This window comes from Strongylocentrotus purpuratus, unplaced genomic scaffold (genome assembly GCF_000002235.5).
Source record: "Strongylocentrotus purpuratus isolate Spur 01 unplaced genomic scaffold, Spur_5.0 spur5_scaffold_19, whole genome shotgun sequence".
Lineage (NCBI taxonomy): Eukaryota > Metazoa > Echinodermata > Echinoidea > Camarodonta > Strongylocentrotidae > Strongylocentrotus > Strongylocentrotus purpuratus.
The window spans coordinates 32,639,750-32,711,838 of record NW_022145604.1 but is presented as its reverse complement, the minus strand read 5'-3'; the positions used below and the strand labels follow the sequence as shown (position 1 = coordinate 32,711,838).

At 35.9% G+C, this 72,089-nt stretch overlaps 1 protein-coding gene and 1 long non-coding RNA gene across 3 annotated transcripts; both read right to left on the bottom strand.

Annotated features, from left to right (window-relative positions):
- Positions 1–1,791: 1,791 nt before the first annotated feature.
- Positions 1,792–4,833, bottom strand: LOC115926237 (enkurin-like). Its single transcript, XM_030990931.1, has 3 exons — positions 4,589–4,833; positions 2,859–3,234; positions 1,792–2,188 (listed from the first exon to the last, which is right to left on the bottom strand). The coding sequence occupies exons 1-3, from the start codon at positions 4,666–4,668 to the stop codon at positions 1,868–1,870; spliced, it is 777 nt and encodes a 258-aa protein (XP_030846791.1). The 5' UTR covers positions 4,669–4,833; the 3' UTR covers positions 1,792–1,867.
- A 32,050-nt stretch (positions 4,834–36,883) lies between these two features.
- Positions 36,884–70,627, bottom strand: LOC105439586. 2 transcript variants are annotated; one of them, XR_004065030.1, is made up of 7 exons: positions 70,497–70,627; positions 70,003–70,079; positions 61,911–61,987; positions 54,179–54,255; positions 40,288–40,347; positions 39,595–39,827; positions 36,884–38,813 (listed from the first exon to the last, which is right to left on the bottom strand). It is a non-coding gene; the product is annotated as an uncharacterized LOC105439586 (long non-coding RNA). The 2 variants fall into 2 exon arrangements; XR_004065031.1 differs by lacking the exons at positions 61,911–61,987; positions 70,003–70,079; positions 70,497–70,627 and adding an exon at positions 54,668–54,798.
- Positions 70,628–72,089: the final 1,462 nt, after the last annotated feature.

Here is a 72,089-nt window from a genome sequence, read left to right as displayed (position 1 = left end):
AAGAGAGAGGGATAGTTGGGGGGGGGGGTGAGGGAGGTTGATGAGGAGACAGAAAGAGAGAGAGAGAGAGAGAGAGAGAGAGAGAGAGAGAGAGAGAGAGAGAGAGAGAGAGAACCAGCCAGAGAGTAGTCCAGATTCTGTCAGTTTGTATATATTTCTTTTCCTTCAGTCATCTAAGTATGTCTACAGAAAGCACAACCCCAACAAATGCGAGGGTGAGAATGAAAGGCAAGGTCTGTCTCTGGTTTAGTGTTGAGGATGTGTTATTTTCTCAGCTGATTGGTTGCAAAACACGGAAACGGTTCAGGCAATGGACTAGCCAGAGAGAAAGTTAATGTAAGAAAAACATGGTGAATGCAGTAACCGAGAGATCAAACAGATACGAATTTGGGGAGAAAGAGAGAGATAGGAAAGTTGATAAGATAAATGCCATAGAAGATTAGGAAGAGTATGAGATGGGGAGAACGCACAATATTAGAGATATCATGAGAGGGAAAGAGAAAGGAAGATACTCGGAAGCGAGAGGGAGGGTTCAAGCATTTTATTTTGTTTAAAGAGGGAAACAGAAGGGGAGGGGAAAATAGGTAATATCTTTCGCTTTATCTTCAGATCTAAGCTATTTACTTCACTCTTTCTTTGAAAAATTAAGTGTTCTTTTCTAGTTTCTTTTTTATTCTTATTTTCTTTCACTATTAAATATCTATCACCATAGTAATTTGAGCTCTCGATCTTAAAGCCCCTTCAAAGTGTTGTGAGCCCCAAATATTTTGCCATCAAATTTTTGGCGAATTTGGGGCTCCCAATACTTTTGAGTGGATTTGAATTTCTGTGAGTATCTCTTAGGCCACTCTATTATGATCTCTATAATGATTTCTCCATTCTTATCTTTCTCTTCTCTCATTGATTCTTTCTTTCTAAACTCCCATTCGCTCTCTTTTTCCCTTCTCTCTTTGAATATCTCTTATACATTCATCTGTCTCTTCTCTTCAACCGCTCCTGCTTCTATCTTATTTCAACACTACTTTTTGTTTTCATTCTTTCTTCCTCCCTTATCTGTTTCATGTTCCCCTCTTCTCAATTTATCCTTTGTCCATTTGTTCTCTTCCCCAACCCTTTTTCTTTTGGAAAAATCATTACAATTAGAAGTTCTTGACTAGGTTCTATTTAGATTCCTTTTTAGCTGAGGCTAATGGTAATCTCTGCATTAATTTACCGGTATATACCAACTGAAAAACCTAGCAACTTTAAAAGTGCCTACTTTAAAAAATATTAAATATACAATTTTAAAATTGCCAGTAACTTCACTTGGGCAGAGAAAACTAGAAGTAATATCATCATTTGAATTCCATAGATAAATTTATTGAATATTTACACATGGTATATACATTGCAAGACGATATCACTGTAATTTTATACATTTAAAAATTAGCGTACCGTTTGACATGGGTTACAATTTTTTCCAAATGAACACTTTACAATAGTGTACAAGTATAACTGACGGGGGGGGGGGGGGGGGGGGGGGGGGGGGGAGAATTACTAATAAAAAAATCCTTGCAGCTACAGCAAAAGATAAAATACCAACTTTGTGTTCGCTAAAAATATGGCTCTCTTTATATATATTTTTTTTGTAGTATGGACAAAAGACTGTGCTACTTTATTTTGCTTAATTAAAGCACAAGTTGACAACTATCTGCTTAACAATGATCAATGCTCTGCTGCCATGCAACCATATATGTGAAGATGATTCAATGAGTTAGAAATGATCACGAATGATCCCTGCTCAATGTTCCATCCATCCATTAAGTGGATCTGCTCATGTTTCTCAGACATTATAATCCGGATGAGTTCAGTAGTTAGCATCATTGCTTCAATGGTTTGAGATGTAGATCACTTTGTGCTTCTCCAGGAGCTCAATATCTCTCTCCAGCTGCTTCATCTCGGCCTCCATCCTCTCCTTACGGGCCTTCTTGGGAGCGGTATCCGTGACGACGGAGAGACCTTGGTATTGATGATGAATCTCCTCCCAGTTCTTCTTGAGTCCGTCCATGATTGCTTTACGTTCTTCTTCAGTAAGGCACTTCATAGCTCCTCTTCTGTAATGCTCCTTGATGTATTCATCGTACTCCTCCTGAGCTCTCTGGACTTCCTCATTACGCTGCTGAAGGTAGGTAGGGACCTCACCATAACCCTGAGATAAACAAAGAAATACATGTATTCATGAGTCACCAACACAAAGTAATTATATTCTGCTAAATAAAATGAACATGGCAGGAATCTATATAACAATGAGATTAATTACAAAGAAATTAAATAGATCAAATCATGATTAATTAGTCAATTATATTCTGGTAAAAGTCATACAAATTTGAAATTGGTTACAGTTCAGACCTTGTTCTACAACTGATCTAAAAAATACCACATAATCATCTGAAAATTAAAGCAAAAAATGTTTGGAACATCAAGCTCACTCATGAAACAAATAATGAATTAAGGCTTCTCTCTTGAACAAAATTATGAAGGCAATTTAGCATTATCTCCTATTTTGTTATTATTTTTTAAAACAAAAGCAAACAGGCAAAAATCTTACACCAAGCATTCCCAAGTAATGATCTGTTTGACTAGAGAAATAGTTGAAGGGACCCTTTACATGCATGTAAACTAATCAAATCCACAAACACATGAACATCTTAAAATTTGAATTTTCCTTTTGTTACAATGTAGAGATCACATGCTTGATTTGCAAATATTGGAAAAATTAATTGACTTGCAGATAGAGTATTATAAAACTGTATACTGTGAAGCAAAGTGTTGCCAGTTCTCTGAAAGAAACTGTTGACACTTTCGACGCTAGTCCTCACCTTTTTCTTGACATATTTGGGCATGAGACCAGACGGCGTGAGGGGGTGTGTGGCACCGTTCACTGTATCCACAAAGTTAGCAGCTGGTTTCTTGGGTACAGACATGATGTTCTCCACTGCGTTAGTGTTGACAAAGTTCTTGTTTGATTTGAGACCCATGAGTGGTTTCTCATCTCTCTTTGGGACAGCTGGTCTCTTTGTTTCTTCGTCGGGGTAGCTGAATTTAGTCTTGGGAGGAAGCTGTGGCTCCTTGGAGTGTTTCTTGTGGAATTCTTCGGGTTTCTTGAGTTCTACTTTCGCCGGTCCCATCGTCTTGCTGGACGTCTTCTTCGTCTTCTCTTCTACCTTCACATTTCCTCGAAATTTAGATGTGTACCTGTGATAAGAAAATAGATTAAATACATCAATGCTTTGTCATGACTGGAAGTGGCAAGCTGCTATGGAGAACCATACACTATGGTCTAGACTTTGTTCTCAAACTCAAAGGCTAAAAATGCTTTAATTTAGTGTCTTAGCTTAGCCTAAGGTCTAATTCTTTTGTTTAAATTTGGATCCTACATTTAATTTTTCTGGAGTTGATTTGGCAAATTGTATAAAATAGTGAAGATTGAATTTATAAGAACTTAAGAGTTAGAAGCTTGCTCTACCGACATGTATCAAGTAATTGTTGATGCCCATTAAAATGTCTACCACAAAATGAAAGGAACCACAAATGGCAATGCCAATGCAATGTGGCTTGACTTTGGCACACACAACGCAAATATGCATGTAATTAATTAATAAATGACTCCCAATCTTGATTTACTCGCATGATTTTTTTGAGGATCTGAGATTACAGTTGCTAACTTCAGTCGCGCTCGCACCCCACCATCGGTACGCTATATGTTATGCAATTGTATTGTGCTGCGGTTTGCCGTGAAACCTGTGAGAAAGTGCATATTATATCTTTATTTTGGTGGATAATACTTTAAAAAATATGAGAAAATTGACACAAAACAGGTAAGAAACATAACAAATTTTAAATCATGACCATTATTTGAACAATTAAAATGATGAAGATTTAGGTCTAGAGTCTAGTAGAAAAAAAAGTCTAGAGAGTCAGTAGACTCTAGAGGTGTTGTGGCGTAGACATAGTGGATAAGTCGTCAGACTGTGAATTACAGGGTCCGCTGGTCGAGTCCCGCCGCAGCACTAATGTCCTTTGGCAAGACATTAATCTAGAATATACACGGAAATGGGAACCGGTACCGGGCGGTAGGAAGGAATTCCTTAAAATGCTGTGAGCGTCGAAATCGGCAGCCTAGCATAGCGGGTAATGTTGGAGCGTCGTGAGGACCTTGTAAGGTCGATATTTGCGCTAGATCTAGATCTATATAATAATCCAATATTATTATTTTGGTATGTTTTGGTAGCGTATCTCCACTCCAGAGTTACGGGTGAAAGTACTAGGCTACAGTAGAACTATGCATTTCATCTGCATTGTCATTGAGTTGGTTGGTTGGGATTGAATGATATCTGCAGATTATCATTATGATCATGACACGATATCACATGCAGTGGATTTTGAATGAAGGAAGGTGGGCATATTTATAGGCCTAGGTCTAGGCATACGTCTTAAATTACCTATGGATATGATTCTTAATTAGCACCGGTTGGTCCTCCAAAATACTCATCTGAGTTTTAACTGGAGTGGAGTGGAGGTGCGAATAGCTTGAAAAAAACAAACTTACCTGGCTTGTTTTTCTTGTTTGACCTCCTCTTGAGGTATGAGATTGTAGATACTTTCTTGCTGTCCATACATCGTGGCCATATTGATGCAGAAATTAGGGTAAAAATGCAAAAATCCTATGTGTTTACGTTGCTTTCGATACTGCACTTGCCGTATTCAGTCACTTCGCTTCAATATATTCACTGAAATAGTCCACACACAATGCAAACGCGATATGCAGTACGGCGCCGCGGTACGTGTGTACATTACCAAAATAATAATGAAGCGAGCATCGTTGTCAAGCTCATACGTCACGTTGCTATGGGTGATGGTGGCTAAACACCAAACGCCCTCATCGGTCTTTCCCTCAGCTCTCTCTCTCTCTCTTCTTCTTCTTCTTGGATACTCCTCAACGTTCCGTAACTCAAAAGGCGTAAGGAACCAAGCGAAGACGTGTGTACATCTCTCTCTCTCTTCCCCCTCTCCCCTTTTTCATCTCTCTCCCTCTTTCTCTCTCTCTCACCAGGGGCGGATCCAGGTTTTTCCAAAGTGGAAGGAGGGGGGGGGGGGGGGGGGGGGATGTACGAAATCGCGTGTGCCAAGTGGAAAATATTGCATTCTGAGGCATTTCAGAATGCGTAAACTGAATGCTTAGGCCTATGTGAATTTTCTTAGCTTTTTTTCCTGCTATTTTTTTTTCGAAAGGAGAAATAGATCTAGTTGTAATTGATTCACATAAAAATCGACGAGATCATCATCATCGCCATTATTATTATCACCTTTGGAGGTACTTGACCAATAATTTAAAAACAAATAAAAACAAGTCAAAGTGGTTGGCTCATAAATGCATATCGAATGGTTCAAGTAAAATGAGTATTGGTAGGTGTATTAATTGATTTTTGTTTGCCTTTTTCTTTTTTTGCGTTTTTTTTCTACCGAAAACAAAAAAACAGAAAGGACAACAAAAATAAAACCAGTTAATGTGAGTGTACTGGTTTTTTATTTTCACGTTCCAAATTGTTCAATTCTGTATTCTGAGATTATCCGTATGGTCTTGATGATGGATGGTAGACGAAATGAGCATTAGACAAACTGGAAATTTGACCAAATGGCAATTAGACCAAATGACTCTTAGCCTAAATGGACATTAAACCAAATGCTAATTAGACGAAATGGTTATTGAACCATATGGATAGTAGACTGGCTGGGTCTGGACCATATGGGAATAGACTAATGGGTAGTACACAAACTAGCTAGTTGTAGGCCAAACGGCTATACACCGGTATAACACCAAGGAAGCCCCAACCACTACCCTTGTAGTCTTGAACGCTATAAACTATAAAGCATTATTAATATAAGGGTGTCAAGTGGTGGATCAAGCCTTTATGAGCGCTCTGGCGTAAAACCGGAGCACCAGATACGAATCAATGACAATTTAGGAGGAAGGTGTGGAAAGGGGCTTCATCTTCTTTTTCACTTTGTCCCCCCCCCCCCCCCCCCTCTCTCTCTCTCTCTCTCTCTCTCTCTCTCTTCTAACCATTTGGGTCAGAGGGGGCGGGGGTTGTAGGGACGTGAACCCCTGTGCAACTCCGACCTATCACTCCAAATGTCCAAATTCTTTCTTGAGTAGTCCATAGGCTCACTTAAAGATACTATGTCCCTTTTGCAGCCAACATCAAATTCTCTAGAACTTTGCCGGAATTATGTCATGTATGTTCTATCTGTGAAATTTAAACGTTAGCAATGTCCTAATATTCAAATTATGCAAGGAAACCCGTTTACTTGCTAAACTTCACTGTCTGACACTATGACTAAATAGCTTTTCTCTTCTTTGGTAATAACATATATTAATGTGCTGTAAAGGGTACATGATCAATAACCCAATTCTTGTGATGGCCAAATTAAACTGATTGAATCTTTGCGCAGCATAAAACGTACGACCATTCTATACAATGGTCTGAAAATCAGACTATTACTTACTGGCTCTATAGCTCTTAAGTCGATTCGACAACTAATAGTCGTTATTTTCCCACTTAAAGACATTTTCAAGCCCCCCGTCTTTTTTGGAAGTTCTAAATTAGTATTATCTTTCAAATGCCACTGGAATTAAACCTTTTCATTTTTTGGGCCTGCAAATGGATCATCATTTATTCAAGAACATAGATTACCTTCATGAAAGAAATGCCAGTCATTCAACCATAATTATGAAGAGATCGATTTTTGTTTTAATCGACTACTCGCTGAAGCCAGTCACTCATAAATTGAATGCCCTTGAATTGAATCACGTCCCATTAATACTCTTCACAAATCAGACTGCTTATTCGAATAATTAATACCTAGCCTGGATTCAGGTACGCGGTCTGTCCCCACTGCTACTAACATGAAGGTTGTTCTTGATATAGATTGCTTCCCATGCATGTCTAAAATGAGCTTATGACGTACAGGTTATGCAAATTTATCAAAATAATTTGAACTGTTATTCTATATTTAGCCTAATATCCATTGCTTCTTTTTTTAGTGTGAATTATGTTAACATAAGTTTACATTAATGTTATTTGTATATAAAATTTGCCAATACAACCATACATTGCTCGTTCCGTTTACTTTCATAGACTATATTATTATCTCAATATCATAACATAATATGGGGCCTATAACTTACGAGCAGTGCTTTCATCATAGACCCCTTCATAAGTTATTCTTTTTCCAATCCAACCTTTGTTTTCACTTAGCCATCCATGCCAACTAATAAATGTGAGGAGAAAAAAAAGAGGAAGAAGTACTACAATGATTAGAAAAGGAGGAAAACAAGGAGAACAAACACACAAAAAAAAAAAAAAAGGAAGGAAAGACAGACTGAAACGAAATAGATTAATAAATAAATAAATGAATAAAGAAATAAAGAAATATAATTATCAACAAATGAAAGAAAGAAAGAATTAAAGAATGAAAGAAAAGAACGAAAGATAGGAAGAAAAAGTTTTAATACATTTTGCCTGATTGAAGGTCTGGAGGAAAATGTTCATATTATTATCCTTTAGCACTTAACAATTCCAAATTAGATTTCACCCGATCTGCCAACTTAATAAATCATCGATTTCATCAAAATGCCTTTACGGTGCTGCTTTGCTCACTGTACAAATATACACGGCAGGGCATTATAATAATGACATCAAAGATGGGAATGGGAACGTTCCCGAAGACGTCACATTCTGTGACTAAATAGTACAACCCGCCTGGGCGCCAATCGGGTGGAGTTGATTTTATATCATTTCAAGTATATAGCGCTGTGAAAGTGTCAGTGGTTTTTTATAGAGGGGAGATACAGCTATGGTGATGATGATGACGACACACCGAGATCATCCCATGGAGAATGATAGCGACAAGGAGAACGATCGGAGGCAGATGAAATACTGACACGATGTATGGAGGGATTATCTTCCATTTCTCGGGGACTTCGCCCAAAGCTTAATTATATTAACTTACGGAAAAGTAATTTGAGTACAGGTTTATACTTTTACTGGATCATGAGCTTGTTTATTTGATCGTGGACAATAATCATGGTGACCTTTTGTTAACATTCTTTCACTTGGACAACGAGCATTTGATTTTTCACGACGAAAGTTAAGTACGACTTTTTTATTTTATTCAAAGACTCGATTGGACAAGCGACGATGATGAGTAGATTTTACTCGGGCTTATTAACATGATCATGACGATGTATATACAAACTAATATCCCGGACAAAATGTTTATAACATTTTTGAACAACTTGAGCCACATTGATTATTCTTGATGAGGAAATAATCAACGTCTTGAAAAACAAGAGCAATAGTCAGGGATAATAATTATTGTCGATGAAAAAAAATATTCTGTCCCGATTTTTCTTCATAACCACGATAACGAAGTGATATGGACCTTTCATCCATAAGGACAACGAAACAAAGTATACCGTGATAGAGTTATAACCAACGTTCTTGAGAAGATTAGCAGGAGCAGCAAATACCACTTTTTATGACTGCGAACAACAGCCCCTAATTGGTGGGACGGGTCTCCAAGATGCATCTTCAAAGATATGTCGTTTGCTTGATATGGATAGCTTTGATTTACTCCATAAGTTTATACGAAGGTAAGCATACTTTAGAAGACGTTTAATGCATATTATAAGTATTAGGGACACTAGAATTCTGACTCTTTTGAACTTCGTTCGATAAAGTTACATAAGGAGATTGCTGTCTCCATATTGATTATTTTCCCTGATTAGAAATTCGATTTCGAAGCATCAGTTGTTCTTTTTATAGCGCCAATATAATGATTATGAGGTCGAAATTATTTAGATAATTATTGTTCCTTCATAAATTGATAAAATGCTATAAAAAGTATGGATATTTGGTAATGTGATAATATTTGTAACTGTCAGGGTAAAGGGTAACCCATTGTCTCCTGGAGCACGGCGGTTTCTGTATGAAACCTATGGAGAATATGATAACTCAGTAGTCTATGGGTTAAATACTTCTTCTCAGCTTAAAATGCACCCATGGTCTGTCTTCTCCCTATACCTATCTGAACTCATAACTAGCAGGCAACCATCCCACTAACTCTCTTTGCTCCTCTCAAGGGATCACGCTGAACCACCCGTCGCCAAGATGCTGCCCAAACTTGGTGATAGAGCATTCAAAATTGCTGCTTTCAAACTGTAAAGTAACCTACCTAGATTTCTTCGCAACTAAAGCAAACTCTTAATACCCCTTCTGAAAATAACGTATTATTATATAGCGCATTTGAACAAGTTTATGGAAAAAGCGCTATATAAATACATTATTATTACTATTTTCATATCTTTAACATTAAATGATTATTATAATGATTATTATAAATATTATTATTATTTAATATATTAAGAGAAAAATGATACAAATTTTACTGTTTTTAAAGACTGTGTAGAAATTATTGTGACTCTGAATTTTACCCCTTAACTCTTAGAGATTTTTTTCTTCTTCTAGTATTTAGTTTGTCATGAATGGGACGCTCTTACGTTTTATTGAATATTATTCGTCTCCAGAATAGGTGTGCTCGGGTAATTTGTCAAAAACCAAAATGGTCCCATGTTATACCCCATTGTTAAACGAGCTAAACTGGCTTCCATGCAGTAACTGAGAGAATGCAATACCGGATACATGTTCAACCTTTCAAATCTTTGTCAACCAAACCTCATCTATATATCTTTTCATTTTCAGCAACAGAAACATCATATTCACTTCGATCTACATGTCTCATTCCCACATCCTGTAATCAGCCTGGTTTTATATTCAGTTCAATCTGTTGCCCACGCCTATGGAACAAACTCCTTGTATTTCTGAGAAATTGTACTTCACTTGACTTCTTCATAAATACCTCAAACATTATCTCTACTATTCTTAATTTTTCCTTAGACTATAAAGGACAGTACCTTATACCCTCTGGACAAGTCGCTATATAAATCCAATTATTATAATTAGTAGTATTCTGTCTATAGATTGTCGAGCATGCATGTATAGCGTGTGAGATTTATTTGGTTTCATCATCGCATTCGTGCAACGCGGAGGTTATTTGCCCTCACTGTTTTCAATTAATTAAAACGCGTGCCCCAAAATGCATCAAATATTCACAATGTTTCAGAGAGGCAGGTGACTCCATTCAATCTCAAATTATTTTGGTTTTTTTCAAGAGTAGGATAAATTTAAAGACCACAAGGCTTACGACGAGGCACATCCAGACAGTCAAATAGGCATAAATAATTTAACTTATTAAAAAATGCACATTATATACCATTGATCCTATACATGATTATAACAATATATGACATAAAAATTGGTCAGATGTCCTCAAAGATTGCGTTTTATTTTTAATGCAATCATGATTGTAGATTGTGATTCAGTATTACATCCGACTTATAGATTAAATCAAACTTAGATTGAATTCTAACCATGAATGGAGGCAATTTTTTGGACAGTTAATAATTAAGTCCAATTATGGGAATTGTGATGGGATGGGATGGGGCGATGGGATAAATTGGATAATGAAATATTTTCATCACAGTTTAAAATGGATCTACGGAAATTTACCTCTTTCCGTTAAATTGACAGACGGGGTAAAAAATTGATTCGCTTGCTCATTAAGGTGGGAAGAGATATCGATCCTGAATGCCATTCTATCGCTATAATTCAATTTAGAACGGCGACTGTAATTGTTTGGGTTGACCTTAAAGGTACAAATACATGATATGACAATTTTCAATATACTTTCAGTCTGAAAAATCATTCCAAAAATATTGGGGGGGGGGTGGGGTGGTATGAACAATTTCAACATATTTTCAGTCTGAAAAATTATTCCAAAAATATGGGGGGGGGGAGGGGGGGGAGATAGAATGACAAATTTCAATATACTTTCAGTCTGAAAAATCATTCCAAACAAATTTACCACTCGAAACCAATATGTTAAATTTGTACCGGTAGGAAGAAATTCCTTATTAATATTATTAGAAGTAGACGTAGTAGTAGGCCTAGTAATAGTAGTAGTACATGTAATAACATTAGTATCAGCAGTAGTAGTAGTAGTAGTAGTAGTAACATTAGTAGCAGTAGTAGTAGTAGTAATAGTAGAAATCTCAAAACCAAAGTGATAAGAAAGCATTAGGAATTCTATACTCCTTTAATGTCATTTTATGGGATTTTATTTTTAGAAATGTTTCGAATCATGTTTGCTTTAAGTACACGCAATCAGCCACGTCTATGATTATGTGTCATCGGTTTGTTCAGTAACCATGGATGTTTAATCAGACCAATTGACGAATGACGGTGAGGGACCAATGAAATGAACCGTAATATATAAGATGATGTCACATGACAGGTGATGAGCATTCTGATTGGTCCATATACATCGATCATTGCTCCATATCTGTATAGGACGATGATGGTTGGTAGGGCCGAGAGAGAGAGAGATAGATGGAGAGATATAGAGAGAGAGATAGAGATAGAGAGAGAGAGAAAGAGAGAGAGAGGGAGTGAGAGAGAGAGAGAGAGAGAGAGAGAGAGAGAGGGGGGGGGAGAGCGAAGGTCAGGTTTAATGAAAAAGGGGAGACTGAAAAGATGAAGTGTAATGGCAAGAACACTGTCTGGAGGACAAATATAATTTGCAAATAAAAATTAGCGTATACAATGTACATGATTTTTTTTTAAATCGATGTTTCTCAGGTTTGCAATGGATACGTCCGCCATAATGAGATCGCCATTGACGGGCAGCATAGAATTTAGGTTACTAAAGAGCAAGAGAGCTCTAGACAAATTAATGCTCTTTGTTAGGGTGACCAAAATGATGATTACATCATTTCTGACATACCCTTTGATTAACCTCGCTGCAAGATAAAAATGAAAAATATTGAGTTATCGCAATCAAGACTTTCTTGAGAGGGGGGGGGGGGGGGGGCATGAGAAAAAAATCTCAGAGAAGGTGTCGTGGAAAAGTGGTTTATTTAGTTGACTCTCAATCTAAAGGTTCGAATCTCAAACGAACACTATTGTTCTTTGGCAAGACATTGATCTATATTTTATTTTGCCACTCTCCAACTAGGTGTTAATGGAAAAATCATTTCCGGGGGTTATAATAATTTTATATAATTTTAATAATTGTCTTTCTACAAATACGCAGTTTAAGGACTACCGTTTTAAGGATCTTCCTTTTTTTATTTTTAGAAAACTTCCGTGGTGTCTAAGTATTTTCATCTAATCATATTTTCAATGTAATATTTGTTATAGGTGCAGATGCCAGTAATCTATCGTGTTATGACTGCGCAGTGAAGTTCAAACAGGTTTATACGCAGACTGACTGCGTAGTTAATCCCACGAATAACTTAATGCCGAGAAGTTGCCAGGAACATGAACATTTCTGCACGGTATGTAAATGAATTTATTCTTATTACCAAAGATGATGACGAGGCATAGCCATCATCATTATCAATGTCACTGAAATTAAGTGTCTGACTTGTAATCAAGCATATTAATAATTTAGCCCGATAGCAATCATCAGACAACCCCGTTTTCAACAACATTCTGTAAATATAATCCACGTTTATTTGGGCCATTTACTTTGTGAAATCATCGAAAATGTTAAATAAATGTAAAATATGAACGATATAGCCTACTGAAACGGAAATCATCATCTTCATCATCGTTACTATCATCACTATGGTCATGACCCAGAACATCATCACGTCGTCGTCATCACAGAAGAAGGTTCATAATAATGGAAATTAGTGAAAATAATGGGTTTAAAAAATGTTATTCAAAGGAAGGGGGAAGTTAATTAAGAAAGACAAGGGAAAGGGGAGGGGAAGCGGGGGGGGGGGGTATTCCTTGAAGTAAATTAAATAAATAAGAGATTAAGCATGAGTCAGTAAGATCATGGTGGTGGTGATTATTTTACCTGACTGCTAAGAAAGCATAAATGCTTAAATGCTTGTAGGTAAGCAACCAGACGGCCGACGGCTTTAAGTCCTCTCCGAGGGACCTGGTACAATTGAGGATTATTTCCTTACCAAAGGGCACTAGCGCATCGACTTGGTTTCGAACCTGGGTCACCGGATTACGAGACCACTGCTCTACGTCTACCAACTGAGCTATCGCCTCCCAGGTTTGCTATCTCTTAACTTGCCTCTCCTTTTCTCTTTGGCAATCCGCAGGTTGACTACACCAAAGTGAATCGAATATTCACTCGCTTCGTTCGGAACTGCGCCAGTACGTGCAACCCAAGGTGTATAACAAGAGGGTTCGGGCTTGATGAAGAAGTGTGTACGTTCTGCTGTAACCAGGATGGATGCAACCTCGGCAATAGAGGGCGGCAGCATACTTCATCAACGACTCTAAATCCATTTTGTTGCATTATTGCTATGATCATAGGAATATACATCTCTGGTAATGTGCCGACACAGAGATGATCAAGGGCATTGACGTGTCCAGAAAGTGCTATGGTGAAGAAGAAGGAGTAGTAGAAGAAGAAGAAGAAGAAGAAGAAGAAAAAGAAGAAGAAGAAGAAGAAGAAGAAGAAAAAGAAGAAGAAGAAGAAGAAAAAAAGAAGAAGAAGAAGAAGAAGAAGAAGAAGAAGAAGAACAAGAAGAACAAAGAGAAGCATAAGAAGGAGGAGGAGAAGAAGGAGGAGGAGCGGGCAGACTGTCGTTCTGTAGGTCAAGTACCATTCTAGTGATTACAATGATATGGTTCTTCAAACAGGGCGGGCGCGGGGGGGGGGGGGGGCTTGTCATATATCTGTCATCGTGGTAACAGCAATTATACTGGATCGTGAGGGCAAGTCTAATGGAATTCACTGAATATGACCCTTATTATCCTTAAACATAAGAAAACTTCAACAACAAAAAATTAATTCACATTAATTCAACGTTTTAGAAATTCTGTTGTAAAACTTTGTCTGGAGTAATCGCAACCGTTTTTATTTTCGGTTATTTTTCATCACGCGAAGTGCAAGCAATCACAATACAAAAGCTTAACGTTACTTACTATTTATACGAGTTGAACTTTTTGACTCTTATTTGTTAGGGTATATTTTTCTTTTCTTCGCCAGTTGAATATCATAGTATTTAATTGGATATAAAAACGACTCATAGTTTGAAATATTGGAAATGAGCTTATTATTGGTATCATTGTTAGCAGAGTTGTGGACCATTGTGTACTAGAATTTTCAGTTGCCAATTTCAACCATGAAAATTAATCCAGTACAGAAAGGTGCCATAATTATGGAAATGAACACAAATCATCTGAAATAATGTTTGCTGAATTGATCACATGTTCTATGTGTAAGTTGTAGGTAAAATGTACAATATTGTCTAACTAGAGAGTAAAATATACATGCCTAACTTGTTGTCAGCATACAATATTGTCTGTTTTGAGGGGCACGGTAAAACATTATTGCCCAGGATGATCTCGAAACTGTACTGTGAAACAAGACGAAGACGAGTGCCATAGTGCAGTCTTGAGATCACCGAGGAGCTATAGTGTTTTAAACGTGACCCAATAATTTGAGTAGTCAATATTGTTTTATATACCGCATTTCCCTTGGCATTTATATCAACAAAATATACTTTTATACAAATGTTGACTGCTTTGAGGGGCACGTTGGTAAAAACTATGGCCCGAGGTGAGCTCGCAACTGTGCTATTCCTCGAGACGACAGTCGAGGGGCATAGCGCAGTTGTTATATCACCGAGGCCAATGGTTTTTACCGTGACGCAAAAAAGAAGCAGTTAACATTTGTTTTATATACCGCATCCTTCGTTAGCTCAGAAATTAATTTCAAAGACAGATGAAATACGGTACCGTAAAGTAATTCTCATCGTTCTAAATTGCAATAGCTACGCGCGCGCGCATACAAAGACATTATACTATGCCCGGTCAATATTATACAGTTATTGACTGGCAGGGGGTGTAATATAACATTATTTGGACTGCTGAAGGGAGTTATATTTCCCAAGTGGTTATATTTTCCCAAAGTGCGCAGCGCTGAGCGAAAATATGGTCACAAAAATATTAGGTTAGCAAGTTTGAGTTTTTGTTATAAAGTATTACATGCAGATTGAAAACCTGTTGAAATATATTGATTTTTGTGAGTTTAATCCAACCTAAATATAAAAAAAGCACTGTGCAATTGCTAAGTAATAATAATGCCATGGAACGTGTTGTATATAGTTTTTCTTTCCAGCATATGGCAAAGTAATATTTTGAAACCTCGTGAAATGCATATATTTTTGTCTCAAAATTCAATTCGAATGTTGGAAAGCAATATACGCTAGAATTGTTAACTAATAAAAAAAAATGCCATAAAACGTCTTGCATATCACTCTTCTTTATACCTTTATTGCAAACCATTGTCAATATGGAGCAGTCAGTCTCGATGGGATGGGCTAACTGACAGACAGCCCCGCTGTCAACACCTTACAGTAACCGAATTTTTAACAACAACAATACGCGGACAACAACAAACAACAACACTATATTTACCCATTACCATTAAATAACCCCCTAAACACTTAATTGCATCCTTGACCCAAATCTATACCTTCGACGAAACAAATAAAGCTTTGTTTAATTGTCGTCTGAGGTTGTCACGTCATCACCGTGACAGTGCTGCCGCTTCCGAGATGTTTTAAAGACTTTAATAATTATGATGTGTGACCATCGATGGCGTATGTGTGTTTATCGTATTTGATTTTACAGACGTGTATCAATCAGATATGATATATATAACGTCACCATCCGAAAGACGTGACTCAGTTTCCCGATTCAGTATCGGTCGGTAGGCGAAGACATAGAGGTGACCAGGGGCCTGTCTCACTAAGCGCTAAGATGCGTCTTAAGCGGCCATAAGTCCCGTTACACTAAGTACTGTTTAGTGAGACAGGCCCCAGGGACATTACCGCTAGACCAACTCACTATACTCAAAGCTTTATCCTGCATGCTTCTAAGTATTTTCGTTCATTCAAATTGAGTTCAACTTTCCTTCTCTCTAAAATTGTTGAACTGAGAAAGTAAAAGGTACACTACAGTTTCCCTTTTGCCAAAAGATTAGTCTAATGAATCCAGATTTATTAAAAATTGTTAAAGTGACTTCTGCAATAGAAAGAAAAAAAAAAGATCCTCGAGCCTCAGAGCTGCAGAAATTTGTATTTGCAGCTTGGGGATCTGTTCAAGCATCAATTTTCTCGTTAGAACACTAGTCAATGGATACTTCACGAATGATTTTTACGAATGATTTTCTTATGTCATATTCAAATGCATGTAAAGTATGCAATTTAGGTACACTTGAGGAAAGAAGACTAGTACTGTGTAGAAAATTTGCAAAATCTTTACCAATTCATCCAGCATGCCAGAACTGGCTACCTCCCAAAAAAGAAATTAGAATATGATTACGTCAGGCTTCTACATATCATAATTTCAGATGCAAAACCAATCGCTTAAAAAACAGCCCTTTACCATATTTGATCAATCTAAATAACCATAAGTAAATGCTTTTTTTTAACTACATGTTAAATTTCAAACACAGTACTGGTTTTCACCTCAGTTAACTCCAGTCTTAAAATCCAATGTATTCATTATAAACGAGAGTATACAAATTACTTTTGTCATTCTTAATGTGTAATGTTATTTTAAATGTATTTTTAACAATCTTTTTAACGTGTCAATATTCAAAAATGCGAGTTATCACTTTATTATGTCAACATAAACATGAACAATCCAGCTCCTGCTGCTTTTCATATAAAATGACAATTACGATGCATGTATTTTGAAATTGAATAATAAACCACTATTGAACTGAGTTGAATTGAATTGAATTAAATGGCTCTGCCCTTTACCATAATCTTTTCGGGGTACAGAATAGAGTTTGCTAATACGGTGCAAACTCGAATGCAAAAGAAACGACTTTTAGAGACTGCGGAGTTGGGAGAACCTGTTACTCATCAAATAACAACGCAACGTAACACGAATATCATAAATAGGCAGCAAGTGATACAGAGCGTAAATGTAAGACATGTTTATTATCAATACGAGTTATTATCATCTGTAGATACACTCTGACTTAATAAATCCTGTTGCAAAATCTGATGAGAAATTCAAAACACCGGAAATATTTTCGAATGGTAACTCCTTGAGGAAAGTTCGTCGGTAAATTCATTTTAAGTTTTTTTGAACATCTTTTGATTTAGAAGTGTAATGTCTATTATAACATGTTTTTTGCTGGAGGAAAATAAGTTTCAACGCATGCAGCATCTTCTATTTCATGTTATCTGCCATTTTGATGTGTTTTTCTTCGACTCTGCGCTGGACTATCCTTCGCTTTAATATGGGACTTTCCCTTTTCATTCTGCTCATCGAAGTAGTTGAGTGATATTTGTGGTTGTCTTGATCGAGAAACACTCAGGGTTTTCGCCCGTAGATTAATGTCTGCAGGAACCCGGGATAAAACTCTTAAACGGGATATTTTACTCTGTATCTGCCGATCTGTCTCTGCTCGTCTTAATCGTCGCCTAGGCGACATCGATTCCGAGTTCGGACCATGATTCGTTGATGAGATAGCGCGCTGCTCGTCGACGTCAGACAGGATCGCTTCTCGATCTCGTGTTACAGAACGGTCAGCCGTATTTGAATACATATTTGCCGATGAGACAGGTCGTTGAGGTACATGTACTGTATTTTCTGAAGATAGTTGGTTTGGTGTGGGTTGATCAACGTGGCTTTCTGTCGGAGTGGCGCTGAGGATTCTTGGTGAAGCACTTTGGCATCTGCGAGCCATCTCAATCTTCCATGAATTCACGCGTTCTTGAATACGACCATTGCCAGATTGAACATGGAGGGCGGGGTTTATTGGAGTCATTCTAGAGCTACTGCTCTCCCCAAAGTGAGGACTATTTACCAGCGTTCTCCGATCCATCAGGAGTTTATTATGATCTTTCTTGACACATTTTCGCTCCATGCCTAGAACAAACAGACACCTAGCTCGCTGCCGATCAAGTTCTTTCAGTCGATTCTTGAGGAGTTTTTGTTCGCTGCAGTTCTTACTATGAGCTACAGCCCAACTCTCAAATCTCGTTTCGCTTAATGATCCACCACGAGACGGGCTGCTGTACCTTTCAAAACTCGCCATAGTTTCCCTCAAGTGTGCTTGACTAAGATGTGCAATATCCTTTAGAGAGTCCCGGTCTTTCAAAAGCTCAGTCGATGAATTTCTTTATTTACACAAATGCACTGCCACTGCATCAGAGATGATTTTCAAATGTTCAAAACGTTTCCGATACAGTCACCAAAACAACCATACACCACGATCACATAAATATACACAATGTGGAAACTTTTTTTTCCCAGTGAGATCAAAGATGTCAGTCTGCACATGAAGAAATACACAGATCTCCAAGGCGATCATATGGAAATGGAATGTTTCTCGTTTAACACCACAATAGAGAATAGAATATGCCAGACATTGTCGGTGCCATAATATGTTTTATTCACCCGTGTTTAGATGACTTCTCTGTAAAAACTTCTTGGATGCTTTCCTCTCTTTGCCTGAGAACTGTAAACCTTTTCTTGCACCAGGTAGATGATAAATGACTCTTCTGTAGTGACGGTGTGCAGTAGCTTGGTATACACGTTGTCCAATATAGGGTGTTTTATCAAGCATGAACGTTAGATCCAAACAGGTCGTTAATGAGGTATCATGTCGTCAGATCAGCCGTATATCCCATTCTGTAAAACTAAATCATTGACCTAAACTCCCACCACAGCGGCGTTTGTTGTTAATGCACCCTATACACATCCCACATCATCTCTGTGGCATAATACCCCCATGAACTCCAATTGAAACGAAATCGGCGATGTTCTTTTATACAAATTCTTCCACGGAACGACGATTTTTATGAAAAGTATTGGCTCTTGGTGAGCTATTGTCTGATTTTAAAGCTCCGCACCTTCTGGCTTAAGGGGACGTAGAACATAAAAGCACTGGTTCCTTATTGTTCCTATGAAAGAGTAATCTGACTGCATTTTGGTGATTTGGTTTTTATTCAACTTTTGACAATGATATCTTTAGATGAAAAACTGATCAAAGGATAATGTCATTCGCGTCACAGACACGTGCGTGACGAAGTAGAACAAAGGGTAGGAAAACAGTAACAACATCGAGTCCAGTTAAACAGTGTAGGCAGTAAACAAAATGGAAGTTTGATCAAACTATATACTAGGCACAATTATTTATTTTTGAAGTCTAGCTATTACAGTCTTTTATAGGGGAGAGAACATTATAACAATGAACAATAATTATGCCAGTAGGATGCAACATTTTTATTTGTCATTATTAAGTTATTTTTCGTCATTATAATAGAATATAATATAATAGAATGTTATTGTATTCTTCCAAAGAATGAAGAAACTTTCCTTCCAACTGTACCTCTTAGTCTTATATCAGACATTGTACACACATTCTGCACTGCACCTCAACAGTATGACAATACACCTGACGGTGGCCTGTACTGCAACTGAAGAAGAAGAAGAAGATCGTACATAAAAATTCAAGATTAAAGATCAAAGATTAAAGATTATTTTATTGGTCCATGCATGCAAACATTACATAGCAATTTTGCTTCCATTGGCTTTTTTGACAGTGAAAATACAAATGATAGAAAATACAATATAACATTTAACCAAAAAACCCCGATGTACATAAATACGGATAATTATTTATAATGTGCATGTGCCCCTCAATTTCATATTGCCTACAATTAACATCCGTCAAAAATTAAGATGTCTCATAAAATAATATTTCCCGTCAGCTCCCTCCTCCCCCATCCGCTAGCTCCCGATCCACAGTCTCCAGTTATCCGTTTAATTGAACTTCAATAGCAGCTATTGAAGTGCAATTAAACGAACGGATAGCTATCGAAAACAACAATAGCAATTTCAAATCCAGTAGGAAATATATGATTATAAAGATAGGCAGATAGCCTTATGTATATAGTTATCGCGTCACATTTGAATTATACACATGTATGGATTTGGGGATGAATGAATTACGAGAACGTGAAAGGCGAGTACGGGGAGGGCCCAGTCTTATTCCAGAACGGTTGAACCTGAAACAATCATTGAGAAGATGAGTATTGTCTGTAATTATAACTTTAACTTTTGCAAGTAGGCGTTTTTCATGAAGTGCTGGAACAGCTAGGGGCAGATCTGATCCTATAACCCTCCGTGCGACTCTTCGAGTTCGATCTACTCTTCCCTTTTGCTCGTTTGACATGTTACCAAAAGTGCAAACGTGTCAAATTTCACAACTTATACAAAATTTATAATATAAATCGATCATACCAAAATATCAAATGCATAAAAAGTATAACAAGTATGAGTTAATGAATAATACATACATATAATACAAATTACATAAAACATAAGGATAAAGGGAAAAACACAAAAAGGAAGAGATATAGAAAAATATAGAATGATGAGAATTAAAGAAAGTAGCCCTGGGATAAGAAACTCAAAAACCGACACCCCCACCACCACCTCCACGGCCTCACTCTCCTTCAAACAAGTACGAAGAGACAGAGAGACTAAAAAGAGAAAAGAAAGAAGGGAAGAAAAAGAAAAGGAAGTAACAGAAAGAAAAGGAGAGAGAGGGAGAGAAGGAGGTGAATTTGAGGAAGGTAAGCGAGAATTAGGAGAGAAAGGAAAAAGGGAGAAAGTACATGGCATATTACAAAAAAAAAGTTTAGAAAGTTATTGGGAGGGCAGCTGCACTGCTGCTGATCGGAGGAAAAGTACACAAAATAAACTAAAGACCAACTCCTATGTACATGTTGAAATGCATGGAAATGTCGGCGGGCGCATGCCAGGTGGCTACCATGCCAACCATTGTTAACTTGGAAACAAGTTCAGCACCCCGGCACGCGACCGTCGAGGATCCCGTGCTAAAAAGCTAAAATAGAGGGCGAATTCATTCAAGACCAGTTACAAGAGACTTCTAAAATGTCACAAGGGCACGAGAAGGTACGTGATGAGTATTGAAATACATGCATGGAAATGTCGGCGGGCGCATGCCAGGTGGCTACTATGCCAACCATTGTTAACTTGGAAACAAGTTCAACAACCTGGCACGCGACCGTCGAGGATCCCGAGCTAAAAAGCTAAAATAGAGGGCGAATTCATTCAAGACCAGTTACAAGAATTACTAAAAAGAAATAAGAAATCACCCACTATATGATTAATGGGTACGAAAAGTCACATTATTATTACTATTATTATTATTATTATTATTAATATTGTTATTATCATTCATATTATCATCATCATCATCAAAATCATCATCATCACTATTATGATATTTTAATTATCATCATCATTCTTTTTATTATTTAGGAAATGGCATTCTTGTAATTTGACTGGAGAGAAAATTGTGATTGTAGTTGTAATTGATAATTTTTATTGACAACAATTCAAATTCACAGCTAAAAGCTGACACATCTTGAATTATATACAAATACATGCAAATAGTACAATATTTAAAAAAAGGAAGAAGAGAAAGAAGAAACATAAAAAGGAAAAGAAAACAAAGGGAAAATAGTGAACAAATTTAAGAATTCAAGAAGAAGGAAATGTGGTTGATAGTAAAATAAGAGTTTACAATTGATGTTTATAATAACAGTAGTAAAATGCAGTATACAATTAGAATTCCAATAATGGAACTGTTTCTGACCAGTTTAACACCATGTAGATAACCTTTGATTGATGCAGTAGCCTTGTCAATAACACAATAACCGGCTTTTTTTTATTTACATAGTGTATAGAAACACTCTGATGTATTATTTTAACTATACATAATTGTTAAAAATAATGGTTCTATGCAAGTACTTCAATTAAATATTGTACTTAAACATGGTTGACTGTAAGAAAAAACTAAAGAAGTGCATACAAGAGTATACACTTGGAGGTTCAACAGTAAGAATTAAGTTTAAACAAACTGAGAAGGTTTTCTTGGCAAGGTAAAAGATATTCATCAGACATTTTTTTGAGATTGATTCAAAAGTGCTTTTGCAAAATTCCCCCCAAAAATAAAAAAAATATGATAACAATACATATGACCTACCAGCAATCTAAACAGAACGAGCACTGCATTCACCAAAGGAACGCCGGGTTTTTGTTCATTAATCGAACCATTGACGGAAAAGAAGATTGATATTAAATACCTATAGTAGTTCTGCATCTAGGTTCGTGAATAACTTTAAAGTTGCGTAATTGGCTGCAAGTTGAGACCGTCGGGGTTCGGGAAGAAAGTCAGGGTGGCGACTTGACGTTCAGGAGCCCACGTGAGAAGATGAGCAGGAGATGCTCATATCGGGGAGGGGGGGGGGGGGGGTACTCACATATTAAGACATAAGGGGATGTACCGCTCTGATGGGTCGCTTTTTCGCCAATCAAATTTATACGATGTTATCCATTGCCCAAAAATGCTCTTATGTTAGAGTCCCGTAGAGAGCGTCTGTAACTCTTAATGACATTAGGAGAAGAGCTTTGAGACGACCCATACATCTACACAGTTGCATGATCCGAATAAGCTATATGAGCTTTGATAAGAGGCTCATTAAACTGTTCGGGATGATCAATAAAAATAATCCTAAGGTGCGATTATTGCGAGTATGATGCTTAACCATCTATGGGTGCGTTTATTGACCAAATTTTTGGCTAGAATCAGGTTTCTCAAACGTCTTTCAGGCAAATTTAGAAGGTGATAAACGCAAAGCCAGGGGGCACGACCCTGTTTTTTTAGTGCATTTTGGGCGAATTTAGGGCTGATTTTAACATATTTTTTTTTTGGCCGGAGGGCATGTGCACCCTGTGCCCCCCTGGATCCGCCACTGGCTATTGCAGGATTCGAATCTCCATACCAGGTTTCAGTTACTCCAATTATGTCCGTTTGGTAATGTTTCTATTCATGGAACAGACATTTGTTAGCATCACAGTTGGGTAATGTTCTTAGTAATAATTACCATACAACCAAAAACGTCACCCGGTAGGATGCGAAAGCTTATGTGGTTAGATTAGCAAGTGTGCGCATGTAAAAATGACGCCTGGCTGGAATGCTCCCCAGGGAGTGGAGAATGTGCATACATTGTGTGCGGGTAAGCATGAATCCAATGACCGGGGTAATAATATACTTATCTGTCAAGCGCTTTGTGAGGGCCTCCGGTCCTGAAAAGCGCTATATAAGAACGAGCTATTATTATTATTATTATAATAATTATCCTTCTAAATTACCCTCCTCACATTTACGTCATCATCCTCGTTTGCTTCTTCATCACCATCACAACACCATCATAATCACTACCACTATTATTATAATCATCGTCACAATCATCATGACCATCTTCATTATTATCAGCATCATCATCATTATTACCATCATTATTATCCCCAGCATCATCATCGTTCACCACCATTTTCATAATTACTGGCAATTGTTTGTTCTGCCTTCTATCCTCTGTAAAATAGATTGTAACCTTGAATGAGTATTACCCAGGATATAGGAGGAGCTTTGGTATTACATCATCATCATCAGCATCTTGATCAAAGATCCATATTCTTACATTAAGAGTGACAAAATTCTTGCTTTGAAATCATACCAATCGTGTACGATTTTTTTTTTATACGGGTCAGCTCGCAATCTATCCCAGATAATCACTAAACCTGTCAGATAAGTTTGTCACCAGTAACCTGCTCATACACATACAGAACATTTTAGGTTATTGTTGCAATAAATTTGTCTATAATCTGGACATATACATTCCATGTTCAATTCTTCACATTATGAAACAATATACAATGTTAACAATAAACACAAAGAAGACTGAGTTCTGGTAAAAAATTAAAACAAACATTCTGAGCTTCTTCATTCTTTGTACGTCAATTTAAGAAAATATAATAGTAGGAATATCTCCTGAAAGAGATCGCTGTTAAAGATACTATATTTCCCTTTTGCAGCCAACATCAAATTCTGTAGAACTTTGCAGGAATTATGAATATGTCATGTATGTCCTATCGGTGAAATGTAAACATTAGCAGTGTCCTAGTATTCAAATTTTGTGCTGCGCAAAGATTCAATCAGCTTAATTTGGGCCATTACACAAAGTGGGTTATTGATATAGACAAATGCTCATGTTCCATTTACAGCTCAGTTTATGTGTGTTATTGCCAAAGAAAAAAAAAGTCAGTTAGTCACTCAATACTGTCTGACAGTGAAGTCTAGAAAGTATACTGATTTCCTTGCATACATACATATTGATATGTATATAGCACCATTACATAAACATGCTCGAAGCGCTTTACATTAGTGAATAAAACACATCCTTTCACCATCATTCATAATTATACACATCTCATACAATAATATTTCACCGCAAAACTCTTTCACTCACTCTGCTTAATAGCAACCATTTCAGAGATCAGCTACAAGAAAGTACCAATATATTGTAGTACAGTGTAGCTTTTGAGGAAATCATGTTCACACATGTATAATCAATTATTAATCAAGTATCCTTCAAATTTCAAGTCCAGGTCATTTCGACATCTCCTCATACTCTTTGTAATCGTCTTCATTTAAAGTTTTTAGCTATGAGTCGATTTCACATCACAAGTATTTAAGAAATTGTAACACAATAACGACAGGTGGCAACAAATGATTAATTTACTTGACAAGAATTTGCATGTTATTAAACAATTAAAAATGAGTGTACAATGTTTAAAATAACGATGAAGACACAATCGAAACTCCCTTTCTACAATGAGACGTGATTGGATTATGGTACACATGTTATGGATACGTCATATTGACATACGTGAAACAAGAAAGCATAAACAGGTGCATACTCTTTCTATCCATCAAAAAATGATATTTAATTACTTCATGCGATTTATATTGTATGTCTTCATTTATCTATCTAACAAGGGGTTCTTAAATTATTGGATTTGATAAACAGAACAACATTTTACAAATTTGCTGGATACGTCCAACCATTTATCTCCAATCTTAATTTTGATTAACATTGAGACGGGGTCCTGGAATGACGAAAAAGAAGGGAGGGTGTGGTTGTGCCCCCCATTTACAACACTTACATACATATTTGTTCATGTTACACATAAATCATGACTTTAGGAGTTGAATGCATTATGAATAGTCAACACAAATTTGTCACATCATGTTATTCATGTGAAAACATGAAGTTTACAAGCAGCAATACAAGATTGAGTAGTTGAGTATTGAGTAGTTTTTGCAGGAAAGTAGTACATTTAAAATTCTGGCAAACACCCCCTGGTACACCGGTAAATGGTGAAGAAATTAATTTGGTTCACAAGACATGCTCTGAAATGGAGACTATTTATCCAGTTTAAACTTCGAGAGTAAGGATATATTATCTTCATTAAAATTCAGTCATCAATACAAACAGAACAATATAGAACATGATATGATGAGACACTGAAAAGCAACAGACCCACAAAATGAATTACATCATTTTATAAACCATGTTCAATAAGGCAATACATTGGGAAAAAAGCAGATAAAATATGTCGAGTTTAAAAAATAAGTAAATGAATAGTATATGTATTTGATTGCCCAGTACTTTCTGACAAAGTAAAATAATCTTTTTATAGTGAAAAGAGGAATAATCAAACAAATAAAATCTCCTTGGTACAATTTGCATATACAAAAGATCCCTTTTCCATTTGCTTGGCAGCAAAATATTCTCCAATGTTTGAAATGAGCCAAATTGCCTAACAATTCAAAAGTAATAAAATAGCCAACATACTTCATGAAAAAGTATGAGGAAGGAATGATTAAAAAGGACGATAAGCACAAAGATATGAGCTTCTAGCACAAAACGTAACGTTTGAAATATTCTGGAGACATTCTTATAGGCTAAATCCAACTACAAAATTGTCGATATGAGAGCAAGTCCAATGTTTATGCTTTCAATATTTCCTCAGCAGTTTAATCTTTACACTCGACAACATGTAGTCAATAATTGATTTTTTTTTAAATACAAAATTGTTGTTGTAATCTGCACTATAAATGAAAATTGATATCTGAGATTTGTGAGTTTGTAGTATTCATTAACTGCACACTGCACTAATAAAATGATTCATACAGTAATTAGTGTTGTAAATAAAAAAGGCATTTGTGACAAAATAAAATAAAATGGTGAAACTTTCTAGGAACGGTTAGAATGTACCCAATTAAGAGTATGCATACTTCGATATACTGTGCGTGCCGAACACAGAGAAACAATGAGTGTATACACAGCAGGCCTACACATTACAGTACATACCAGGTGCTATATATATTCATTCATTTATCAATTTGTATTTTCCCCTAATATAAAAATGGACTTTGGTTTATTCAAATTTAGCAAAGATGCGATAATATCCTAAAAATGGTAGATGGCCAGGAATTTACGGCTGTTCATTTCTGTATCTGTTCAACACGATTACCCTGATTATAATTTGGTGATTGGATCACAAATGTGCGATACACCACTCCCTCATACATATATAGCAATCATTTTGTTGTTTTGCGTTTGCTCCTGTTGCTCCCATCAGCCAGTGTTCTTCTTTTTCTTCAAATTAATCTGCCTCCTTCAATGCTGAAGATTCTTGCTGATGTGTGCGAGTGCATGTGTGTGGCGACATGGGGATGCCCAGGTGTGCAGATGAGAGGTGTATATATACATGGTGCCAGTAAAAAAAATTGCCGGAAGTTACTTCCCTCCGGTCTTTAGTTGTCGCTGGAAGGCTTCCACTGATGTTTGAAAGGTACTTCCTCTTTCCTAAACTCTAAGAACTTTGCAAGGACTTGATAGGCCTGAGAATAGAAAGAAGGAGAGAGAGAGAGAGAGAGAGAGAGAGAGACAGAGAGAGGGGAAGGGAGAATGAGAGAAAGAAAGAGGAAAGAGAGAGAGAGAGAGAGAGAGAGAGAACAAGTAATTTCAAATGTAATTTGATAACAAAATTTAATCACTTGTATGCATGACATTGTTTTTTGTGAGTGCTTTTGTTGTTTTGTTATGTTTGTTGTGTCTGTTTTTCAGATTATTTTCTTTTTCAAGGCAACCAGGGATATGAGCAGTGTATGATACTGCTTGAAAGTATACTGGTTTCCTTGCATACATACATATTGAAATGTATATAGCACCATTACATTAACATGCTCGAAGCGCTTTAAATTAGTGAATAAAACACACATCCTTTCACCATCATTCATAATTATACACATCTCATACAATAATATTTCACCGCAAAACTCTTTCACTCACTCTGCTTAATAGCAACCATTTCAGAGATCAGCTACAAGAAAGTACCAATATATTGTAGTACAGTGTAGCTTTTGAGGAAATCATGTTCACACATGTATAATCAATTATTAATCAAGTATCCTTCAAATTTCAAGTCCAGGTCATTTCGACATCTCCTCATACTCTTTGTAATCGTCTTCATTTAAAGTTTTTAGCTATGAGTCGATTTCACATCACAAGTATTTAAGAAATTGTAACACAATAACGACAGGTGGCAACAAATGATTAATTTACTTGAAAAGAATTTGCATGTTATTAAACAATTAAAAATGAGTGTACAATGTTTAAAATAACGATGAAGACACAATCGAAAGTCCCTTTCTACAATGAGACGTGATTGGATTATGGTACACATGTTATGGATACGTCATATTGACATACGTGAAACAAGAAAGCATAAACAGGTGGCAGCAGAATATTCTCAAATTTGTGACATGAGCCCAATTGCCAAAAAATTCAAAAGCAATAAAAATAGCCAACATACTTCATAACAAAATTGTGCTATGGAAGAATACGAGGAAGGGATGATTAGAAAGTCCGTTAAGAACAAAGATATGAGCTTCTAGCACAACCTATAATGTTTTTTTTTTAATTCTGGAGAAATTGTTATAGGCTAAATACAACTACAAAATTGTTAATATGATAGCAAATCCAAGGTTTATGCTCATAATATTTCCTCAGCAGTTTAATCTTTAGATTCGATAACACTTAGTCAATAATTGATGACCTTAAACAAAATTGTTGTTGTCATCTTAAATGACCTTGTTATTTGAGATTTGTGATTTTATACTTTTCATTTACAGCACACTGCACTGATAACATGATTTATACATTTGTGACAAAGCAATGAATAAAATGGTGCAACATTCTAACTTAATCAGTATCAGAACGAATAGAATGAACCCAATAAAGAGCATTCATACTTCGATATACGGTGCATGCGGAGCAGGCCTAGACAATCACATGAAGTTGTCACTCCACCCCTTGATACAGTTATAGCAATCATTTTGTTGTTTTGCGTTTGCTCCTGCTGCTCCCATCAGCCAGTGTTTGAAAGGTTCTTCCATTTTCCTAAACTCTAAGAACTTTGCAAGGACAAGATAGGCCGTGAATAGAAAGAAGAGAGAGAGAGAGAGAGAGAGAGAGAGAGAGAGGGGAAGGGGGAATGAGAGAAAGAAAGAGGAAAGAGAGAGAACAAGTAACTTCAAATGTAATATGATAAACTTTTTTAATCACTGGTATGCATAACATTGTTTTTTGTGAGTGTTGGTGTTGTGTTTGTAGTGTGAGTTTTTTTCTTCTCCAAAGCAACAAGGGATATGAGCAGTGTATGATGATACATTGAATTTGAATTGAATTGAATTTATTGACCATAATATATGCATATAAAAGCAAAACATACAATAGAAAATAGAATACATAAAACATACAAAATACAAAGCAAATATATGATCAGGACCACAAAGAAGCAAATTGCTTATAAATAGGGCCCCTACAAAAAAAAAAAAAAAAAAAAATAAGTTAGATATAATTCAGTCACCATACCCACATATGCACACATATTTTGGTAAAGTTTAGAGAGGGGTGCTCAGATGAACAATGCAAAAGAAATCACATCCATATGTATGGCAGTGACATTCACTTTATCTGGGAATGTATTGGTAATAACTGATTCATTGTTTTTCGTCAAATTTTACAACAGATATACATATTTGTTGCATTATGGAATAGGGGTGTACAACATTTTTGGTATACAATATTGTACTATGGTGAAAATGACACTCCAAGTTTACGGTCTGCAAATGGGTATATCAATTAATTAACTAATCAAACATTTTCTCTGGGAATAAGACAGCTGTAACTTACAATGCAACTCTACTTGATTCTTACAAGTCTCTTTGCTCAGTTTGCTATTCCACATCATTTTTTTTAGTTTCATAACAATGCCATTTCGGGGCAAATCTAATTATTCTTCTAATACATGCACAAATTAGCCCAGCCTTTTCCCTGTTCGAATTTCCAAAATATAAAAATGCATTTCCCCCTTCAAAACAAAGGTATGCTACCACATTGTGGAGATTGTTTCAGGGTTTTGTGCTCTCTACCTTGTCAATGCCATTTAAAGCAAAATTTCCAGCAAGAATAGGTCCAATTCCAGCCAAGGTTTGCGCTAATTTTTCTCCCATGGGCGATGATACAAAGGCGGCAAATTTCTGTGTTGTTGTTTGGTCCATGTTGCAGTACTGTTACACTACCAGCGATCTGACATTTAATGAATGGAGAGAAAAATATGCAAAAGGCACATGTAAAATGTTAACAATCTTGATTGAAAGAAGGAAAGTAGTTAAGAGATTAAAACTTAAAAGATTTTAGATATATGTATACTGCCTTTGTTTTTCAAAAGGAAATGTGCAAATTATTAATTATTGATTAATGTTAAAGCTTAAAACAAAATTAAAACAGAATATAAAAAATAGCATATAAAAGCGGAATATTATTATAATTATTTATTAGCACTTTTACTCATGTTCAGTTGAAAACAAATCCGCGAATGTGCGTACAATTTCCTACTAAATGCATTCAATTTAGTGTAATCTTGAGAGGGATTCCAGATAAGAGAAAAACTTTGATTCGTTTAGATTGAATAATCATTAGATTGTTAATCACTGTTACACAATGAAATCTCCACAGTTTAGTTATAATGTTCTTTGTCTGTGTTGTTGCTTTTTAATCGTTTGTATTTGATTACCATATCGCCAATTACATATAACCATGATATCCTGTACTACATCATTCTTTCAAAATATATGTATACATGTTCTAAATAATTGGAAACATTGATGGAGTTTTAAACCTAGTGATTTGGAGGTGATGTCTGCTATAGAACTGCGGAAATGCTTTTCTTTTAACAATTCAATTACTTTGAAATGCATTTCCACAAACTTGAATAAAATTGTTCTTTTGTATGATGTACAGTGCGTCCCAGAAAAAACGAAACCGAGAAGTATCGATGTTTTATCATAACTTAATCACAACCGTAATTAATGAATGATACATATTTAGAAAGGTTAGAGTCTCCTCTTTCAGTTGGTGCTACTCAGATGATGCATATTTCACGCATGAGTGATTAAAAGCAATTTGAAGGAAGGAAACCAAAAAGACATTTGGCGGGCGGTATCTGAATTTCGAAGAAAAATTCACATTTCTAGAAAGTTGAGTTTCTGCCCTTTCATATGACACCTCAATCAGGAAAAATGAGCGAGGAATGACAAAGTTCCGTTTGTTTAAAGTAGCCCTTACATTTTCATAATTTTTACAAACGAATTCGTTTTCACTGGGTGCCTGCCGTAGCAAAAAGCAGATTTGACAAAAGACTTAACTCCGTTTCGTGGACAATCAGCCATGCATGAAGACTCTCGTCTACGGCTGATTGTCAACGAAACGGAGTTAAGTCTTTTGTTAATTTCGTTTATTGATACGGCAGGCAGCCAGTGAAAACGAGTTCGTTTAATAAAATTATGGAAATGCAAGCACTATTTTAAACAAACAGAACTTTGTTATTCCTCGCTCATTTTTCCTGATTGAGGTGTCATATGAAAGGGCAGAAACTCAACTTTCTAGAAATGTGAATTTTTCTTCGAAATTCAGATACCGCCCGCCAAATGTATTTTTGGTTTCCTTCCTTCAAATTGCTTTTAATCACTCATGCGTAAAATATGCATCATCTGAGTAGCACCAACTGAAAGAGGAGACTCTAACCTTTCCAAATATGTATCATTCATTAATTATGGTTGTGATTAAGTTATGATAAAACATCGATACTTCTCGGTTTCGTTTTTTCTGGGACGCACTGTATATACACAAGCTATGTGTTCGTGTCCCCCTCTCTCTCTCTCTCTCTCTCTCTCTCTATCATGCCCTTCCTCTCTCATTCTCTCTCTCTCTCTCTCTCGCTCTCTCTCTTTCCCATGTCACCCACCCCATTTCCCCTCTCGTCCTCTGTCTCTACCTCTCCCACCCTTTCTCTCCCCGTCTCTCTCACTCTCTCTCTCTCTCTCTCACACACACACACACACACACGCGCACACGCACACACACACACACACACATCTCACCCTCTTCCCATTCTCTCTCTCGCTCTCTGTCTCTCCCCAATACTCCTTCTACCATCCTTTCCCTCTCCTTCTCTCTCTCCTATGTCACCCTCTTTTCATTCTATCTCTCTCTCTCATCGCTCTCTGTCTCTCTCCCTCAACTTTTCTCCCATTTTCTCTTTTACTAGCCCCCCATTTTTCTTCATATATATATTATTTACCTCTTTTTTTGTAGGCCTAATCAGATATGATAAGCTGAATACCAGTCACCTATGGCTATGAATCCAAAGACACTTCCTATAAAGATTTACTTTGCTGATGAAATCACACATTATCAAACACGGGTAACAGCCCCTACAAGAAAAAGACAGTTTACTTCACCCATCCTAAGATCAGCATACACAATTTCACAATACTCAGACATCAACACCGAGTACACCACCAAATAAACACAACTTTTGAAATGTTCTTATCTTAGGCATATCTTGGTATATGCATTTATATATTTTGGACATGCCACGAAAAATGTGATATTTGTACAATATTTGATGAGTTGAAAACGTAACCGAGTGTCATCTTGGATCCAGTGATGTGACACTTCACCAAAAATTCGACCACACTGTAAACAACTTTTTGTTCTGTGTGTGTGCCATGAGTAATATGGCAAGTTATATATGCATGTGCTTATTTTTTTTTAGCCGAAAGAGTTTTCAAATGAGAATGAACAGAGATAATGCATATTCATAATAATGAAGCCTGTTACATTCTTCACAAACTGAGCAATAAAAGCTTTTCAAAGACCCCTAAGAAACTAAACGCAATATACTTTTTTGAAATTGAATGCACTTATTTCAAACATGCTTGCTCATTCACGATTTGAATGACCACTAAGGTACCATAGTTGGCATAAGCGAAATTTGAATGCTCTTTGCACGAAATGTACGCTCTTAAGCTATGGTCACAACTCAGAGCGGCGAACAACCGATTTGTAACCTGCTCGGTCCCTGCTGGAATATAAGCATCGTCCAACGATTTTTGGAGAAGTCGAGCAGGCTGTAGAGCCCCAGCGATGCCTGGGCGGTGCCCTGTCGATCTCCTGTGGGTCGCCGGTCGATTTTAGGTAAAAACTGGGCGAAATCGGGGAGCTTCTCCGCTCGGCATCCCGACAGTTACCGACTGATGACCCACTGATTCCCGGGCGCGTAATTTTTTTCCCATTTGAGCTCGGGATCTCCAGTATGAATTCATTTGCATACAGCCAATCAGAGCTCATCTTGTCAAATGCTGGCTTGCAAATGTTTCATTTCAGCTCTAACATCTCTACCTTTAGCAAATTTATCTACAAATATCAATCAAGGATAGGCCTTATCGTCACGGTCATCGAAGCCACTATATATATGGACGAATATCTAAAGATTTTATGGCTGAAACATTTATTTTAGATCTACACCTCTAAAAGACCTTAATAATATCAGCTTAAGAAATTGCTGTGATGTTCTCAGGTAAGAATTCCTGCAATAAAAGAAGTAACAAAATAAGCTGATATTATTAGAGCCTTTTAGAGGTGTTTTAGTCTAGATCTATAATAAACTCTCAACCTTAACATCTTAAGAAATGAGTCCCTATAATATATAGTGGCTTCGATGACGAAAAAGGCCTATCCTTGATTGCTAGAGTAATTTAAATTTAGATCAAGCGCTAAGTAATAACTTTACACGGCAATTTGATAAGCTAATATTATTTTAGAGCCTTTTAGAGGTGTAAAGATCTATGATAAATTCTCAACCGTAAAATCTTTAGAAATGAGTCCTTATAATATATAGTGGCTTCGATGACGAGAAAGGCCTATCTTTGATTGATAGAGTAATTGTAACTTAGTGCTAAATAACAGTTTTTCACAGCAATTTGATAAGCTGATATTTGTAGATATATTTGCTATTAAGGAGGTTTGTCGACAAACCTTGGTTTTTCCTGCGTCATATGACGCATTTTTACAAACCAGGTTTGTAAAAAACGCGTAAAAACGCGTCATATGACGTACGAAAACCAAGGTTTGTCGACAAACCTCCTTTGTGAATTCGGGCCAACAAGGATAAACGAAAATTCAGAGATAAATGTCTTGTGAAAATCTGCTCAAAAATACTTGCAAGACACTTTAAAAAAGTGCTATTTTTTTAGGTGGAATTTGATTATATTATAGTTTAGTTGAAGTATTTTTAGATGTGCTAAAGCAATTTTATAGATGTTCAATTCTGACATTTAATTTAATTTCATCGATCCTCATCGTATTTATATATTCACAATTCAAAGAGGAGGTTAATTGATTTTTAAAGCTAACTTTATTGTCATTATTGCAAAGGTGAAACTTTGATTGTACAAGGTTATCAAAATACAATGCTTGCAAAAATTAGAAGTAATGATTAATATCAATTACAAAACGCTTAGATACAGCCCCGACATATCACCTGTGAAATGACGAACAAGTAAGTTCCTAGGTTGAGTACAGCCACTCGTACATGGGAATGAACCAATCACAAGAAGCCAGGCGGTTAAATGCAACTTGATAGCCCAACGATGGCACTTAAAGGACCTGTAAGGTATGACCTAACTTGACCTAAGCCTTCCGCACCATCTGGGAGATGTGTAATGGCTTCTGTCTCATGACCTCAAGCCAGATCTAATATAGAACAAAAATTGAGTGGGAACTACCTTGTTCGTTATTTCACAGTGAGAGTTCTATCGACAACGACGCGATTCGTTTCTTCCGGATACGCATGTGGAAATCCCCAGTTTTCTTGTAATACATACACATCGTAATACACATAGAACATCAAAGAGTGAGAGGGAAGTCAGTGTTGGTAGTCATGATAAAGTACTCTAGAAATTCCCCTTTCGTGCAGTACTCGAATTTTAACCTTTTTTTTGTTTTATTACAAAGTAATCGACTCTTTTCTTTAACATTATATTAAGAATAAATACTACATGTACAGCTGTCGTTCACATGGTGAAAATCTAGAACTTCCCCACGTTACAAGCCTGGATGGCAATGCTGGTAATACCAATATAGTCCGCTTAAGTTTACAACCGCATAACATTTGATCTCCCTTTTTACTGTCTCTTCGCAAGATATGGATAGATGATTACTTAATATGATAAATAAGAAAAGTCTTTGGTTTTACCAAGAAGAACGCGAAAATTCATTAAAATCGACCATGTTTAATATCAAGACGTAATCCCCCCCCCCCCAGTGTAATGAGAAGACAGTTGTTTGAAACAGTTATACAAATGAAAGGAAAACGAAAATTGCCGGTTCACTGAAATAACAAAAATGAAAAAGATAACAAACTATTTTCATCCTTTCCTAAAATTCATCCTTCTCCTAAAGACCCAATGCAAATTAATCCTTTTAAAGACAATGTACTCGATTGACCAGCACTAAAATTTATCTAAAAGAACATAAAGAAATATATAGGCCAAGTAATTGCGTTTCCGTAGAGCTTAGGTTATTAACGATCATCCATTTTCTTCAAATTACTTTTTAAGCTTTAGGAGTTCGGGATTACACGGGAATGTACAAGATGTCTCTCCTTTGGGTTCTCCCATGTATGATTTATATTTAGATGCATCGATATAATATGCAGAACTTGTACTGTTAAAACTTCGGAAACAATATTATCCATGGGATAACCACAACAAAGTATTTACAACACAACACATTCACAACAGCTATTTACAACAGTGTTTAAATACAAAATTCATGCATTTTTGTAACATATCATACATAGTACAGAACATGAAACTAATGTGACATAATAAATAACTAAAATAATGAAAACATTTTTGTAACTTTTGTAACTTCGTTTGTATCGAATTTCTTTTGATTACATTTCATATTGAGATAGGTTCGAATTTCCACCTTTAATTCTTTTATCAAATATACAGCATGTTTCCTGTGCTTTTCACTTCCAAAACATTCTCTAATATAGTTTCTATAGATAATAAACTGAGCGAAGTTTAAAATAAGATTGACAAGATTCATTTCTCTTCTCTCTATTTCATAACCTATTAAAAGATTTTTTTCGTTCAAAAAGATTTTAAAATTAAACGAAGTATCAATTAATTTGGATACAATCTTCCAAAAAAGCGAAACCTTCTTGCAAGCCAGGAGAAGGTGGTTAGTTGTGTCTGTAATCTTACATATATCACATAGATTATTATTTTTAATCTTCCATTTACATAAATTGTCTTTACTGGGCAATATTCTATGAAGATATTTAGAATTAAACTGCTTAATTCTGTTATCATTTATAAAGTAAAATTTATAATGGAGCAACGTTTTCCAGTTAAACTCATTGGGTAAATCAAAATAAGCGTTCCAAAAATAAATGCACGGCAGATTCTGTCTATTTTTTACTAACATCAAATTATAATAATGTTTGGCTTTCATGACCGCTACATCAATGGAGTCACCTGTTACTATTTCTATTGTACTTGATTCCACTGCAGACGGTGGACTATTTACATATTGTAACCTATTACGTAATTTCTGCAACCAAAAATTCGGACATGCACTTTTTAACTTTGCCAATTTGAAGGCGGAAACTAATTTATTTTCTTGAAAATTAATACAAATAAAATCAGCTTCTTTCCAGATACCGTTTACTAAGACTTGTTTCACTTTAAAAATATTGTTTCTCATCCAGTTTGGAAAATACAATAACTCATTAATATCTTTAATATTGCTATTATACCAAATCATTTCATTTTCAATATCTGTTACTTTAAACATATCAATATATTTTAATTCAGCCCAAGAACAAAATATGTCAACATAAAAGTTAGGCAACTGTTTTTTTCTACAAATACGATACATATCGCTCTTTTTGCAATTAAAATGCAAAGTGGCAAATCCCCAATTTTCTTGATCCAATATTAAAACAAAATTTCCCAAGCACTTTGTTCATCTCTTAAATATTTATGAATCCATGGAAGACGGAGTGACCGGCATTTTGACTCTAAGTCGATCATTCCCAACGCCCCTTCTACTTCAGGATTGTGACAGATGTTTCGTTTCACCTTTTGTGTTTTAGAATTTCATAAAAATGTGTAAGCTAGTTTATTTATACCTTTAAATATTTTTAGAAGCAATCGGAACTGCCGTGGCAGTATGTACTATCTGAGACATAACTAAATGTTTAATCACAACAACTTTTCCGCACAATGTAAGTTTTCTCATTTTCCATAAATCCAAGGTATTCTTTCTTTTCTTTACTTTACTTTTCCAGTTTAAATTTTGAACGTCAAAAGAATTTTTACCTACATAAATACCAAGACATTTTATAGGGTCTTCGGTGAAATGTAAATCTTCAACTTCATCGTCATTTATATTTAGTTTCATAAGATTTGATTTGGTCCAGTTAATTTTTGGTCCCGCATGTGCTCCAAACAGTTCTACTTCTTTCATTATTTCTTTAACAAATTTAACAGATCTAGTAATAATCGTCGAATCGTCTGCATATTGAACGATACGTATATATTTAAAATCAGCTTGATCTTCATTGAAGTCTGGGACTTGGATTCCCTCTATTTTGGCGTTTTGTTTAATTCTTTTCCCTAAAACCTCTGCAATTATTATAAATAAAAATGGAGAAAGTGGGCAACCTTGCCTAACACCTCTTTATATTACAAATTTGTCGGATATCCAACCAAAATTTAAGACACGACCATGAGCACCATTATATAACGTTTCAATCCATCTTAAAAACGAATCTTTAAATTTAAGTTTCCGTAACAAGGAAAATAAAAAAAACATGACCAATGGTATCGAACGCTTTTTTGAAATCCAAGAACATCATAACAACTGGTTTGTTTGCAAAAAGACAATGATCAATAGTATCCTGAATTAGTCTGGTACATTCAGATGCAGAGCGGTTTTAAAAAAAAACAACAGCCTGATCCTGTGAAACAAGTTTACATATAACTTTCTGTAATCGTATTGAAAGAATGCGAGCTGCAAGTTTATAATCAATGTTTAGCAGCGAAATAGGTCGCCAATTATCTAAAACATTTTTGTTACCTTTCTTATATAAAAGAGTAAGGATAGCTTGCCTTTGTGAGCACGACAATTGTTGTTTGTCGTAACCCTCACTTCAATGCTTCCCAGCATTCATTCTCTGTGATTTTTCCCTCACATAAATATGCATCTTCTTCATTCAAAACATTTAAGTTGATATCAGATACGTATTCTTTAAATCCCTTATAGAGTTTACAATAAAATTCTCGTATACCTGTCAACATTTTCTGTTCATCTTTGATAATTTTCCCGTTACTTTCAAGACAATCTTTTTCTTTTGTTTTCCTTTTAGCTTTTTCAAGCTGAAGAAAATATCGTGTTGACTTTTCACCTAATTCAAGCCACCTCGCCCGAGATCTCACAAATGCACCTTTGCACTGATATTCATACCACTTGTCTATCTTTTGTCTCAAACACTTTATTCTATCTGTATCATATGCACATGAACCCTCATCTATTTTCTTACACAAGTTATCATATTCACTTTCCATATTAGCAATATATTAATTTTTTCTTGTATTAACATCAACTGTATATTTTGTACTAAATTCTTTAATTTTAATTTTAAACATTCCCCACCTTAGTTGTTTATCAAATTGACTACATTCAATATTAACCTTACGAATAATACGTTTAACATTTTCCTTAAACACTTCATCCTTCAGGATAGAATTATTCAGTTTCCAACAACCCTTTCCCCTACTTTGTGCAAATATTTTAAGTTTCATGGATACCCCGTTATGATCGCATTTCAACACTGGTTTTATGTCAATTGAATAAATATATGAAAAACGCTCTTTCGACATGAGCCAATAATCTAGTTTTGAGTAAATGTTCAGTGACAGCTGCCTCCACGTAAACTGTTTCCTCTCTGAAAACATTTTTCTCCACACATCTACTAAGTTATTAGTTTTCCGAAATTTAACAAAATTCTGTTTTGGTAAATATGCGTAGATCAGTACGAGCCGCATATAGCGGCGGGCTGAGTCGTTGATAAAATACTGCGTTTGCGCTGCTGGTCATAATACCCAACTAAACAAAAATAACAATCTGAACTGCACTGCCAGCTTGCTTTTGCTAAGTTCCACAACCACAAATAAAACTCAACTTCATCTCCCTTCAGCTCTAAGAACTTTTCGAAGACTTGGCAGGCCTGTGAATAAAAATAAGGAGAGAGAGTGAGTGAGAGAGAGAGAGAGAGAGAGAGAGAAGGGGAGGGGATTGGGGAGAAAGAAAGGGGAAAGAGAGAGACAAAATAATTTCAGATGACATATGATATACTTTTAAAATCACTGGTATGCATGGCACTGGTTTTTATATGTGTTGTTGTTTTGTCGTGTTCGTTGTGTCTGTTTTTTTTTTCTTTGTTCTTTTTCAAAGCAACCAGGGATATAGGCAATGTATGGTACATTGGTAACGGTTAGAGAGGGGTTTTCAGATGAACAATGCAAAATAAATCACATTTACATGTATGACAGTGACATTCACTTTATCTGAGAATTTCTTGGTAAGAATTGATTTACTGATTTTTCTTACGTTTTACAACAGATTTACATATAAACTATGTTGCATATTGCATGTTTATGAAATAGGTGTGTACAAATTATTGTTGACGTTTTGTATTATGGTGAAAATGAAACTCCAAGATTAATGTCTGCAAATTTGGCACATCAACTTAACAAAGCTTATCAAACATTTCTTTCCGGGAATAAGACGTGTTTTACAATGCAACTTCATTTGATTCTAACAAGTCTCTTTGCTCAGTTTGCTATTGCACATAATTTCTTCAGTTTCAAAACAATGTCATTTTGGGGCAAACTTAATAAATTCAACTAGTAAATGCACAAATCACCCGGTCTTTTCTTTGTTTGAATTTCAAAATGTTACTATCATTTTCTTATTTCAGATTGTTTCAGTGCTTCATGTGTCCTTACCAAAGAAAAGCCATGATCACGAAGTCTTTTACCAAGATCATGTCCAATTCCAGCCAAGGCTTCCACTGGTTTCATTCCCATGCGCTGAAATACAAAGTCTTGGTACACACGTGTTTGTGGTGGCGGCCTCCGTAGCATTGTCATCGGTCCGACATCGGGCAGAGATATAACGTTTGTGTACATCTGTGATGATGTTGGCTGCAGTGGCACTGAAACTTCCATCGGTTTGAAACCTAATGAATAGAGAGAAAAATATTCATAAGGCACAAGTAAATTGTTAAAATCTGATGTGAAAGAAGGAAAGTAGTTGTTTGACTAAAAGTTAGAAGAAAAAGACTTAATATACGTGTATACTGCCTTTGTTTTTCAAAGGAAATGTGAACATTATTTATTATTGTTTAATGTAAATGTTCACGAAATCAAAATAAAAACAAAATAAAAAAGTAACATGCTCAACATTAAACCAAAAGTTAGAGCCCTTGCAAGTGAAATTAAAGGGTAAAACATGTACACATAAAAATAAAAATATAAATAAATAGAGTATTTGAGATTGTAAGCAACCCCAGATTACTTTGTATGACTTATAGAACGGTCAAGTGTGAAGTCATCAATAAATTATTTTTAGAGCAAAACAAAAGTGATTTTTTATTGAAATAAATTCATTTAGATAGAAATATCTCAGCCAATACTTACAGGTAATTGATAACATTGATGGTGGCTGCAGTGGCACTGAAACTGCCATCGGTTTGACACCTAATGAATAGAGAGAAAAATATTCATAAGGCACAAGTAAATTGTTAAAATCTGATGTGAAAGAAGGAAAGTAGTTGTTTGACTAAAAGTTAGAAGAAAAAGACTTAATATACGTGTATACTGCCTTTGTTTTTCAAAGGAAATGTGAACATTATTTATTATTGTTTAATGTAAATGTTCACGAAATCAAAATAAAAACATAATAAAAAAGTAACATGCTCAACATTAAACCAAAAGTTAGAGCCCTTGCAAGTGAAATTAAAGGGTAAAACATGTACACATAAAAATAAAAATATAAATAAATAGAGTATTTGAGATTGTAAGCAACCCCAGATTACTTTGTATGACTTATAGAACGGTCAAGTGTGAAGTCATCAATAAATTATTTTTAGAGCAAAACAAAAGTGATTTTTTAATGTTTTGACTAATACATGGTGATAACAATTTTGCCGGGAAACCGCCTACTAATTGATATATTTGGTAAATTAGTTTATCTATTGGGATGTAAGAGATAAACGCACATGTTGCGCACGTGTGCGTAGTCCCATATACTTCTTTCTGTGTACAGTGCTTGTAACTTTACGAAGACTAGGCCACATTTCTTATCATGTTGATGATTCTAGAACCTTGCAGTACACACCAATTCTTATATGCTAAATGATCAACCTTTTCTGATCGATTCCACAACGTTTCTTTCACAATGCAATCGCATGACCATTACTGGTCTTTATCTTTAAGAAATGTCATCAACTTTCATTTTCTTAGTTATTATCTATAAGCTAAGAAAGATAACCAACAGACTCTTTCAAGACTTCACCAACAGCCCTTTTCAGGACAACACACCCTCAAGAAAGATTGCCGAGAGTTCTTTCAGGACTCCTCAATCCTCCCTCTCTCTCACACATGGTGCATCCGCAAGCTTACTGTATATCTACACTCACCATGCAAGCCGATACTTACAAGCAGCATCTAAGAACAGATTTGTTAAAAATAGGGTTGGTGTAGGAACACATTTGCAATGATTATATTTAGGGTGAATGCATGATTGAACATTTTCTTTGTATTAGGGAAACCAAAATTTCTGATTCGTTTGTAGTACAAAGCAAGTAGGAGGAATTTGTGCAAGATAATAAGTCATAGAGCTGTCAAATTGTTTTTGTTCAATGACACATTCATGAAATCCTAACCTTCCTTTGTTTTATTTGATTTTACTTAAACTTTATTTGTCTGCTTCTATTACAACTAACTTCACATCAGGGTGGACTTCCCTTTCAATAAAAGCAAAATAAAAATAAAGAAAAAGGGTCATGAGGTTTCCGAGAGTCCGAGCAAACTCTGATAAATATTAAGTTTACTTTTCATTAAATGTGAAAGTTGCAATCAAAGTGGGGTCTAGTCTACCCATCGGCATCAACAATTCTTGATTTACATAACAAACATCATCCATGACCATGGCCCTTGCTAGGCCACGTTAGTTGATAAATACAGATGGTCTACACAGGCGCAGCATCAAACATGTCGTTAAGGGATCATTCTCCAACAAGTGTTTGTTTTGACATAATATGGGAGTGGGAAAATAAAAGTGTAAAAACACGTTAATTTTACCTTTTTAAGGAGGTGGGCTCCCTCCCCTGGCGTCTAAAGAGGGAGGGGGGGGGGGGAGGGTGCGAGTTTTCAAATTTTTGGGAGCCCCCCCCAAAAAAAAAAAAAAAAAATGAGTGCTCACTACCTCTCCCTCCCCCCTCCTTCCCTCACTGAGCGATTTATCGGTCGGCTATTACGCCATTCTCAAGAATTGGGCCCCTCCCCTGCCTCCGCCTGGATCCGCTCCTGTGCAGGGGCCTTTTTTAAGGCCATTGATGTGGTCCAGGGGGCATTTAACTACAGTCAGATGAGCATCCAGGAGCCCGCCTTAGGGTCCTTGGTGGGGTCCAGGGGGCAGAGCCCCCGGAAGCTCAGGGTTTTTCATATTTTTTGTTTTAAATGATATTTCATTTCCTTCCTCATAATTTCACATAACAAGAAATTCACATAACAAGAAATTATCAAAATAAGCAATGTAAAACAAGATCTTTGATACAAGACATTTCATGAGTTACATCAATCAATGAACATAGAGAAAAAAAAGAAAAAAAAGTATTGCATGTAACAGTGTATAATCAAAATAAGAGTAGAGGAAAGTTTAAAGTTACATATTACCATCCTGTCACAACACTCTCACACCAACAAACTCATAACACCCCCCCCCCTCTAGCCCACTCACACCACACCCCATTTCACACACATAAACACACATACAAACACAAACACACTGCATGCAACCTGTTCCGGAAATTTCCTTCCTCATAAAATTCACATTACAAAAGAATTATCACAGTATGTAATACAAAGATCTACGTACGATACAAAAACATTTCATGAATGTAACATTTGCATAAGAACTATTTGCATATCTATCGTTGATGACAAATGCATAAACAGCTGAAATGTGAACCGTATCGACACACCATAACAATAATTGGTATTGGAACGGAAATAAGATAGTTCTGAGAAATGCATATCTGTTTCGATACCTAGTGAATGTAATACATTACTTTGCATCATACGTCTGACTATACTTCGAATCTTAAAGATTTCTTCTGTTTGATAGATTAAGATTTGCATAAGAATGATAATTATTCTGTTGAAAAACATGAGGCAAAGGCGAGCATCAGATTGAAATATCTTGCAAAGCATACCTTTTCCATATGCACAATGTAAAAGTAACTGAAGCATAGCACTCGTCAGGCTAATGAATATGATACAGATAGCGTAAAGTTGGAAGGCCTCAACTGCATACTGATGTGATATTTGCATCAAAGACAATGATGGCCTATACAAAGAAACTAGGGCGCCTTTCAAGAAATTTATGGGCGGACAAAGAAGTGAACTCCCATTGACTTCTATCGTTTGAGAATGTTTACAGCTCATACAGCCCATGGGATGCACGTAACCAAATTGGAAAAGGACGCGAAGGAGCATCATTGAAAATAATTATGTGTAACATGTTTTTGTCAAATATCATTAGCAATTGAAGCACAACAAACATGTTATGACCCAAACTGGCATTTAGGCCCGACAAAGATGGCGCTAGATCGAAAATACACTTGATATAAACCTCTGATGAGAACAAACATGTATTTGTACAATCCCCTACCATGATTACGTCTGTGAGTCCGTAAACAAAAAGACAATTTTCATCGAAGTAAATATCTTTGACTTGATAAAATAAGTGTTCATTTTAAATACTCCCCAAGTAGTCATATATATATATAGATATATATATATATATATATAAGGTACATGCCCAAGTAGTGTATAATTTAAAGACGTTGGCTGCACAGCAACACACCCACACTGCATGCAACCTGTTCCGGAAATTTCCTTCCTCATAAAATTCACATTACAAAAGAATTATCACAGTATGTAATACAAAGATCTACGTACAATACAAAAACATTTCATGGATTACAATGAACATAGACAAATCTCAGATCGTACATGTTTATACATTTGCTTTTTGGAAGTATTTTAGTAATATTTAAGTATTCCGTATCTATTTACGTTATATATTTTAAGATATCCGTGATATTTCTTATCATATCAATCTTTTCATTAATACATTATCAAATAAAGTATACAATGAACTTTGCGATGTATATCGACAGTTTGCCACTAACAAACACGTCGATCAAGGTCTAAAACTATCGAAAACTTTCATAAGAGCAGATAACAATTTCACATACTCACCGTAAAAAATAGTTTGAAATGAAAAGGCCTACAATAGCTATAAATGTGAATTTTCTGCATAATCTTTTCAATAAAATCATACCTAATATAATTTATGTGCGAAGATTAAAAATGACATATCTCTAATGCATTTTTAAATATTTTAGAAAAAAATGTTCTTAAAGAATTATTAAAAAGACCGAAATTACCATTCCTGAACCGCCTGAAAGGTAACTTTTAACCCATTTTAAAATCCGGAAACAAAGTTAATAGTCTAAGTAGTGACATCCTTTTTCCGGACATATCCTTACCAAATTTCCCAAACAGCCTTTTTGGCAAAATGACAACTGACTATGATGCCAAAGAGGAAGTCTCTTTCTTCGTTTTTCATGTCATGTTTATGTAAATGTGCCTAGCATCCTCATAATGAATTTATTCAAGTTAAATTTGCTGCTATAGTCATAGAATAATCTATGCTATTGTTTGATGTGATAATGAATTGATGGTTGATTTAAAGATGTATAGACCGTTATTATGATTGTGTATATCACACACCATAATCCCACAGTGAAAACATTGGTATTATTGTTTTCCATACTACAATGGAATGCACAGGGACTACTAGGGCATGGAAAAGAACTGATGAATTACTTGAATACACACAAGGATTATTATGAATTGATATGTATACAAGAAACATGGTTTCAGGGAAATAGAATTCTTCAAGTTTCCTGAATACTCATGTCTCCCAAGACTCACTATCTTGCGCATACAGATGCCCTTACTACTTTGGGGTCCACTGGACCTAGGTTTTGGAATTCCCTTGAACCAAGAATAGCGCAATCGGTCAGTATTTATGTATTTAAGCGCAAACTGAAGTTACTGTATTTGAGTCGATATCGTCTAGATTTATAGTTGTGATCAATATTTAAGAAAACTTTTTGCTATATAGGTCAGCATAATTCTACTCCCGTTTCTCACATCTATTCATATGTCTGTCTTGTTTAGTTTTTGTCTGTGTTTTAGTCCTGTTGCTCGTAGTATATTCCTGTTCCTGTTGTTTATAGCCATTATTTAGTAGTAAGTAGATTTTATTGTACTTATTTATGTTAAATATTTTCTCAGTTGTTTAGTTTAGTTTTGTGAGCATTTAAATGTACGCATTATTTTTTATTTGACGAGTTTGTTCTTTTAGGACATACTCTTAAACTACTCATGAGGGACCTTAAATCCACAAGCCTTGCTTTCAACCAAGGTCACCTCATCTTTCTATTGTAACGCCATATTCTGTTCACTCCTTTATATTCATGTCATATTTATAATGTGTGTTATGAAAGAAAGATAAATAAAACTTGAAACTTGAAATAGGGAAAATCAGGCGAGAGGAGGATGTGCGATATACGTTCATAATATAATAAAGTATGAAGGTCTAATGAATGATGTAAATTTCAAAATACAGGAAGTAAATAAACATGCACATTTTAACTTTTACAATCCTTGTTAAAAAATTAAATGAATATACTATGAAAGTGCTATTAAAAAAATGTTAATAAAAATGTTAAAGTTATTATTAGGGTGATCACACTGCCTGTGCACACAGTCTGCCCCGCGAATACACACACACACACACACACACACACACACAACAGCAGTCAGTTGGTAGAAATAGCAATTTTTGTAAATTTATTTAAAAAAAAACTTAACAATATTTTTGAATTTTTATTTCACATATATTTCAAGCATACCTTGAATTACAATTCTGTGTAGTTTCATTGTTTTAGGCAAGTGGGAAATATGTTAAATGATTTAATTAGAATATTGTCTTTTCAGCCATTGTGTGACATGGCCCGCTGAGCGCCCATTGACTCGCGCTGCTATTCTGCGTGGTGAAAATGCACCTCAATGTATAAAACTCCCCTACACAAAATGCAAAATCCTCATGTGTTTCACTCATTTAATCAATTTGTTGTTTACACTCAATGTAGCCACAACTGTACTGGGGTCGCCAAATGTTTTTTTCACTCTGAAATTTAGTCCCTGTGGAATGTTATGGCCTGAAGAATGGCTTCTCGGAAAATCGTCATAAATCCTCAAATCTGACATTTTTTAAAAAGAAAAATATACTGTGATGTAGCTGAAAGTCTGCAAATTCTTATCATTTGATCGGTTTTTTCTGAATAATTTGTGAAACACATGAGGAAATAGCTGTGACGGTGAACCAAGTAATTTCCATCGCCATATTTTAATTTTTATTGGCATTGCAAAAATATTTCGAATTTAATGATAATATTTGGTGTAAATATGATCTATAAATATATGATTTAAAAAATGCCAACAAAATGAACTTTTTCATATCTGCAGATTCGCAAAAATGGCAAACATTACTTTTTTTGTTAGCTTCTGTTTACAAAACGGTAATAGATATATGAATTTTCTTTTTTGCATTTTTTACCACAAACAGGGGCGGCGATTTCTTTTCATGACCGGGGGGGACGAAGAGCGAGGAACGGGTGAGCAGTGGCGTATAATGAGCAAAAACGTTTTTTTTTTTTTTTTTTGGGGGGGGGGGGGGGGGAGAAAAAATAATCGCATCACCCCCACTCTAGAATGGAACATGCAGGCCCCGCGGAACGTTTTTCAAAGTGGGGGGGGGGGGGGGGGGGGACTAAGTATTTTCGATCAGGTAGAGCAAAGCAAGTGGAGCGTAAATTCCCGTATGGTCCAGGGGCTTGGCCCCGGCGGGTGTCAAGGGGCGTAGCCCCATGAAGCTCAGGGATTTTAGGCATAACGGTCAGATGAGCACCAAGGGGCCCGCCTTAAAGCCCCTGGTGGGGTCCAAGGGGCAGAGCCCCCGGAAGCTCAAGGTTTTAGGCATTTAATTACGGTCAGATGAGCAACCAGGGGCCAGCCTTAGGGCCCTTGGTGGAGTCCAGGGGGCAGAGCCCCCGGAAGCTCAGCGAAAAACCTCTCATTTTAGCAACATTTGTAAATCACTGGTATCGAGTTAGCAATAAATCAAGTTTGAATTGTATTAGGGTGAACTACCCCAACCCCCCATCATTACGCCACCGCCAGGGAGCATAGTGAACGAAAGGGGTGAGGTGACGGAAGTGACTACCCCCCCCCGCAGGTTTTTAAAATTTTTGTTCTATTAACAAATTATTTAAAAAAGCAATATACTTTTTTCAGACTTCACTTTTCTAGAATATTTACTGTACACTTTGAAGAATATTATGCGAGGAGCGTAGCTCCCGAGCGAGAAGATTTGTGCATCCTTATTTGTCTAAACGCTGCACTTTTAGGCCCTCCAGAGCCTAAAAGTTTGTTGCAGTCTTTAGTCAGTATTTACTATACACTTATTTTTTTCTCATTTTTTCAATTTTTCAGGGGGGGACGATCCCCCCCTAAACAAATTGAGGGGGGACGTGTCCCCCCCCGTCCCCCCCGGGATCGCCGCCCCTGACCACAAAGATGATATATTAGTGTCTGATAATTAAATTTATTATTTGTGTCCGAGAAAGTGATGAATTAAGTTGTCAACTTTGTCGAATTTTACCTAATTTGCCAATTCGACCATTTCTGGCAGGTTTCTTCGGTAATTTTGCGATTTCAAAAAAATGGTATAAAATCGCCACGCATTGACCGATTTCAATTCATTTTTTTTGTTGAAGCTTTCATAAAGCTTGATCATTTGCAATCATCAAATAACATGTGTTTGTTGTACTTATTTTTGGTGCTCTATACCGATTTTAATAACGCTCATGGTACCGTAAGGGGAAGTGATAAAACAGATAAGAATGGACAATTGATATAACAATTAGTGAATGATAATAATCTATCTATTTGGAATGATGGCGAAGGAACCAGATTGGATCCAAGAACAGGAAAACTGTCATGTTTAGATATATATGTATAACCACTCCCTCACTGGATGCGGCCGTCATTGTTGGTCAAACAGTTTTTGAGCGTCAAGTAACGCCTGGCTGGAATGCTCCCCAGGGAGTGGAGATTGTGCACATAGTGTGTGCGGGCAAGCACTGAATCAGATGACCGGGGTAATAGTATATTTGTAAAGCGCTTAGAGACATTTGTATTAAGCGCTATATAAAAGCTAAATATTATTATTATTATTATTATGTATAAGTACACGGAGAGTCAGGGAAAGCCTTTTAGGAAGTGATCACTTCCCAGAAGTGTCCAAACAACTTTAAACGGGAAAAGTTCGGAATATAGAGATAATTCATTAAGAAGTGCAGAAGAATGTATCTCCTTTAAACATATTTATTTGAAAAAAAATGCTAAGAAATGTGAAGCGAAGATTAAAAATGAACTCGTACTTATAAATAATGATATATAGAAAATATATGATAATTTCATGAAATATTTAAAACTATGTATAAAAGAAACTGTACCGAAAAGGAGAAATGTTTTAAAAATCCGGTGCCTTGGTGGACCAAAGAGTGCATAGAGATAATCAAAGAAATACAATGTGTAAAAAGTCACGGAATAAATAACTTTTGAAAAGGTAGATGAGTACTTAGAAAAGAAAGCAGAAGCACAGCGTGTGCTTCGTCAAACAGAACGAAACAACCAGCGGGCATTTTGCACGAAGCTCTGGGCTTGTATAAAACGGTTGAATGGTGTACCAGTAACAAAAACAAAAATATGTCAACATTGGTTTAAAATAGTAAAGATAAAGTGTCCAGATAATGTGTAGCAAATGCCTTTGGAAATAACTTTCAATCAATAGGAATAGAAGACAGATATACAAATAAGAAATTAAATGCACCACACAATGACTTTCATATTCTGAATGTTGAACATGTTATAAATTAATCTTTTTTTAAATAACAGAATTGGAAAAGGAAGTAAATCACGGAAATAGACTGCCCCAGGTAAAAATAAAATACCTTACGTTGTGTATGAAAGTCTGCACAAAAGTAATCAAGGAAATCATGTTGAATATCATTGACTACTATGGGAAACCTGAAAATTTACCAATTCAACTGAAGCTTTTGGATAAGCCCGCATAATAGTGGACGAAAAATTGATACAGAGGCATATGCATTGTGTGTATATATACATGTATATATATATATATATATATATATATATAATATAAATGCATATTTATATATATGTGTAGGCTATGTGTTAATGTCTATATAGATATATAACAAATAATCCGCACTGTAAAGTAACACTAACCAAGCCCACGAATGTTTTGCTTACATTTTGTCTTATTATATTTTCATATTTTGATTTTGAATATGAACCCTTCGGAACACTTAGGTACACAAACGCCCCCTAGCCTAAACCTGAGTTACCAAGGCCCGCCGAAAAGTCAGCGTAAAGTAACTCGCTGAGTGGTAAGATGGCATCGTTGCTTACATGATGGACAATGGATTTGAAATTAATGACGCATAATGTAAATGGATTAGGGGACTTTAAGACTAGGAAGCGATACTTCAATTTCCTGTTAAGTTAAAAAAGGATTTAATTTTATTATAGGAAACACATTCCACCGAAAGGGACGAAATCTTGTGGAGAAATCAAATCAGATCAAACATAATATTCAGCCACGGAACATCCATGAGCAGAGGAGTGTGTATAATATTGAGAAGAACTTCGGACATTAAAGTGACTTGGTAACCTTGTTGAAGGTTGATGAAAAAAATTGCATAATTTGTGTATATAATGTTACTTACTATATTCCTTCTACTGTACTAACCCTCTGACATTCAAAAATCCTGACAAAAATTCTCAAACTACGAAGATATCTATGATTTTCTTTGAAAAGGTCGATGTATGACACCCTCTAACGGTGATTAACAGTAAATTCTCCCAACCATTTTTGAATTTTCCCAACCGTTTTTCCATGAAAAAAAGACATAAAACAGACTATAAAAAATCTGTCAACACTTAAATGTCTGGAATGGAATGTAGAGCCATTTTATTGCTTTGTGATGATTTCCATTCACCTGAAATGTAATTAAATTGTAATAATATAGTTGGGAGAATTAAGGAATCGATCAGATCAGTTTTCCCCTATTTGTACCATGAATAATGGTCCGTTTTCACTCACATGTTTAGATTATCTTTAATTGTACATCTAGCATTATAGTCACTACCTTAGCACCACTATCTCTCATCTGAACAATGTTACCAAGTCCCTTTAAACTTATTGACTCAGTCAAAGATAAAGTAGGACGTTTGTTTTGTATCAAAGTTGAAATATACAAAAAATCTTTTGTTATAGCCAATATTTATGCACCCAACAATGAAAAAGAGCATGTAGAGTTTTTTAATGGTTTTAATTCAATACTGCAAGAATTTAATAATGAAGATCATACATGTATAATAGGTGGTGATTTTAACTTTATTCAGGATTTGGCCATGGATAGAAAAGAGGGTGCTATGAAACCAAACAACTAACAGATTCACTTGGAGGAGTATGTCCAATCAAGACTAGACTTCTGGCTAATCACAGAAACTTTGCAAACTGACGTAGTGGAAAATGATATATTTCCATGTGTGTTGTCAGACCATAATTATGTTACATTGCACTTACATGTTAAGGAACAGAGAATGGGGCCTTCATACTGGAAATTCAAGAACAGTTTATTTAACAATGAGGAGTTTGTTGAGGCTCTTAGTGACAATGTCCCTTTATAGGTTGATGAATATGAACATAAACATGACAACAAAATGCTGTGGGACTGGCTAAAATATAAAATACGAGAGTTTACTATCACAATTTCAAAAAAGAAAAAATGTGAAAAGGAAAAGTTGGGACAAGAGCTAGAGGAAGAGCTAAAAAAAAAAATGAAATGGAAGTGGACAGTTTGAAAGAAGAAACTTTAATTAAAAAGAAGCAAATTGAAGAGGAATTACATAACAGTTATGACTATTTTGCGGATGGGGCACATCTGAAGTCAAGGTGCACTTGGTAAGAAAAGGGTGAGAAAAGTAACAAGTATTTTTTATCATTAGAGAAAAGCCTGGCTGAAAATACATGTATTTACGTGTTGGATACAAAGGATGGGCTTATTCGAAAACAAGCAAACATCTAAATGCTTATCAAAGAATGCTTTCAAACATTTTTTGAGAATAGAGATATGGAATATCAAGAGGATTGTATGGAATATATTTGTCAAAGTAGACTTGAGCAGTTAACAGAGTCAAAGAAGGCCTCGTGTGAAGGTTGCATATCATGCAATGAGGCAAAAGAGGACCTGATCAAAATGACAAAAAATAAAACTCCAAGAAATGATGGCATCACAGTAGAGTTTTATGAGGTACTTGATTTGGCCTTTGGTTTCAAAATATATGATTGATTCTTTTAATGCTTCATACAATGACGAGTGCATGTCAGTTTCACCAAGGCAGGGAGTAATAACATTAATTCCTAAGACCAACTAGGACAAACTTAAACTTGGTAACTGGCGACCAATCACTCTGGTAAATGTTGACGCAAAAATCCTTTCTAAATATTTGGCCAAAAGGATATCTAAAGTGATAGAAATTTTGATCAACAGTCAACAGACTGCTTTTGTTAAAGGGAGATATATTGGAGAAGGGATTCTATTAATATCAGATCTCATGTTTTATGCAGAAAAAGAGGATTTACAAGGTATAATAATGGCATTGGATCTCCCCAAGTCATTCGATTCATTTAGCCATTCATTTATTTTCCATTGTATAGAAGCCTATAACTTTGGGCCCTCACAAATACAGTGGGTTAAAATTCTATATAAAGATACCAGTAGCTGTGTTCTGTTAAATGGGTTCACTACATGTTACTTCAAAGTTAGCAGAGGAGTAAGGCAGGGTGATCCTCTTGCACCTCTGTTATTCATTTTGGGATTGGAAGTATATTTGAATAGAGTAAGAAATAATGGCAATATTGTGGGTTTTGAAGTGGGGAGAAAGGAAATAAAATACACAGCTTATGCTAATGACATAACATGTTTTTGCAAAAGTAATGAGTCCCTAAAAATTGTATTTTCAGAGCTTGAGGAATTTTCAAAAATGTCTGGTCTTTTTATAAATAAATCTAAAATTGAAGGCACGTGGATCGGTAAGAATAGGCATCAAGGTGAAAAAGACAGTGCTTATACATGGCCAGAGAAGGGAATAACAGTTCTGGGCATATATTTCTCATATGACTTTGAAGAAGCAAGGAAAATAAACTTTGAAACTCGAATTAAAGAAATGAGAAATATACTTGCTAAATGGAAAAACAGAGGACTAACATTGATTGGCAAAACACAAATCTTAAAAACTTTATAATGTCCAAAGTAATTTATCTCTTGTCCTACATTTCATTGCCCACTGACCTTGTCAAAGAAATTGAGAAGCACATGTTTTCATTTATGTGGAACGGTCCGGACAAAATCTCAAGAGCAACTATGTATGCTGATTACTCAGAAAGGGGACTGAAATTCCCAAATATTCAATGTATGATAAATACTCAGCTGGTAACATTGGTTCAACGATATTTTCACAAATCGGATCACAGCTGGACTATTCCTTTTGAGAAGTTCTTAAGGTTATATGGTGGTAAATCTATTTTTGTCAGTAATTATGCAAATAAGAAACTACCAAAAATGGAGGATATTCCTCCATTTTATGTTGCCTTATTGAAAGCATGGTTAAAACAGATATTCATTGTGAATTCGTTACTAACGATATAAGTCAGGTCAGAATACCGAAGCAGAGTGTCTGGAATAATAAGTTCATTCTGGTTGATAAAAGGTCAGTATACTGCAGAGCTTTACATGAGGCAGGGCTTTGTAATATATACCAATTACAATTGAAAAATTCTCCATTTTGATATTTGGAATGAAAAAGGTGTTTCAAACAAATATTTTTTACAATACATGGCAATAGTAAACTCTGTGAAAAAAAGAGTGGAAGTGTGAATTTGTTCCCTTAGTATTCGAAAAAAAATGAATAGAGAAAGTGGAGAGCACTCACAATTAGATTTCCTGATATCTGAACTATATAAACTCAAATCGAAAATAGTGTACAAGGGTTTTCTTTCTGAAGTAATAGCAAGACTAGTTTGTGAACAGATATTCTCTAGCGCCTATGATATTCAAGAAAAGGACTGGTCACAAATCTATATTTTACCTTTCAATTGCACAATTGAAGTAAAAATGAGAGTTTTCCAATTAAAACTGTCACATAACATACTTTATACTAATAACAGATTGTATAATATGAAATTAGTTGAGTCAGAGATGTGTACCTTTTGTAATTCAACTTTAGAAACACCTGTTCATTTATTTTATGACTGTGATGTTGCTTCTAAGCTTAGACAGGAACTTGTTGATAATATTGGCACGAAATTTAAAGTTAAGTTTGAAGATCTCAGTAAGAAAAGAATAATGTTTGGATTCATCAAAGATTGGAAAGGGCCCAATATGATGCTATTGAATCACTTGTTGCTAATGTTTAAAAGATATATTTATATCCAAAAACGCAAAAGCGCAAAACCATGTTTAAGTGGGCTAATGTCTTTTATCAGTAACACGAAATACATAGATCTTAACATTGCAAAACAGAAAAAGATTGAAGGAATGCACTATAAGAAATGGTCCCATGTGGAAGAAGTATTTTTATTTTAATCCTATGATATACACTTTAGAAAAGAAAATGTTACCCACTATTTCTGTATTGTTTGACGTTTTTCATCTGTTCTTACCTTTTGTAATTATTGTGCCGTGATTTTTATGATTATTTTTTATCATGATGTATGTACGAATTACTTGATAAATACAAGTTTTAAAAGATATTTTTTAAAATAAAAAATGGCATCGTTTAGACAAGGGGATGACTAGCGCTATGTGTAAATGGGTGGGGAGCGTGGTCAATGCAGTGAGTTGCACAAAACTATTTCGAAATAGATAACTGATTAAAAACGAGAACAAAAATAGAATTATCTGATATACTAACGAGAAATATATTAACATGACGTCAAGTATTTTCGCGACAATAGTCATAATTGACTAATCGCCATTGAGCCAAAACAGAAGAAGAAGAAGAATAATTGACTTACATAAACCACGTATTCCGTTTGACTCAAATGCACGTTGTCCACGTGGAAGGTCCCTCTTTGCTGTTGATATTGCGGATCTGGAATGAATTAAAAGGCAGACACGTTAGTAAAATTGATACACATCTATAGTCATGATAACACGGTAGAAATTGCTTCACAATAGTAAGACTCAGTCCCAGCTATAGTCATAATAACTGGGTAGATCTTCCTTCATGATTATTACACTAGAAAATTGTCACTCTGATGAAACATCGATCCGTTGGCAACATTTATTCATGAGCTTGATACGTGGTACTTGGTTGAGTTATCCCTTTGTAAGCTCACTAAGGAAGGTTTACTGGGATGGGTAGGTGAAGCGAGTAACTGCAAGGAGTGCCATGAAGTGCATAGATGGTGTGTGGACAAAGCTCTTCTCAATTTACAGCACAATAATTGTAAGTACAGTGCAAGTAAAAACCATGCTATGATAACTTTGAAAGACAATCCTACCAATTCTCTTTGAAAGCCTGCTAATTAAAGCCAATTGTCATCCTAAAAGGGTTCGAAACAAACTGAAAACATTGATTTTAAGAAGCCGGAGAAACAAATCGTGTCGTTGTTGATAGAAGTCTCACTGTGAAATAACGAGCATTTAGTTCCTGGTTTGAGAAAAACAAATCCTACAGGCTACATGGTAATGAACCAAGCACAGGCAAACTGGATTCAACTGGATTCAAGCTGGATTCAAGCTGGGATCTGCTTTTTCAGTTTAGTTCACTACTTAAAAAGGAGTTGAGCAAATTTTGTCTGAATCGATTTAAACAAAAATTATAACATTTTTACTTGTTCATTTTTGCTAAACTAGCACATTAGTGAGTAATTAACGAAAAACCACAATAAAAACTATGACGTCATTAATCATGTAATACATTACGATGTAGATGATAAGATAGTAATCGGCAATAAAACGGGCTTTGACCAATCACGTATAGGATAAATTGGATTGCAGAACCAAAACATCGGTCAAGTTAATTTGCGTTGGGCAAACAAAAACAACACAAATATAAAAGTAACAAAACTACAACAAGGAAATAGAAAATAATCAAGCCTGAATTATGTTTGTTTTTAAATTGGTATGTAATATTGATTAACCTTTTGTTAAAGATCGAGACTAATCAATTCTAATTACCTCCTATTTAACTCCATATCTATTAATACAACATTCATTCATCAAAATATGCGTGTTTAATTTGTTTGGTCATGAACTGGGATGATGTAATAGACGTAACTTATCATATTCATATAAATCAAAACATATAGTGATTTCTATGAGCTTGTCACATTTTGTTATCACTATGCTCGTATCAAAACGGTAATGCAGCATTAATCTCAATAGCACTACAGCGGGTGTATATTTTATCGCATATAATCGTAGTAGTATGGTGGCCCTGAAGGGACATCGCGAATAGACTAAATCGTGAAAAATATGCGATAAAATTCACGATATCGTCAATTTTATCGCATATTTTTCACAAAGAAATTCACGAAATTGACGATATCGTGAACTTTATCGTGAACTTTTCACGATGAAATTGACGATATCGTGAATTTTATCGTGAAAAGTTCACGATATAAAGTTCACGATATCGTCAATTTTATCGTGTACTCTATCGTGTACTCTATCGTGTACTCTCCTGACGGGCGCTTCGTAAACAAAACCAGCCCCAGCTGGGGGAGACAGAGAGAAGGAAAAAAGGGAAAGGGAAAGAGAAGATAAAAGGAAAGAAAGAATAATAAGAAGAAAAGAGGGAAACGGGGGGGGGGGCGAAGGGCTCTTGCCTCCTCCTCACTCCCCCCCCCCGCCAAAAAATAAATAAGGAGAGAGAGAAGGGAAAGGGAAAGGGAAAGAAAATATAAAAGGAAAGAAAGAAGAGGAAGAAGGAAAGAGGGAAACGGGGGAAGGGCGAAAGGCTCTTACCTCCCCCCCCCCCCCGCCAAAAAAATAAATAAGAGAGAGAGAGAGAGAGAGAAGGGAAAGGGAAAGAAAGAAGAGGAATAAGAGGGAAACAGGGGAAGGGCGAAGGGCTCTTGCCTCCTCCCCCCCCCCCCGCCAAAAATAAATAAGAGAGAGAAGGGAAAGGGAAAGAAAATATAAAAGGAAAGAAAGAAGAGGAATAAGAAGGAAAGAGGGAAACGGGGGAAGGGCGAAGGGCTTTTGCCTCCTCCCTCCCCACCCCCGCCAAAAAAATAAATAAGAGATAGAGAGAGAAGGGAAAGGGAAAGGGAAAGAGAAGATAAAAGGAAAGAAAGAAGAGGAAGAAGAAGAAGAAAAGAGGGAAACGGGGGCGAAGGGCTCTTGCATCCCCCCGCCCAAAAAATAAATAAGAGAGAGAGAGAGAGAGAGAAGGGAAAGGGAAAGAGAATAAAAAAGGAAAGGAAGAAGAATAAGAAGAAAAGAGGGGCTCTTGCCTCCTCCCCCCCTCCCGCGCCGACAAATAAATAGGAGAGAGAGAGATAGATAGAGAGAAGGGAAAGGGAAAGGGAAAGAAAATATAAAAGGAAAGAAAGAAGAAGAAGACGGAAAGAGGGAAACGGGGGAAGGGCGAAAGGCTCTCACCTCCCCCTCCCCCCTCCCGCCATAAAGGGAAAGAGAAGGGAGAGGGAAAGAAAATATAAAAGGAAAGAAAGAAGAGGAAAAAGAATAAGAAAAGAGGGAAACAGGGGCGAAGGGCTCTTGCCTCCTTTTTTTTCTTTCTTTTCCTTTCTTTCCTATTCTCCCTCTTTTTCGTTTTTCTCTTTCTTTCTTCTCTTTCCCTTTCCTTCTCTCTCTCTCTCTCTTATTTATTTTTTGGCGGGACGAGGCAAAAGCCCTTTGCCCCCGTTTCCCTCTTTTCTTCTTCTTCCTCTTCTTTCTTTCCTTTTATCTTCTCTTTCCCTTTCCCTTTCCCTTCTCTCTCTCTCTCTAATTTATTTTTTGGCGGGGGCGGGGGGGGGGGGGGGAGGGGGGGGGCAAGAGTCCTTCGTCCTTCCCCCGTTTTCCTCTTTTCTTCTTCTTCCTCTTCTTTCTTTCCTTTTATCTTCTCTTTCCCTTTCCCTTTCCTTTCTCTCTCTCTCTCTGATTTATTTTTTGGCGGGGAGGGGGGGGGGGGGGGGGAGTGAGGAGGAGGCAAGAGCCCTTCGCCCCCCGTTTCCCTCTTTTCTTCTTATTATTCTTTCTTTCCTTTTATCTTCTCTTTCCCTTTCCCTTTTTTCCTTCTCTCTGTCTCCCCCAGCTAGGGCTGGTTTTGTTTACGAAGCGCCCGTCAGGAGAGTACACGATAGAGTACACGATAGAGTACACGATAAAATTGACGATATCGTGAACTTTATATCGTGAACTTTTCACGATAAAATTCACGATATCGTCAATTTCATCGTGAAAAGTTCACGATAAAGTTCACGATATTGTCAATTTCGTGAATTTCTTCGTGAAAAATATGCGATAAAATTGACGATATCGTGAATTTTATCGCATATTTTTCACGATTTAGTCTATTCGCGATGTCCCTTCAGGGCCACCATATAGTAGGTCAATGGTATCACGTGCACCAGCGTTCTGTTACACGCATGAGTGTAGTGATCATTGGTGTTCTTCTGAGTGGCTGCCATTTTGTTCCTGATGACTACGGCGTTTTGTGAGCCGTAAACTGCAAAGATTGTTCACAAATTTCTTGTTAGTGAGCCATATTTGTCCAAACGACCATCAGGATTCGGAATTTTGCATATTTTAAAAGTAATTAAAAGATGTTTATTGCGTTGTGCCCCGTACCACCTGTTGAACCAAAAATCGTGGGTTTGAATCCAACCAAGGCAGATAACTAAAGCCTGCCTGCCGCGAGTGTTAAAGGTAATACAATAAGTTTTGGTTTGGGGTCATGAATTTGGTTTAAATGAACTTATTGTAAGCATATGAGATCCTACAATATTCAGTCATCGTTGTCGCGGTTAAAATCGAGTCCAAAGTGATGAAATTGTAAATAATAAATCTTTATGTTGTATAGCTCCCTCTCAAGGTCAAGAATTAATTAAGCTTTAAAAAACAATGTTTCTTGATTACAATCGACCGATTTGCTATTCCCGTGTGGGAATTATATATCACAACTACATATTCTGAGATTTGTATGGTCGCAGCTACCATGGAATGGCATTATAGGCGCTATTTTATTTATTTTGTATTTACCGGGAGCACCGGTAAATTTTATTATTCAAATTTCTCGAAAGCAGAAGTGTTTTAGAGGCTAATTTTTTAGTGCTGATAATACATATATCAACATTTTAAAGAATTACTACCCATCCAGTTTTCATAATATCCCAAAACTTTGTATTACCTTTAACGTGCCCAACACGCAACAAAATATGTACTATACTGTCTTAATGATAATAATAAACTAAACACAAATCTGTAGTTTTTTTAGTATCGAATCAAAATTGAGTTTTTTATGTTGATATTTATCATAAGTTCTGAGCTTTTTCGGATGTAGTCATAGGGTAGGTGCAGGGAATTGGAGAACGCAGGGAATTGGAGACCACCAAGCTTGAACCCATCACTGTCTGTCCGTGTTGGCTCCAATATTGCTATAGCGCCATTTTTGGCCTTTCAAGATGCTATGTCCCTTTTGCAGCCAACCTCAAATTCTGTAGAACTTTGCAGGAATTTCGAATATGTAATGTATGTCCTATCTGTGAAATTTAAACGTTAGCAGTGTCCTAATATTCAAATTATGCAAGGAAACCTGTTTACTTGCTAGACTTCACTGTCAGACACTATTGAGTGACTGATTGGCTTTTTTCTTCTTTGGTAATAACATACATAACATGAGCTGTAAAGGATACATGATCATTGGTCTACATCAGTAACCCACTTCTTATAATAGCCAAAATTAATCTGATTGAATCTTTGCGCAGCATAAAACGTACGACCATTCGGTACAATGGTCTGAAAATCGACTATTACTTATTGGCTCTATAGCTCCTAAGTCGATTTGACAACTAATAGTCGTTATTTTCCCACTTAAAGACAATTTCAAGCCCCCCCCCCCTTTTTTTTAGGGAAGTTCTAAATTAGTATTATCTTTCAAATGCCGTTGGAATTGAACCTTTTCATTTTTTTGGACTGCAAATGGGACATAGTACCTTTAACAACACTACTGCATATATTCAATTCATTTCGAAGACTACAATGTGCATGCTCTTTCTCCAAGAAAGTTGGCAAAATTGTCCAAGGTAACCAATTTTGATCGTAAAATTTTGCTCTGATATAAAAACACAATTTTTACTGAATGCTGTGGTGTATGCAGATATTTAGGGGTGGCTCTTACAAAGTAGTTTTAAAATGAAGTTTATGAAGTGTGCCAAACTATCACAGAAAACTTATGGCCATTGTATGCTGGGAATGGGTGTTGCACATCACATTATGAATGTTTAACATGTTATAAATTAACCCTTTTTTTTAATAACAGAATTGGAAGAAAAAAAGTAAATCACGGAAATAGACTGCCCCGGGTCAAAATACTATACCTTATACGTTGTGTATGAAAATCTGCAAAAAAGTAATCAAGGAAATATTGTTGAATATCATTGACTACTATGGGAAACCTGGAAATTTATCAATTCAACTGAAGCTTTTGGATTAGTCCGCATAATAGTGGACGAATAATTGATACAGAGGTATATGCATTGTGTGTAGATATACATGTATATATATATATATATATATATATCTGCATATTTATATATATGTGTAGGCTATGTGTTAATGTCTATATAGATATATAACAAATAATCCGCACTGTAAATTGATAATAACCAAGCCCACGAATGTTTTGATCTCATTTTGTCTTATTATATTGTCATATTTTGATTTTTAATATGAACCCCTCAGAACATTTAGGTACACAAACGCCCCCTAGCCTATGCCTGAGTTACCAAGGCTGCCGCAAAGTCAGCGTAAAGTAACTCGCTGAGTGGTAAGATGGCATCGTTTACAAGGGGAGGACTAGCGCTATGTGTAACTGAGTGGGGAGCGTGGTCAATGAAGTGAGTTGCACAAAACTATTTCAAAGTAGATAACTAATAAAAAACGAGAAAAATTGAATTATCGGATATATACAATTAGCAGTGAAAGGGGAAAATGTATTTGTTAATCTTCCAATCGGTTATGGCAAATCTGCGATTTTTTTCAAGCCATTCCACTGTGCAAGGAATTGTGCAAACGACAGTCGCTGCCAGCCCACCATCCCTATCGGCGCCTTCTCCCGAAGCTGCCCAGAGTTCGGCGGGAGGTACTACTCACACTGCACTGTCCATTGAAGTTATCGTTTCACCTCTCATTTCTTTAATGAAGGATCAGGTATGTAATAATTTAATCCAAATTGTTGTGAACAGGACAAGACCAGGTCCTTATTTCATAAAGAAATAATTGCAAGTTTTCTACAGAATACATAATTTTACTAAGATACGATTACGAGTCGCACATGATTTTATTTTTATTAAGTTAGATTTACATATCGGCGTCGCTGGGGTGGCAACCCCGGCCCCCCACTCAGTGTTATTTAGGGTACGCATATGCTCGTACCCTCTTTTTGAAGGCACCCCCTATCTGAGGACTGCCAACATTTCCGAACCCCCCTTTCGCGGGGTTTTCGCGGGCTTTTCCAGCCTTGGAAACCCCCATAAATCAGGAAAAATGCTCAATGTACCTCCCTTAATTCGGAATAATTTCTCAGGAGTCCAAAGAGATGAGAGAAAAAAAGAAAAACACCCCCTTTTTAAAGAAATCTCCGGGTGAAAAGTCAAATACCCCTTTTCTTACAATTCTCGGGCCGGACTTTGTCAGTCGTACGAAAAGTACCCTTTAACCGGACATTTTGGCAACACGCATGCGGTCATTCCGACCTCTGAGTGGGGGGGGGGGGGGGCCGGGGTGGCAACATGACCAACAAATGTTCAGGAGAGCTGAACAACATGGCTGCCTTATCATGCAAGTCACAACCAACCTTCATTTCTCATTTGTGCCCTTGTCATTGCAATGCGTCCTAGCTGCACAATTATGAAGAAAACTCATTTTCACAAATATTGAATTACGAAGTCTAGTCATCCCGGCGACGATGTGTCGTAGACTCCATGGCCTGTTTAAGAAAGAATTTGTTGTGATTAATCATGAGTTTTTATAACAATTTGCCATAGAGCTGCAATTAATCTTGATACTTGTCCAGTTGCAATCAATCGCAGCCCTAAGGCAAAACATGTACATAACTCACAATTGATGGCAACAATTTCTTCAATTATAACACTAACCAAGCCCACGAATGTTTTGCTATCATTTTCTCTTATTATATTGTCATATTTTGATTTTGAATATGAACCCCTCGGAACAATATAATACGGAATGAATATAAACGCCCCCTAGCCTATGTCTGATTTACCAAGGCCCGCCAAAAAGTCAGCGTAAAGTAACTCGCTGAGTGGTAAGATGGTATCGTGTATAAGGGGAGGACTAGCGCTATTTGTAACTGAGTGGGGAGCGTGGTCAATGTAGTGAGTTGCACAAAACTATTTCGAAATAGATAACTAATAAAAAACGAGAAAAATAGAATTATCAGATATACTACCGAGAATCATTTTCACATGACGTCAAGTATTTTGGCGACAATAGTCATAATTGACTAATCGCCATTGAGCCAAAACAGAAGAAGAAGAACAAGAATTTACTTACATAAACCACGTATTCCGTTTGACTCAAATGCACTTTGTCCACGTGGAAGATCCCTCTTTGCTGTTGATATTGCGGATCTGGAATAAAAATTAAAAGGCAGACACGTTAGTAAAATTGATACACATCTATAGTCACGATAACACGGTAGAAAATGCTTCACAAAAGTAAGACTCAGACCAAGCTATAGTCATAATATCTGGGTAGATCTTCCTTCATGATTATTACACTAGAAAATTGTCACCCTGATAAAACATCGATCCGTTGGCAACATTTATTCATGAGCTTGATACGTGGTACTTGGTTGAGTTATGGGGACAAAATGCACTATATCACACTCGAAGATTTCACCAGGAAGTATGAACAAATTTAGGTACAAGATCATGTTTCATTCCAAAAGGAGCTAAATCCAAATCGGTTTCATTCCAAAAGGAGCTAAATCCACTTTGGGTACTTCTGAGTAAACCACCTTTTTTATTTCTCCACTTTCCCTTAAGCAATGTACCTTCATGTTGTTATACAATTATGTTAAAGGTGTCGCCCTGGACAAATAATATATGATAAGAAAAAAAATCTACCACTTATTTCTTATTTTTACTTAATTTTTAGATTTTGCGGACTTAGCTCCTTTTGGAATGAAATATGGATTTAGCTCCTTTGGAATGAAACGGATTTAGCTCCTTTTGGAATGAAAATGTGATATGTTGTTTACTTTCTTTTCAAAAGCATCTTTTAGTTGTGATTTCACTATTATTATTTAAAAGGAAAGGTTTGCTACTAAATTTGAATAAATTTCAGTGACTTTATTGAGAAAATATGAAATTTTCCAGTTACAATATCATGTTTCATTCCAAAAGGAGCTAAATCCACGAAAAAAATAATTCAAAAAATTGAGTAAAAATCAGGAAAAACTGGTAGATTTTTTCTCATCATATATTATTGGTCCAGGGTGACATCTTTAAAATATATAACAACATTAAAGTCCATGGCTAAAGGGTAATTAGAGAAATAAAAAAGATGATTTACTGAGAGGTACCCAAAGTGGATTTAGCTTCTTTTGGAATGAAACTCTTCATATAGTGATTTCTATGAGCTTGTCACATTTTGTTATCACTATGCTCGTTTCAAAACGGTAATGCAGCATTAATCTCAATAGCACTACAGCGGGTGTATATTTTATCGCATATAATCGTAGTAGGTCAATGGTATCACGTGCACCAGTGTTCTGTTACACGCATGAGTGTAGTGATCATTGGTGTGTTCTTCTGAGTGGCTGCCATTTTGTTCCTGATGACTCCGGCGTTTTGTGAGCCGTAAATTGCAAAGATTGTTCACAAATTTCTTGTTAGTGAGCCATATTTGTCCAAACGACCATCAGGATTCGGAATTTTGCATATTTTAAAAGTAATTAAAAGATGTTTATTGCGTTGTGCCCCGTACCATCTGTCGAACCAAAAATCGCGGGTTTGAATCCAACCAAGGCAGATGACTAAAGCCTGCCTGCCTCGATTGTTAAAGGTTATACAATAAGTTTTGGTTTGGGGTCATGAATTCGGTTTAAATGAACATATTGTAAGCATATGCGATCCTACAATATGCAGTCATCGTTGTCGCGGTTGAAATCGAGTCCAAAGTGATGAAATTATAAATTATAAATCTTGATGTTGTATAGCTCCCTCTCAAGGTCAATAATTATTTCAGCTTTAAAAACAATGTTTCTTGACTACAATCGACTGATTTGCTATTCCCGTGTGGGAATTATATATCACAACTACATATTCTAAGATTTTTATGGTCGCAGCTACCATGGAATGGCATAAGGCGCTATTTTTATTTTTTTTAATTTACCGGGAGCACCGGTAAATTTTATTATTCAAATTTCTCGAAAGCAGAAGTGTTTTAGAGGCTAATTTTTTAGTGCTGATAATACATATATCAACATTTTAAAGAATTACTACCCATCCAGTTTTAAAAATATCCTAAAACTTTGTATTACCTTTAACGTGCCCAATACGCCAAATACTATATACTAAACTTTCTAATGATAATAATAAGCTAAACACAAATCCGTAGTTTTTTTAGTATCGAGTCAAAATTGAGTTTTTTATGTTGATATTTATCATAAGTTCTGAGCTTTTTCGGATTTAGTCATAGGGGAAGTCGTGGGTTCGAACCCCGGCCTTGTCATACCAAAAGACGTTAAAAGATGGGAGTTGTTGCTACCTTGTTTGGCGTTCAACAATATGGGATAGAGCAACGTCGATCTGGCGCTGCTCAGTGGCTGCCGGGCTCACGATCAATTGGGCAAAAAGAATTTCCGTTTCGGTTTAATGAAATTTGGAGTGGACTATTAGGCTATTATTATTATTATATTGTACCCATCACTGTCTGTCCGTGTTGGCTACAATATTGCTATAGCGCCATTTTGGGCCTTTACAGATGCTATGTCCATTTCGCAGCCAACCTCAAATTCTGTAGAACCTTGCAGGAATTTTGAATATGTAATGTTTGTCCTATCTGTAAAATTTAAACGTTAGCAGTGCCCTAATATTCAAATTATGCAAGGAAACCTGTTTACTTGCTAGACTTCACTGTCAGACACTATTGAGTGACTGATTGTCTTTTTTCTTCTTTGGTAATAACATACATAACATGAGCTGTAAAGGAAGCATGAGCATTTGTCTACATCAGTAACCCACTTCTTGTAATAGCCAAAATTAATCTGATTGAATCTTTGCGCAGCATAAAACGTACGACCATTCAGTACAATGGTCTGAAAATCGAATATTACTTATTGGCTCTATAGCTCCTAAGTCGATTTGACACCCAATAGTCGTTATTCCCCCCCTTTTTTAGGGAAGTTCTAAATTAGTGTTATCTTTCAAATGCCGTTGGAAATTAACCTTTTCATTTTTTGGCCTGCAAATGGGACATAATACCTTTAACAACACTACTGCATATATCCAATTCATTTCGAAGACTCAATGTGCATGCTTTTTCTCCAAGAAAGTTGGCAAAATTGTCCAAGGTAACCAATTTTGATCGTAAAATTTTGCTCTGATATAAAAACACAATTTTCACTGAATGTTGTGGTGTATGCAGATATTTAGGGGTGGCTCTTACAAAGTAGTTTTAAAATGAAGTTTATGAAGTGTGCCAAACTATCACAGAAAACTTATGGCCAATGTATGATGGGAATGGGTGTTGCACAGCACATTATGAATGTTTAACATGTTATAAATTGACCTTTTTTTTAAATAACAGAATTAGAAAAAGAAGTAAATCACGAAAATAGACTGCCCCGGGTAAAAATAATATACCTTACGTTGTGTATGAAAATCTGCCAAAAGTAATCAAGGAAATCATGTTGAATATCATTTACTTATGTGGGAAACCCGCGTAATAGTGGACGAATAATTGATACAGAGGCATATGCATTGTTTGTAGAAACACATGTATATAATATATATGCATATGTATATATATATGTGTATGTGTTAATGTCTATATAGATATACAACAAATAATCCGCACTGTAAAGTAACACTAACCAAGCCCACGAATGTTTTGCTTACATTTTGTCTTATTATATTCTCATATTTTGATTTTGAATATGAACCCCTCGCAACACTTAGGTACACAAACGCCCCCTAGCCTAAGGCTGAGTTACCAAGGCCCGCCGAAAAGTCAGCGTAAAGTAACTCGCTGAGTGGTAAGATGACATCGTTGCTTACATGATGGACAATGGATTTGAAATTAATGACGCATAATGTAAATGGATTAGGGGACTTCAAGACTAGGAAGCGATACTTCAATTTCCTGTTAAGTTAAAAAAAGGATTTAATTTTATTATAGGAAACACATTCCAACAAAAGGGACGAAATCTTGTGGAGAAATCAAATCAGATCAAACATAATATTCAGCCACGGAACATCCATGAGCAGAGGAGTGTGTATAATATTGAGAAGAACTTCGGACATTAAAGTGACTTGGTAACATTGTTCAAGGTTGATGAAAAAAAATGCATAATTTTTGTATATAATGTTACTTACTATATTCCTTCTACTGTACTAACCCTCTGACATGCAAAAAATCCTGAAAAAATTCTCAAACTACGAAGATATCTATGGAGAATTAAGGAATCGATCAGATCAGTTTTTCCCTATTTGTACCATAAATAATGGTCCGTTTTCACTCAAATTTTCAGATTATCTTTAAATGTACATCTAGCATTATAGGCACTACCTTAGCACCACTATCTCTCATCTGAAAAATGTTACCAAGTCCCTTTAACCTTATTGACTCAGTCAAAGATAAAGTAGGACGTTTGTTATGTATCAAAGTTGAAATATACAAGAAATCTTTTGTTATAGCCAATATTTATGCACCCAACAATGAAAAAGAGCATGTAGAGTGTTTTAATGGTTTTAATTCAATACTGCAATAATCTAATAATGAAGGTCATACATGTATAATAGGTGGTGATTTTAACTTTATTCAGGATTTGGCCATGGATAGAAAAGAGGGTGCTATGAAAACAATTTGGAAGCATTCTTGTACCCTGGTAGACAGTTTGAAAGATTATTTTCATATTATCGATATTTGGAGAGTAAGAAACCAAACAACTAACAGTTTCCCTTGGGGAAGGTATACACCATATGTCCAATCAAGACTAGACATTCGGCTAATCACAGAAACTTTGCAAACTGACCTAGTGGAAAATGATATATTTCCATGTGTGTTGTCAGACCATAATTATGTTACATTGCACTTACATGTTAAGAAACAGAGAATGGGGCCTTCATACTGGAAATTCAAGAACAGTTTATTAAACAATGAGGAGTTTGTTGAGTCTCTAGTGACAATGTCCCTTTATGGGTTGATGGATATGAACATAAACATGACAACAAAATGCTGTGGGACTGGCTAAAATATAAAATACGAGAGTTTACTATCCCATTTTCAAAAAAGAAAAAGTGTGAAAAGGAAAAGTTGGGACAAGAGCTAGAGGAAGAGCTGGAAAAAAAATGAAATGAAAGTGGACAGTTTGAAAGAAGAAACTTTAATTAGAAAGAAACAAATTGAAGAGGAATTATATAAAATTTATGACTATTTTGCGGATGGGGCAATTCTAAAGTCAAGGTGCACTTGGTAAGAAAAGGGTGAGAAAAGTAACGAGTATTTGTTATCATTAGAGAAAAGCCTGGCTGAAAATACATGTATTGACGTGTTGGATACAAAGGATGGGCTTATTCAAAAACAAGCAAACATCTAAATGTTTATTAAAGAATCCTTTCAAACATTTTTTGAGAATAGAGATATGAAATATCAAGAGGATTATATGGAATATATTTGTCAAAGTAGATTTGAGCAGTTAACAGAATCAGAAAAGGCCTCGTGTGAAGGTTGCATATCATGCAATGAGGCAAACGAGGACCTGATCAAAATGACAAAAAATAAAACTCCAGGAAATGATGGCATCACAGTAGAGTTTTATGAGGTATTTTGGCCTTTGGTTTCAAAATATATGATTGATTCTTTTAATGCTTCATACAATGAAGAGTGTATGTCAGTTTCACCAAGGCAGGGAGTAATAACATTAATTCCTTAGACCAAAAAGGACAAACTTAAACTTGGTAACTGGCGACCAATCACTCTGGTAAATGTTGACGCAAAAATCCTTTCTAAATGTTTGGCCACAAGGATATCTAAAGTGATAGAAAATTTGATCAACAGTCAACAGACTACTTTTGTTAAAGGGAGATATATTGGAGAAGGGATTCGATTAATATCAGATTTCATGTTTTATGCAGAAAAAGAGGATTTACAAGGTATAATAATGGCATTGGATCTCCCCAAGGCATTCGATTCATTAAGCCATTCATTTATTTTCCATTGTATGGAAGCCTATAACTTTGGGCCCTCACTAATACAGTGGGTTAAAATTATATATAAAGATATCAGTAGCTGTGTTCTGTTAAATGGGTTCACTACATGTTACTTCAAAGTTAGCAGAGGAGTAAGGCAGGTAGATCCTCTTGCACCTCTGTTATTCATTTTGGTATTGGAAGTATATTTTGAATAGAGTAAGAAATAATGGCAATATTGTGGGTTTTGAAGTGAGGGGAAAGGAAATAAAATACACAGCTTATGCTGATGACATAACATGTTTTTGCAAAAGTAATGAGTCCCTAAAAATTGTATTTTCAGAGTTTGAGGAATTTTCAAAAATGTCTGGTCTTTGTATAAACAAATCTAAAACTGAAGGGATGTGGATCGGTAAGAATAGGCATCAAGGTGAAAAAGACAGTGCTTATACATGACCAGAGAAGGAAATAACAGTTCTGGACATATATTTCTCATATGACTTTGAAGAAGCTAGGAAAATAAACTTTGAAACTCGAATTAAAGAAATGAGAAATATACTTGCTAAATGGAAAAACAGAGGACTAACATTGATTGGCAAAACACAAATCTTAAAAACCTTTATAATGTCCAAAGTAATTTATCTCTTGTCCAACATTTCATTGCCCACTGAACTTGTCACAGAAATTTGCAAATAAGAAACTACCAAAAATCGAGGATATTCCTCCATTTTATGTTGCCTTATTGAAAGCATGGTTAAAAACAGATATTCATTGTGAATTGGTTAATAACGATAGAAGTCAGGTCAGAATACCGAAGCAGAGTGTTTGGAAAAACAAGTTCATTCTGGTTGATAAAAGGTCATTATACTGCAGAGCTTTACATGAGGCAGGGCTTTGTAATATATACCAATAACAATTGAAAAATTCTCCATTTTGATATTTGGAATGAAAAAGGTGTTTCAAACAAATACTGTTTACAATACATGGCAATAGTAAACTCTGTGAAAAAAAGAGTGGAAGTGTGAATTTGTTCCCTAAGTATTCGAAAAAAATTCTTAGCTGAGACCGTAACTTGTTGATAATATTTGCACGAAATTTAAAGTTAAGTTTGAAGATCTCAGTAAGAAAAGAATAATGTTTGGATTCATCAAAGATTGGAAAGGGCCCAATATGATGCTATTGAATCACTTGTTGCTAATGTTTAAAAGATATATTTATATCCAAAAACGCAAAAACGCAAAACCATGTTTAAGTGGGCTAATGTCTTTTATCAGTAACACAAAATACATATATCTTAACATTGTATAACAGAAAAAGATTGGATAATGCACTATAATAAATGGTCCCCTGTGGAAGAAGTATTTTAATTTTAATCCTATGATATACACTGTAGAAAAGAAAATGTTACCCACTATTTCTGTATTGTTTGACGTCTTTAATCTGTTCTTACCTTTTGTAATTATTGTGCAGTGATTTTTATGATTATTTTTATCATGATGTATGTACGAATTACTTGATAAATAAAAGTTTTAAAAGATTTTGTTTTTAAATAAAAAATGGCATCGTTTAGACAAGGGGATGACCAGCGCCAGGGGCGTACGCAGGGGGGGGGGGGGGGGGGGGGGGGGGGGTTTGGGGGTTAAACCCCCCCTTTGGTATTTTTATGTGTGTAAACCCCCCTAAAAAATCCTAAACCCCCCCCCCTTGGTTTTGTTTTTGTTTTTTTGTTTTTTTAATTATAAAAAAAATAAAAAAATAAAAAAATTATACCCACGGCTAACCTAAAAAAGGTGACCTTACCCCTCCCCCCCCAACGAAGAAAAATGTCAAATTATGAAATTTCGAGACCAAAAAAAAAAAAAGTGTCCGCTTACCCCCCCCCCCCCCCCCCCCCCCCCCCCCCCCCCCCCCCCCACTGAGCGACTTTTGGCCGGCTCGATTTTCAAATTTTCGGGAGCAAAATATTTTAAAACCCCCCCTTGTAAAAATCCTGCGTACGCCCCTGACCGGCGCTATGTGTAACTGGGTGGGGAGCGTGGTCAATGCAGTGAATTGCACAAAACTATTTCGAAATAGATAACTAATGAAAAACGAGAACAAAAATAGAATTATCTGATATACTAACGAGAAATATATTCACATGAAGTCAAGTATTTTCGCGACAATAGTCATAATTGACTAATCGCCATTGAGCCAAAACAGAAGAAGAAGAAGAAGAATTTACTAACATAAACCACGTATTCCGTTTGACTCAAATGCACTTTGTCCACGTGGAAGATCCCTCTTTGCTGTTGATATTGCGGATCTGGAATAAATTAAAAGGCAGACACGTTAGTAAAATTGATACACATCTATAGTCATGATAACACGGTAGAAATTGCTTCACAATAGTAAGACTCAGACCAAGCTATAGTCATAATATCTGGGTAGATCTTCCTTCATGATTATTACACTAGAAAATTGTCACTCTGATAAAACATCGATCCGTTCGCAACATTTATTCATGAGCTTGATACGTGGTACTTGGTTGAGTTATCCCTTTGAAAGCTCACTAAGGAAGGTTTACTGGGATGGGTAGGTGAAGCGAGTAACTGCAAGGAGTGCCATGAAGTGCATAGATGGTGTGTGAACAAAGCACTTGTCAATTTACAGCAAAATATTGTAAGTAGGCCTACAGTGCAAGTGAAAACTATGCTATGATAACTTTGAAAGAACATCTTACCAATTGTCTTTGAAAGCCTGCTAATTGAAGCCAGTTGTCATCCTAAAAGGGTTCGAAACAAACTGAAAACGTCGTTGTTGATACAAGTCTCACTGTGAAATAACGAACATGTTAGTTCCTGGTTTGAGAAAAGTAAAAGCCAGGATGCCAGCTAGGCTAAAACAAAAACACAAATATAAAAGTAACAAAACTACAACAAGGAAATAGAATTAATCAAGCCTGAATAATGTTTGTTTTTAAATTGGTATGTAAATATATTGATTAACCTTTATCAAAACATATAATGATTTCTATGAGCTTGTCACATTTTTTGATCACTATGCTCGTTTCAAAACGGTAATGCAGCATTAATCTCAATAGCACTACAGCGGGTGTATATTTTCTCGCATATAATCGTAGTAGGTCAATGGTATCACGTGCACCAGCGTTCTGTTACACGCATGAGTGTAGTGATCATTGGTGTGTTCTTCTGAGTGGCTGCCATTTTGTTCCTGATGACTACGGCGTTTTGTGAGCCGTAAAGTGCAAAGATTATTCACAAATTTCTTGTTAGTGAGCCAGATTTGTCCAAACGACCATCAGGATTCGGAATTTTGCACATTTTAAAAGTAATTAAAAGATTTTTATTGCGTTGTGCCCCGTACCACCTGTCGAACCAAAAATCGTGGGTTCAAATCTAAGGCGGATGACTAAAGCCTGCCTTGAGTTTTATATATAGATAGTACAAAGTTTTGGTTTGGGGTCATGAATTTGGTGTAAATGAACATATTGTGAGCATATGCGATCCTACAATATTCAGTCATCGTTGTCGCGGTTGAAATCGAGTCCAAAGTGATGAAATTGTAAATAATAAATCTTTATGTTGTATAGCTCCCTCTCAAGGTCAAGAATTAATTCAGCTTTAAAACAATGTTTCTTGACTACAAGCGACCGATTTGCTATTCCCGTTTGAGAATTATATACACTGTCGCTCATAAAGGTGGAATATTTTCTTTTTACCCCAATTTACGGAATTATTTAAAAAATAATTTAAAAATAATAGATCTAGATAATAGTATACATTCTCAGATTTTATTGAATAATAATTTGCCAATGTGTGTTTTGCGTGACTGCTGAAGCATGTGTATGCTACTTTGCTTATCAACTAGGGGACCTACGCCCTTAAGTCATAAATGACAGTAATTAGGTTTAATGCCCCACAAAAGGGCACTGATATAGCACATCGACACGATTTTGATCCTGGCGCCTCACAGTTACGAAGCTATTGCTTTGTCAATGAACCATGACTGTACGCAGCGGGGGCAAGGGTAGGGGGCAGTTTCCATAAATTAAAAAAAAAAATAAAATGCAATAACTTTACAATAATTTATTGCATTTTACCCTGGTCCCCAACAAATTTTCTGGACGGCCATGCATTATGGCTCAAGGCATGGGCACACAGAAGATTTCTTTATGTTGGGAACCGGGGTAAAATGCAATAAATTATTGAAAATTTATTGCATTTTCTGTTTTTTTTTATATTTATGAAAACAGCCCCCTACCCTAGCCCCCGCTGCGTACAGTCATGGTTCAATGACAAAGCAATGGCCTCGT

Excerpts from the sequence above, each read along its gene's own strand:
- LOC115926237 (XM_030990931.1), bottom strand. The coding sequence starts at position 4,668 with ATGGCCACGATGTATGGACAGCAAGAAAGTATCTACAATCTCATACCT. Across the intron at positions 3,235-4,588 it reads AAACAAGAAAAACAAGCCAG|GTACACATCTAAATTTCGAG; the intron begins GTAAGTTTGTTT and ends TTCTTATCACAG. Across the intron at positions 2,189-2,858 it reads CCAAATATGTCAAGAAAAAG|GGTTATGGTGAGGTCCCTAC; the intron begins GTGAGGACTAGC and ends TGTTTATCTCAG.